The 72,089-nt window shown below is 42.8% G+C and overlaps 1 long non-coding RNA gene across 1 annotated transcript; it reads right to left on the bottom strand.

Moving 5' to 3' along the window:
* Nucleotides 1-27,702: 27,702 nt before the first annotated feature.
* LOC148224977 (uncharacterized) lies at nt 27,703-58,266 on the bottom strand. The gene is made up of 3 exons (XR_015801859.1): nt 58,147-58,266; nt 47,312-47,398; nt 27,703-30,992 (listed from the first exon to the last, which is right to left on the bottom strand). It is a non-coding gene; the product is annotated as an uncharacterized LOC148224977 (long non-coding RNA).
* Nucleotides 58,267-72,089: the final 13,823 nt, after the last annotated feature.

Below are 72,089 nucleotides of genomic sequence, written 5' to 3'. Positions count from 1 at the left end.
AGTTATATCACTTGCACAAAATATTTCTGTAAGTTCAGTCTTCTCTTCCAGATTCTGTATTTCCCCCTTTTAAAAAAAGGGATAAAGTCAAAGTTAAGTTTTAATATCATAATGATGAATATTTTCAACCTACTAAGGTCATAGGTTTGTGGTTTTTCTTCAGGATCCCGTTTAAGACTTATCCCAGACTTTTGTGCTTTTTTACCAGAGTTACTGTGACATTTTCTAGAAGTTTACTGATTAGACTTGCTGCGTGCAAGCTGCTTTTGCTCTGATGGGTGCAGCCCCGTGTTTTGACTCCCTCTTAATTATCTGATTTGTCTAATTATGATGTGAAGCATGAGAGAGCAGCCTGGCTTTGACTTACACATGTCACTCAAATGTTAATGGGCGGATTGCATAACTCTGCTGGTGGCCTATGTAACACAGTCCCAGATCCAAACAGGCATTTTGCTGAAATGCTCAAAGAAGGTAAAGCAGTACTAACAGCCATCTATCTCCTCTGCCAAGGCATTTGTTTTGTCCTTGTTTACCTGATCACTCCAGTGAAGTGTTTGTATTTATGTGGAAGGAGCAGGGCATCTTCATTTAAATGGTTGTTTCAGTAGAACACAATCTTCTTGCTTACCTAGGGACCCTCAGTTCTCTGTGTAGTTTTAAAACTCCTCTGCTGGTCAAAGCTAGAACTATGTGACTTCTTCCTCAGTGTTCCTGGGAGTACCAGTTTGGAACAGGAATCTTACAAGCTTCAAAAGCACTGATGCAACTGTCCCTGACACATCACTATTCCTGCTTTCTCCTAAGTTAATATAGAATATTGCCTATCTAGAGTGCATGAATTGGTGTTTGTAACCTACGTGTGACTTGCTGGTGACTTAGTTTATGCAGGTTTAATAGCAGTAAATATTACCTTGGGTTCTGTAGAATAGATGCTTATTTTATGAAGCTGCTTAGTATATTCTACCTGTTGCTCTTCTGCTCAATGTATTTCTCTTCACCGTTTATGGTCTGAAGGAAGCAAAGTCATGTGAGCTGTGGGATAAACACACATTTACGTCTCTGTGGCACAGTAGCATGCTCTTGTCATGTGATAATCTTCAGGCAAGATAAAATGTGCCCTTGGCTTTCAGATGCCTCTTGCAAAGGTTTCTTAACACTTGAAGAATTGTGTGCCTTATTTTTGGTTATTGAAAGGTGCTTCAGCTTAGTGATTTGTGGAACACTTATCTAAAACATCAATTCTGGTTTAATTTCAAAGTTTTTTGAAGACCTTAACTGCATCTGCACTGTAGTCTGGGCATTATGTTCAGATTTCCACGCTTCTGAGGGCTTTAATTCCCCTGTGATTTTTTTTTTTTTTATGTCCACCTTATGACTTTACAGCTTCAACAAAATTATATATAGACTCTGCATTTTCTTTCACACTTGTACCTTGCCCCCTTGTGTTTCCAGGTTAAATATTGCTGCTGTCTGAGATAACTAAGATCGATTGGGTGGACTTGCTCTGATTTTTTGGGATGTTTCTAGCATCTATCAGGGGAGAAAGGTGGCTGCCATTTAAACTTCCCGGCTTGGAGGAATAAATTGAGTACCTCTGATTCCTAAGGCACAGCAATGCTCAAACCATGCTTGTAGTCCACGTCCATAATCCTTTAGGTTTACAATTAATTGATTTAAAACACCTATCTAGATAGCTGCTTTAGTTTCTTTCCCCACTTACCTAGGTCTGCTTGGGGGCCAGAGCTGCTTTCTCTGTAGCACAGGGAGGCAATCAGAGACATCTGAAGTTCTCAGCTTAGATGTTTTAAGTTTCCTATTGCACTTGACTGAAAGGGGGACAAGGGTGTGTTTACCTTGATCAGTTGAATTTGCAGGAAGGCAAGTAGGAGATAGTGGCCAGCAGGACAGTGAGTTAATTTTATTCACCACCCTCTTATTGCATATTAGGGTGTGATACAGCACCAGGTACCTTCGTCACATCACCTCCATAATGGACTAATCAAGTGCCTTATTTTGTGAAGTTCAAGTAACACAAATGCTGTTCTCCTCTGAAGTACATACTAACTGCACTTAGAAGAGCAATTATCTTTAAAGTAGGTCCTTGAGAAGGATACAGAAGGGAATCACACTGTCAGTGCAACGAGTTAGTATTAGAAATTGTTGGCACTTGGCTTGTTACCTAACTTCTGGATCAAACTGGTCTCATCACTGGTATGCTTTCACTTGTTTACTAGGTGCTTGCTATTTCATGCTGGTATTTTCTTTCCCTGATATTTTCTGTGTGTTAAATATCCAGCACGAATAAATAACAGTGTTACTAAAGATGAGGGTCCCTGTTTTCCACACAGACTGGGTACTACAGAGGGTGGAACTGTGTGGTAGCTTGAATTGAATTGCATGGTAAGGGTATAGCAGGGCTTTCAGAGCCCAGCCATTAAAGATTATGTGCTGTAGGGGTATTGAGAGAGGCTTGTTAAAGTAATTTCACCCAGCATCAGAATTTATTACTGTTTAGTCTTAAATTAAGCTGAATCATATCTGCATTAAAATCCAGTCTTTTGTGATTACCCATTTAGTTCCTACTCATGTTTCAGCTGCATTGCTAGTCAAATTGATATTTGGCATGCTGGGGGTGTGCTGTTGCAAGGTGCATGCATGCTGCTTAGAAAAAGAGAATTAAGCTAACTAAGAAACTGATAAAATAATTCTTTGTCAGCTGTTGAATCCTTAACATCTCTACTACATCAATAGTGATATGCTGTGAGCACCAGCTATTTGTTTCTTGAATGGCTGGGTTGGGTCTGTTCTACACATGTTCTACACCCTGATGTGTGCCTGAAATGCTCCAGTGCAGTGAGTCTGGCAAACCTATTGCAGTGGCCCAGGGGCTGTGACTGCTGAAGGGAGCCCAGGGCACACAGATTTTTTTCACTTTTTTTTTTCACCTTTCTGTGCTTTAGCAGTCTCCTGCACTGTAACCCTCCCTTGTGCTTGGAAGTGTTTGGTTTGTGTGCATGCAGGCAGGTCTGGCTGTGGGTGTTTCTCTGATACCTTTCATGTGCAAAGCACTACCTTCCATAAGTCTTGTAAAAAAACTGAGCTGGAATCCTCTGGCAAGGTGTTTGTTTAACACTGTGTGCCTAAACAGAAACTTTACCAGCACTGTTGGCTGCTTTTATATAAAATTCTACCTTACTGCTCATAAAATTGTGATTTGATGAATAAGTTAATTCAGTTTCTCACATTCTATTACCATCCAGAGGACAGTTACAATGCACTGGGGTATGAGCATGCACTAACAATAGCTGACAACTGAATGTTACTCACTTGCAGAACAGTGTGGTCCTAATGCAGGCATTATAGAAGCTTAGTTCATTACTTACTAGCATACAGAAGCCCCTAGCTGAAGGACCTTAACTCATGCTTATACCCTTCCATGGTTGTTTTGTGCCATTCTTCAAAGCTGCAGGCTTCATTATTCCATCAATTTTGTGAACAGTTTGCTGAACTCCTTGTGAGACCTGTTTTATTATGGCTGTAAATCCTATGTTGAATTAGTCAACAGCTTGGCTTGGTCATTTTTTGCATGCTCAAATAAGTAATTATTTACAACATCCTTTATGGATTTTTTTGCAGCTAAGCCAGTTTTGTATCTGTATCAAGTCCCTCAAAGACCATGTCTGTGAGGTCAATGCAAAAGTAAGTCCTGGTTAAAGGTAACTGTTTGCACTTATCAGCAATCGAATTTTAAACAAGTTAGTTAGCTGGTCTTTGAGAATGAGAGTGGTTTTGCCTTTAGGAAGTTGTTTTAAAAGGCTGTGCCAACTCTGTACCTCCCTAGGCCTGCTCATACTAGTGCTGTCTGGCAAAGCAATTTAAGAAATGTCTTGGGCAGGATTTTCATAAGTCTATTCAGCCCAATCAGAAGCTTCACTTCATAGAGCAATGTATAAATAGTGCAGAGAGTCAAGTGACCATCAGCTGGTCTGAATGGGTTTGACCACTACAGTCACAGGGTCTGAGGTATGCAGGAGCTGGGATCACTGAAAACATGCTTTGCTGCAGAGATATCCTGGCTCTGGTGTAATTATGTAACTGCAGAGGAATTCGTGTGTGAGAATGAGTTTTAATTGGACACCTGTATTTAATGTTGGTTTCACCTTCTGTGTCATTACTGTGGGCTTTTAAAACAGAAAACTTACTGCCTTGATTAACTTTCCCACTTTGCTAGGTGGTGTGTATTGCAGTGCAGAGCTGAATCCACGGTTATGCATTTCCTTTATAAACTCTGTGCCTACTTGCTTGAAACAATGCACTGATCTGTTTTACTGAATTCAAAACTTAAGACAGAATGGCTCTTTGCCTAAATTCGTATTAGGTAATTAGAAGTTCTTGGCATGCTTGGTAAATGCTGAAATTCCATTGTGTTGTGCATTAAGCATGTGGAAATATTTCTTCAACTGCCATGCCAGTGTACTAAATTATGTGTTTTGGCTGTCCTTGGTGATGGCTTTATTAAATCTCAGTGAAACTGTCAGCTCTGGACTTGCAGGGATGCTAGCTTGCTTTTGTTTGGGAAGCTACTGAAGCTGGCATCCAGGTAATGATTTTTTTTAATTATTTTTGTTAAAAGCATCTAGCTTCCCCACTTGTAAATATCACAGTATGGATTCTAAACAAACCAGTAAAATGGTGCCTATTTTTTTTTTGTTCAGTTCACTTGACACCTCTGGCTGTGCTGTCCAGGTCAATAACATTTTACCAATTTCAGTAGCTTCATGGGAAGAGCCATTGTCCAAACACAAGTAATTGGTATTTCCCTTCTCCCTTTCCCCACCCACCAAAATATTTGTAATGAATAGCTTTCCATCCTCTTTCAGTACAGATTTTAATACTTGTCAGTGCCATCCCTATGTTTAGAATGTATCAGCCCATGATGTAACTCTCACAGTAGAGCTGTTTGATGAGAACCTGATTGTTCCTTTCCCTATCAATTCCAGATCTAGACCTTTCGATTTTAAAACTTGTTTAATCCGAACTAGACAAAGAATGGTGGCCTGTGCATCTGTTGTTTCTTGCCCTGATTGATGCACTTGAAGATTATTCAAGCATATTAAACATAACTTGATTCAACCAGTAAAGGTGTGAGTTAGGTGATTCACAAGTTTTCTGATCACCTGCCTTTGTATTTAATGCACAACATATCCAGTTGTTTTCTATTTTAGCATGATATGGTGATGGTCTCAGTTGCCTCTTGCTTTTTTTGGCAATAAACCTTTATATTAGAACAGTTCACCAGTGTCAAAAGCTTTGCCTGTTGGATTTAGATGATGACAGATGGTGTGTTTTTTTTCAGTAACTTGGTATTTCTTGCTTTCATGAAGCAGTGAGACTCCTGTCTGCACAAATACCAAACTGAGGCAGTGCTCAGGATTATGGTACAGCTTGAGGCTTCAGTGTGCAAAGAGCTCCTGCATGTCTGTTCACAAACCTCCTCCCTTTCCCTTCCTGCAGGAGCTCTGAATGTGAAGTCACCCAGCTCTTTGTCATCTGAAGAGTTGGACTTTGTCCTGCTGCCCTGGTTAGGGCTGGAATGGACCTGGGTGTAATGGACACCCTTAGAGGTCTGGGGGAACTTCAGAAGTCTGAGGTTCCTTACAAAACTGCTCAACAGCTGCCCCTCAGCATCACCTGTCCTAAAACAGAAGGTGGTATTGGGGTTCAAGGCTCTGCTCATCCCTCACCTTACTTTTCCTCTTTGAGTTGCAGGGGCTCTGGCTAAAACTCACAGAATAGTTGATGTAACAAATCAAAAGCTTTTTCATTAAAAATTTCTAGTTTAAAAGTAACACTTATACCACCAAAAGTCTTGTAAAGCTGCTCCTGAGCCTCTTGGCCTCTCCTTGCAGATGGTGACTATGTTTTTTCTCTGGCTTGTTCCAGAACCTGCTTGACTGAGGATGGGAAGGGAGATGTTTCCTCTGAGTGGCCCCAAGCCCAAAGTGCCTGTGGTGGAAAAGCTTTGTCTGCCTCTGTTTCAGGAGGAATGATCCTTTGCCTCCTGAATTCTGCTATGCCCTGACTGAGAGGGAAGCTGGGGTGTTGTGCTCTGAGGTTGGAAATGACTTTAGCTCTAAGCTGCAGCATGGTGGCCATACTGCAGTGGGTTATGTTGGCTTGTCTTGAGGAGGATTGAAGCCAGGGAAGGGTGAAATTGTTGCCTACAGAATGAGGGAGAAGCAGACAGGTTGCAGTGAGTGAGTTGTGCAAATCACTGAGAAGTGCCCATGTTCAATTCCCAGCTTCAGTGCCACTGCTCTTGTGCCTCTGGTACCTGTTCCTGGGAAACCTCCCTGTTCTGCAAGCTCCAGAGGTTGGCATAGGTACTGTACATTAAATCATGCTTGTTCATCATTAATTAATGCTATTTGAGAAACCCTATTGTGGAAAAAAGTTCAGCAGTGCATGCATGATTCTATTACAATGGGGGCATAGTGACTACCACTCTTCCAGAAGTATGATAGCAAGCTGTTCTTATTTTCTTTGCAATTGATCAGTCTTGAATCACTGCTGATATTGCTATGATCTAATCAAACATTAGTGGTAAAAGTGCTTAAAAAAAATTATTAAAAATACATTAAAGTTCTTACAGTTGGTTATGGTTCTGTGTTTAAAAAGAAGGGGAAAAAACCCACTTGGCAGGCTGATGGCTATTAAAAAACTGTCATTGAAGCTGAAAGTCTTCCCAGTTCCCAGATAAATGTTATATTTAAGCAAATACTTGAAATATTTAATGAGCAGTTCTAACTTGATGGGTGTTTTGGTTTTTTTTACCAATAATGACATTTCTTGCAATGAAAGTCTTAACACCTACAAGACTTCAAGGAGCTCCCTGAGTGCATTTCAGGCACTGCTGGAAGGCCAAGCTGGGCATGCATCCACTGGGATTTTGCTCAGAAGTGCTGCACTGTGCTGGGGCAGAGAGGAGCCAGGAATTCTTCATTTAACAACAGAGATAAAAGAATTTCAAACCACCATGCAAAGACTTGATGTGCTGGACTGATTTCTAATAGAAACTAACTCTAAGCATCTTTCCTTGTCTCTGCTAAATTACACAGGAGCTGTACTTTATTTTCCACTACAGTGTGGGATATGTTTTCCCATTCCAGGATTGCCTGCATGCCTATAAATTTACTTTTGTTTACTGAATACCCTTTCTGACAGACTAAGAACAGCCTGGTTTTGCATAATTCATGTTTTTTTGTCATTTTGTACAGCATTGTTGGAGGATTAAGAAGAAACTTAATGTGACTTTGGTTTTGTAATTATTCTACTTCACATTTGTGAGCGGTTATTATTATTTGCTTTTTGGGGGCAGGTCTTCAGTAATATATGGGGATGAAAGAGTTTATTTCAGAATCAAGATGTAAGAACACTGTGAGTACTGTTTAACTCTAAAAGCCAATGGCTGCATACCTGAGGTGACTGTTCTGGCAACACACTTTTCTGTTTGCTGTCCACAAGAAACCTGTGTGATACCAATGGTGGAAAATTCTTTGTTTACAAAGGCTAATCTACAGAACTCTATCACATACTGATTTTAATTTTTTTTCCTGATTGTTTCTGCAGGTCGTTTTGGATTAATGCTGTGGATCAATCAACTCAGAACCTGTAGTTGCCTATCAGTCGCTCAGTAGTCAGTGTAGATTCTGTCTTTACAATCAGCAGCTACATCTGGCTACTGGGTCTCTGATGACATCTCCTGCCTCCTGTCTAGACTTTTTGTTGGATTTGTGTCTTCTCTCCTGGGTGCAGAACAAGTTCACAGTGCGAGCAAGTTTAACACCTGAGGTGTGGCCCCAAATAAAGGATTGGATATCTGTTGGATCTGCTTCACAGTGGGAATCAGATTAAACACCTGGATATTGGATTGGAAAGCAACAGCCTTTCTTGTAGCCTAGTCCTGGGCTTTACAGTAGTCAAAACCAATGAGAATATTAGCAAATTTCAGCTAAGAAGATAGCTGGACTTCACAATTATCAGTGAAGGCTCTTGGATCTCTCCTGCAAAGGGAAGGTATTGAAACACCTTTGCTGATGGCATACCTGCAGTGTGTTAAGGGAGGAAACCGTGCTGTGAACTGGGTGTGCATAGCTGGTTTTTACCAGTTGTGTGAAGACTGTCCAGGTTTGGGGCATGAACCTGGCATACAATGTAGATTTCTGTGTTTGTTAAGCAACAGCTACATTGTCTGCTGGGTTTCCAGCTGCCTGGAAATACAAAGTGGAGGGTTATCTACTTTTTTTTTTTTGGGGTCAAATTACCTCCCTTATGTCTCTGAGGAAGACAGTGCAATTCATGCCCAGTTGCTGCCTCCCCCTCTCTTGTCACATAAGGGATCCACTTGGTGTCAACTGGAGCTTGGAGACAGGGTAGAGCTGATATTATTTAAGAGAATAAAACTTCAAGGAATTGAAGTGTGGAGATACCTGAACACGAATTGATGTCAGGCAGAAGCTAATGCCTGCTTTCTGAGTAACCATTAGTTTCCCTTGGTAATGGTGCTTCACTTTTTTTTTTTCCCAAAAAATCTTCAGATGGAAAGCTATATATGTGTGTGCTGTGCAGTTATGGAATTCTCTTTGGAGAAGGGAGTAGTGGGGAGCTATTTATAGGCCTGACTTTTTTAAAAAAGTATGCTGTGTATAGTGTGACTTATATACAGAAAGTGTCTAGAAATAAATGGGGGGAATAAGATAATGTCTGGAGTGCTGATTCCAGCTGGATCTCTTGTCACTTAGTGGTACCAAACCTAATATGCTTCACTTGTGCATCATATCCAGCCACAGTGAGAAAAAGGGCAGTTTCAGTTTGAGAACATTGGGCCTGGAATAGCAGGGGACTGTTGTCCTTCCAGACCTGGTCTGCAGCCACAGCAGTAAATGGGGAAGCTCCACATGTCTGTGCTGTTAACCCTTTGCTGGTGAGCTCCATGCCATTTCCCTGTGGCAATCAGGAGAGTTGTGATGGTTGTGATTCCTGCTGGGAAGGAATGGATGGTTTGGCTAAGCTTGTCTGGACTTTACAAAGGTGATTTTAGATCAGCAGGCATCCAGAACCCTTCCTCTGAAAGGGCAATACTCAGGAGGCTGAAGGGCTCCTAAGTGAGTGCTCCTGTTAAAAACTGTGTATTTTGTTAAAACAAATAAAACTTCTCATGCAAAGAACTGTGTCTCGTTTCTTTTTTTTTACATCAAACTTAGGTTTTCACCAGGTTGTTAGGACCTCTAAAGGGACTATAAAGCTGTTCATTACAATGTCTAATGTAGACAGCCCCTCAATACTTGTCAGCCTGACTGTTCTCAAAAAATACACATTCACTTATGCATTTGTACCTTAAGTAAAAATGTAGAGACAATTACCAACAGCCAGTAATTGGCACAATTAATCACTCTCTATTGAAATAACTGTGGATTGTCTAGATAGGTTTGAAAACTGCTTGTTAAGGCTGAACAAGTATTTATCCTTTGCTTTATGTTGTTTTCCTCAGTGCCAGTCTGTTGGTATCTGCATCTCTGATATTGCAGAATTGGTAGGGACTTTGATATAGCTGAGTCGTCTTTAAATTAACTGGCAAATTCTCAGAGATGTTACTGATGTTTCATTCCATATAACCTCCTGAGTCCTGGCCAGCATATGCACAGAGTTCCTGAAAGTGGTAATAAGTTATTCTCTGCAGTGTTTTTGTGGCTCATTTAGCTTCAGCAGTAGTAAGATATCAGCAGCTTTTATAGCATTGCTTTGTTCCCCTGTTTATGGTTGCTCACCCTTAAGGGCTCATGTCAGAAAAAGGTATGTCTGCCCCAACTGTGTATATGACAAACACTATAAAGAATTAAAGAGCAGATCAACCTAATGTTTAGCATCAAACCCCTCTCCTATTTAGTTTCACTTCCCCACTGTGTTTCAGTTAAACTTTGCCATGTTGAAATCCCCTTTGTGGGCAGGTACTTCTGGTTCCTCTTATTTTTGTCATGCTACTTGGTTTTGTATATGGACACCTTTAAAATAAATTAAGAAAAAAGAAAAAACCCCACATACTTGTCTCTGTTACCTTATTCTGAGTGAAGTACCTTACTTTTTCAGTGTCTAGCATAGCTAATAGAAGCATGTAAAAGTGATTGCTCTTCCTATGATATACTTATTTTTTTTCTGTTTTAGTTCTTTGTTCCTTCTGTAGGGATTTCAGTGAAACTGGCATAAGTGCATGACTCTTCCTTCCTCTCTCCTGCTGAGGGTGCCTTTACTACTCCTGGTTAAACTGCTGCTAACTGCAGCCAGAAGTCCTCCTTCAACTTCAATGAAAGAAACTGGACGTGTGACATCACCTTTTCAGCCTTACTGAGGCTCTCAGAGTTTGCATTTTCTTTGTGCTTCCACTCCCACCACCATCCATGGCTGTATTTTCATGATATTTCTCTGCTGTGATACTCATGAGTGTGAGACATGACTAAGGTGAATGTTGTTTCTCAGACAAAGTGAGACCAAGGCTCTTGCCTGGCCAGAGCTGTCCCTGAATTCACAGCACCCTCTGTTTGCTGTGAGGGTGGTGAGGCCCTGGCACAGGTGGCCCAGAAAAGTTTTGGGTGCCCCATCCCTGGAAGTGTTCAAAGCCAGGTTGGATGAAGCTCTGAGCAACCTGGGATAAAGGAAGGTGTTTCTGTCCATGGCAGGGGGTGGAATGGGATGATATTTAAGGCAGTGAAACACAGTTGCTAAAAATCTTGGTTATATCCCTTTAAGATGCAGGGCTTGGAGTTTGGCATTCAGATTTGATTTCCCCCTCTTTCCTGCCCAAGCAAATAATGGGAACTAAGATAATAGTGGCAGTTGGGTCTGTTTGACCTGTAGATTGAAGAGGATCACAGTACTTTCCTAGTTTTCTATTTTCAGTTGCATCTCAGTTTATGTAATATCTTCCCACACTGGTATTTCTTCCCATCCTCTGACTTGCTTTTAGAATTGACTTGAATATCTATTTAAATCCTAATAGCAGGAAGAACAATATTTTTACTTTCTGGCTCCAGATAACTGCTAGGAAAGCCTCACTGCCTACTATTTATCTATTCTGTGACAAATACTTCTGTAGACTCCAAGCTTTGTTTTCTTGACTATGTTTATGTATAGAAAGCTATGCAAATCAAGATTGAAAGGGTACATTTAATCCAACCTTGGTGTACTTGCAGCATATCCTTCCATATCGGTACATGGTAGCAAAAAGTACGTTCTGTAAGTTTCTTAAAAAAGAAAAAATCCAAACAACCTTGCAGTCATTAAGTTTCTGAAATGGCAATAACCAATATAAAACCTGAGGCAGGGACACCAAAACCCAGAACTATGATTTTTGTAGAATAGAATAATGAATGGGTTGCTTTAATTGCCCAAAAGTGTGAACAGCCATTCCTAATGAGAGAGCTCCATCCGTTGGATAGGTGGCTTGTAATTAAACTATGGAAACCTGTAATTTGGACTTCTGTTGCTGTCCTAGGTAACTGAGCAGATTTTGTCTTGTGCACAGCTGCTTTTGGGGACTATGTGGCTGTGGCTGTTTTTTCCAGCTCCACTCAGCACAAATGAATTCCCTGAAGAGTTACCTGTGGAAGGTCGGGGCAGAAGGAAGGTGTTGAGGATTTTAGAGCAGTCTTTTGGAGACCCAGCAGGGCACATGTTCCTTCCCTCAGCGTGAGTGAGTGTTTTCCAAAGGCATAAACACACCTGGGACTCCTCACCAGAAGTGCCCTCTTCACAGTGTGCTTTGGTGTGTGGCTTGAATGGTGTCAGTGTGCTCATGCATTTTTACTCTGTGAATCTCCACTGGTCTCCTGAAGTGGTGTTTCAGGCAAGATGAACGGCCCTGGCTGCTTTATCATATGTCTCTGGGCCTCTCACAGAGGTTGTAGACAAATCCTGTAGCATAGAACTGCTTGTATGTCAGTGCTGGAGAGCCTGTCTGCCTGTGGGGTTGTTTGTACTGTGTTGTGCTGCTTTGTACAATAAACTGAAAAAACCGAGACCTTGGTTGTGGGTGTTTGCAAAACAAATCTCTGCTAAAGAGGTGTTTAGCTCAAGTGGTCCTTGGGTTGGAGAGCCCTGCAATTTCTGAATCTGTCCTGTCCCTGGCTAGCCAGCTACTCATAAAAGCAGTTAACCAAAACTCTGGAAAGCCTTGAGAATCCAGTGTAATGCTGACATTTTTCTCCTGCTGTGTGGCTTTACAGTTCATAGTTGTAGCTCACAGAAAATGCTGAATTGTTTTAGGAGACTGCTCTAAGGCAGTGGTGTGGCTCTGACTGGCTCTCTGTACAGCAGTGAGTTTTAGTTCCAAGGCTTTGAAGAGCAGTTGCTGCTCCTACACGTTAGCAAACTTTATCCTTTCAAGTTGGTAATTTTTCTATCTACTCTGAAAGTCTTGTTCTGTAGGTTGCTAAGTAACACCCGCACGTATTTAATTTTCTATGTGCTGTGAATGCCAGTCTTCCATGCAAAACACCTTTCCAAAATTAGTGTCTGTCAAGCTCCTGAAAGGTAGTGGTGCTCTGATGCAAGTCAATCATGTTGCCTGCTGTAGGTGTTAATTCTCCCATCTAAAGACACTTGCAGAATCACTAATATGGTGAATCTCCAGTTCCTTTTAGCTACAAGAAAACAGTATCTTCTGAAATACTCAGACACTAATTCCAGAAAGAGAAGTAAATTGCAGGGAGCACATTTATACTATCAATTTGTTCATTATGGTGATAACATTCATTTAAAGCTTAGTTTTCTTTAGAGTGCAGAGTTCTGAAGGGATCTGGACTGAAGCATTAGGTAGGTAATTTTCCTGTGCTCCAAGGCTGGCTGATCACTGACTGGATAGTGCTGAGGATTTTAGAGGGGGCAGGCATCATGAAGATGTGAGGGAAGGGTTGATGGAGAGTGTAGGAAACTTTCTTTTAACCTGTTTTATCTTGTAGAAGGAAGGATTGGATCTGCACTTTCTCTTCTCCCACCTCTATAAATTTAGTATACTGTTCCACTGGACATAAGTGCTATACCAGACACTTCAAGTACTTTTCTTCCTGTTTGCCTGTGAGTGTTCCCTGGTTGCTTGTATAGTCCAGGCAGGTGGACTGAGCCTGTTTTGAGAAGAATATCAACACCTGAACAGGGCACTGTGTGTGCTCAGACCAGGAGCTGCTGTTCTTTCCTTGAGCATAACTTCTCTGTTTCTTGGACTTCACACAGCAGTGTCTTGTGCACTTCCATGGAGCAATGAGGTAACTCTGGATAACTGCAATTACATGCAAAACATCCACATAAAAGACATTACAATCACAGAAGCACAGCCAAAACTACCAGAACTTTGTAGCTGCAGCAACAAAGAAGCCAAAAATGAATGTAAAAGTAAACAAACCTGCCACTGCCTTTTGTAACCCTGTGAGCCCAGGCAACTGCTGCAAAGCACCATGGCAGCATTTGTCATGGTTACTACAGAACTGACTCATGAGGTGTAGGATTAGGAACTGCAAAAACCCTTCCTAATGTCTCCCTCTATTTACTTACAGACAGATTAGCTGGCTAAAGGTGTGAGAGTGAGCCCTACCTGTTGCTGAATGGCCAATCTGCAGTGCTCTACAGAAGGTTCTTGATCGTTTCTGCCACCCAATTCCTCCTGGCTGTGACAGCCACCCCGGGGGTGACTTGGCTGCTGGTGGGTGTTTTAACTGCTCTCAGTTACTGCTTCACTGGCCTCATTATCAGTCCCCTGAAACTTTTATGCCATTCCCAAAGGCTGGTGGTACTCCATTTTTTCCTTCACCTATGGTGAATAATGCTAAAAGAAGGATTTGAGGTACTGGTTAGGAGGTATTTCAGAAGCCAAATTTTCATGGAGGATTTTGACCTCAAGTGAACTTTCTGGTAATTTAGAAAGACATGGATTTACATGGTGGAATAGGCTGCCAAGCTCCTGGGTTTCTTTGTGTTTAGCAGTGTTACGAAAAACAAAACCATTCCAGTGGCCAAACTCCCTTCAGTTCTCCCCTAACAACAAGGACAGTGTGATTTAATGTGTTCTCTTGGATTCAAACTTCTGCTGTGTTGTGGGACCACAAAAGAAAGTTGCTGTCCAGAATACATGTTGTAAGTGTGTCAGATCTTCATCTGCCCTGTGTCGTCCCTGTTTCGCAGATGCAGAGTTGGGGCATAGTGAAATTAAAAGCCAGTCCATGTGAAAATCAGATTTGAATGGAAGTCTGAAATGATCCGTCTCCTGACTAGCTTCTCAGCCCTGAGGGAAAAACCTGCAGAGAACCAAAAGTCATTGCTGTTTTTAAGAGAAGTTGAAAAGCAGAGGAGAGTATCTGAGTTTTGGAAGGCTTCAAATGCTGATCAGAAGAGAGAGTTCTTGTCTTTACTGGCACAGTCTATATAAATATAACCCAAGGAAGTGGGGAACCCAAGTTTATTATCTGTGGATTGTCCTGACCCCTAAGTTTTTGACGGATGGGCAGCAGGGGTTGCATTCCCCTAATAAAGTAACATTGCTCTGCTTCAAAGAAATGGAATTTCATACACCTGGAGAGTAGAAACACAGTTGTGATTTGGTGGTGAAAGCAGACAGGACTGAAAGAAAGGGTGGCTTAAGGTAGGAAATCTGCTCCTTAAATGTTGCTTAAAGAGCTCCTGGATGCAGCAGCTCTAGGAGCAGGACTGTTATAATGGTGTTCTGCTTCTCTGGGACCTCCTCCTAACAGTGCATTTTGTTTTCAGTGCTTTTAAAGGACAAGATGAACTTGGTCCCAGTGTTTGTAATGAAAGAGGGCACAGGACTGGAATCTTTCCTTCTGCTTTCTCGTGGTTCTCTGAACTTTGTTACTTACTCCCTGCCCGAGAACAACCAAAGTGGGAGTAGGATTGTTCCACCCCTCTGAATGTGGGAAGTACAAGAGACTAAACCTGAAAATTCATCAGATTTTTAGTCAGTTATAAAATCTAAGTGAACAAGAGTATTAATTTTGTGTGACTCTTACACACCACACAGTATCAAGAAAATGGAATATAAAGTTCAGACCTCAGCAGATAATGCTGCAGGATGTTCTCAGACACAGCTGGTGCTTTGGCTGTCTGTAACTGGGACTCCAGGAACTCTAACTTGAGTTTATTGGGGTCTGGTGTACAAAGGCAAGCACCTCTATGGGTGTTCATTATGTGTAATACTCTCAGAACAAGAATATAAACTCTCAGAAAGGGATTTAACCACAGTTAGATACTTCCTTGAGTGCTGTGTTGACATTCATTGTTTATCTGTTCAGACTAGTCATATTTGGAAACACTGTTCTATTCTGACATATGACTTTTCCCAGGAGCAGCAAGACTCACAACGAAGATTTCACAATAAAGAAAATTCTGTTCCTCTTTGTGGGAATGTTATAGTAAAGCCATGACAACTCATTTGGCACAAGATTGTTTTGTGTTCAGCAAGGATTCCCCCTCCCCCCTATCCCTACACATTTTTGATGTGTTTCCATGTGTTGGGGTTTTGCTTTGGTTTTTTAATGTTTTTAGGGTTTGTTGGTTTGGTTGGTTTTTTTTTCAGGAGGGTAGGGGTGGATCATTTTACATTTAGCTCCCAGCTATCCACTGAGAAACCAAACCCTGCAATAGGTATGAAGAGCCCGAGTCCAGGCTTGTGTGTTTCAGTGTCACCACCAGCACTGGAGTTGCTCCTAATTTATCACCACATGAACAAGTTCAGCATCAGTCCCTTGCGATCTGCTCAGCTGGTGCAGCGCTGGAATTACAGCTCCTGCTCCAGGCAAAGGGGAGTCATGGTGTGAAATACTGAGAGGTGGCACAATTGCATAGGCAACAGCTGAAATACCAGATAGCAATTCCAAACCTGCATGACTGGAGAGCCTGAGGTGTCTGCAGTAACCTGTGAGGCCAGTAAAGATCAGATACCAGTATCATTCCCTGGCTCAGTGTTAATGCCATATAAGCCCAGGGAATATTTGGAAATCACTGGTACTTCTGGAGGTTGTTGTAGTTCTGATGTCTGATCCTCTTGGACTTTTTGTTTGACTGCAGTGTGCAGTGTTGAAGTGGAAGTTATTTTTATGATGTTACACCAGATCTTTTTCCAAAGTACAAGGCTAATTAAGCAGGTTGCAGTGAATTACACTGGGGATGGCAGTCTAGCAGCTGAAAAGTCATTAGGCTTTTTTGCAACCTTCCCTGGAGATAAAGTGGTTATTTTGGGCAGAATACACATATGGTGAAATCTGGTCCTCAGTGCAGTTCTTGGAAATCTTCCTCATGATCACAGTTTGCACCCACCTAAAATTCCTGAGTTATAAAGAGGGCAGCATTTTCCTGCCTCAGTGTTTACTGCCCCATCCAAAAACTCTCTCTGTGTATTTAGGAGCTGGAAGAACCACAAGGTAACACTTTCAAAGAAGAAAGGAGAAAGACAGGAGGTTTCCAAATATGTGAATTTGTGAGAATAGCAAATAAAAACCCAGTGGCATTGCCAACACTTCTGAAGCATTTCTGAAAAAGCTGGTAGGCCAGCCTTAGCCTGAATGTGTTCGCTGCATGCTGCTGAAACTATAGTTCAGGTTATGTTGCTGTTACTATTCTAAACCCTAGGAAGTGGGTGTTTATAAGTGCAGTCAACATTCCCTCTGAGCAAAAAGCTGGCCTTAAAAGGGAGTTGTCCCAACAGCAAGAAGGATTATTTAAAGAAAAGAAAATGCTAAATTTTTGCTGTTCAGAGAAAAAAAGTAAAAAAGAAAAGGAAGTAAACCCAAGCATGGAATATTACAGCATTGCCCACACAAAATTTTTTTTTGTTTTCTTTAGTGGCTTTTATCCAAAGCCATTCAGTACAGGCAGTGATCATTTGTGATGGAAAATGAGTAAAATGCCTTTTTCTTGCACATTTAATTAACATGTTTTGTTTAATTAGGAAAAATTACAGTAGCAAATGCACAGAAATGCATTGTCACTGGTAGCATTATCGTGTTTTGCTACTCACAGTCAGGCTCCTGGTGTTTCACTTGCACCTCTGTTTTGTTCAGTAGCTCCCAAACATTCTGCTGCAGCACTGGAGAGATGGCAGTGAGTCTGCCCAGGGATACCCTCCCAAGCTGCCACTGGGAGAGAGGGATGCTGGCTTGAGGTGAGATAGGAGGAAGGAGGTGGGGATGGACACTCCTAAAACTGCAGGAGCCTGCTCAGACAGCTGCCTCCAAGCAAGGTGTCCTAAGTCACAGTGTAACAAAGACACGGACTATGACACAGTTCATAACAAGGACTCACAGTCCACTCAACCCTGCTCCAGACATGGCTTTATTTAACACTATTCATAAATCATAGGATTTCCAGAAATTTCCAGTTTCTGTGATATCTACTTTTCTACTTTCAGGTCTGATGCTTTCTTGTCCCTTTTAATCTTTCTCTTGTGCCTCCCCTGCACAGGGATATTCTTAGGACACCAACTCATTGTCGACAGAAAGTGAAGCTGCTGCTGGGATTTCTCATTTGTGACCAGAGTTTCTCTTTCCCTTCTCAGCTGTTGTTTGTGCCAAGATGCTGGCACTTTCTGTCAGCTTCTTCTGGGTTTCTTGATAAATTGGGTACCTTCAGAAAAATCAAGTGCAGTGCTCCAGTGGTGTGGGTGTACATATATTTATCCATCCAGATACCACTGCACATGTGCTGCGTGACAGGGGGAAGCTGAGGAACATCTGCACAGGATAACCAGCGCTTAAGTCCTGTACAGTACATGCATTAAAATCCTGACACCTGTAGTCCTCTTAGCACAAAATCTCTCAAGTGAAACTTCTGAAGAAAATCATGCTTTGAGCCCTTGGGATTGTAAAGCAGGAACAAGCCATTATATTTTTTTTCCTCTGAGACATGAAACAAAAAAACCGTTCAAACTATAACTAAGTTTGTCTTAAAATGTGTTGAGAAACAGTGAGGCAAAGAAATGAGGCAAGATTTCTACAAAGAGGGCTGCAGTCAGACCATTAGTACTGCACAGTATGAAATGCATACAGTGCTCCTTGTGTCTGCGGGTTGTAAATCAGTCCCTCATCCTCTGCCTCCTGCCACTCCAAACTGAGTTAGCATCCAGATTGTTTAGGTTGTGTTTGCCAGTGAATTTTCCCAAAGAAGAGGAGAGGTACAGCAGTCTGTGCTCGCCAAGGAGGGCAGAGCATTCTGCAGCGCCAGCTCCGGCCCTGCCAAACCCAGAACGGGCTCTCATGTCTCAGCCTTACTGTGGTCTCGTTGTGCTTTGGCTGCAGTTCACTGAACAGGATGGTTCTAGCAGAGACGACAAAAACAAGGTGAAATGTGGCCAGGGTTACACAGCTGACCTTGGTAAACTGCTGCAATTAAAGCTAATTTGTTGTCTCACTCCTCTGTGCCATCTTTGTATCACGGTGCCACTTGGCTGCAGAATGATGCTGTAGTTGGAGCTCTTGGTCAGGTTGAAGGAGCATGAAAGAACATTTGTGCCTGTGCATTGAGGTTTCTGTCTACATTGGTTTAAGTTTTATAAACTTTTTTTTTTTTGGTGCTAGTCTGCCCATCACAGCACATCATCATGTTTGTTAGTCCCCCAAAACTGTGAGAATAAGGACTGATAAGCCAAAGAATACCACTGAACAGAGAAAAAGTCACAGGCCAGAAATGTCTAGAAATGTAGAGTTCTCTAAATACTTTCTCCTTGAATATTCAAAGTGAGGACATTAAGGTGGAGAATTTGGGGGAGGACTGCAAATTTCCTGTAGTAACTCACAAGGGGCAAGGTTGGAACTGCTACATCGGTTCTACTCTTTTATGATCAATTGTGATGTAAATGCTGATGGCTGCCTAACAGGCAAAACAAAGTAGGGAAATGATGAGTCATTTGTACTCCTAGTTTGTCCGAACAAGTAATGTGCAAGTCAAGTTTCATTTAAGTGCAGCTGAACTTTCCCCCAAGGATTGCACTCACAAGGCAGGGCAGTGGAAGACCAAGGAGGGCTTTGGATCTGCAGCCATGGACCTCTCAAACAGACAATTTCCATCATGCCAAGGCTGCCCAGCTTCAGTGCCCACTACTCTAGACCCTCTGAAATACATGTGGCAACAGCCTTCACATGTTGTGTTATGTGAGTGGGACTTTTTCTGTTGCTCTTCAAGGACACGACCATATTTCTCCTGATGTGGGAGAATACATCCTCCCTATGGAGAGAAAGCACCTATACATCTCCAGCAGCTGGAAGAACTGGCTGGCTTGGATGTCCTTGCCATCCAAGAGGTTCAAAGAAGATTTTGTCTCACTACCTTCACACCTCATCCTGCTCCCAGCTGCAGCTCAGATGGCAAAAGCACCTTTGATATTTGCCTTGTAAAGCAGCATCTAAATTACCTCTCTGTTGATTATCTTATGTCCTATTGCAATACTTTTTTTTTACATAAACAAAGATCCTTTAATAAAAGGATTTTCTTCAGCAGCAGAATACTTTCCTTCTCCACAAAAGGAGGAATGTCTATACTGATAATCCAAGATATACCACTTATTAAGAGGTTGGTAGCACAACTCCCAGTGACTTCAGCAAACCCATGAAGGAAAACCACAGCTCCTGGAAATTTCCAAAGGTATCTGGTGCTGTAGCATGAACCTAACTGCGACATCCATGCTAAGTGTACCCATCTGTAGCTCAGAAATATTGTCCTTTCCCTGGCAGCTGTTCCGAAGGCTGATGTGAAGCCTGGTCCAAGCTGCCTGCTGTCATCTGCTGGGATGTTATTGAAATCGATGCATGGGAAACAAGTCACGGTTGTTCAAACCAGCCAGAAATTGGGGGAAACCAATTTCAGAAGCCAAGGTGCTGTGTGTGTATATATAGCAAAGGTACAATCCTTTGAAGCTGTGCAGTGAATAGGATACAGTTGGAAAAGTGCTGCAAAGGGAACAAGAACACAGTCCTGCAGTTTTGAAAACTACTGTTTGAATAAGTAATCCAGTTCCCAATTCAGAACTAAAATAGCCTTCCTGTTAGTGCAGTGCTGCAGTCTGTCACAGTTGGCAGTGAGAGTTTTCTCTTTTGGTTGACTTCAGGTTTAAGTAATAACAAGAATATGCCTGGAGTTTTTCTTCACAAAAGGCCTTTTTTGCAAAATAAATAATTATTTATTAAAGGGTGGCCCCATCATTTCAATGTTGTACAGTTACATGTTTTGGTAAATTTCCACCTATAATATGAGGTGCCATTTGAAACACAAGTGTGTTTTCTACCTAAGTTTTAGTAAATGTGTCTTGAACATCTGCTCTTACTCTCAGAAGGTAATTTTGTACTTAATCACCTGGCTAATAAAGATTAAAGGTCTGATTCAGATGTTTGTGACAACTGGTGGCATAAATCATTAGCAGCATTACTGACTTCAAGCTTTTAACAATTCTGATTAAATTACTAAGGAAAAATGTAATATTACTTAATGAAAGCAGATGCCAGGTAAAGCAGTGGGGAATGTCCTATTAGTCACTTAACAGGGCTTCAGTGAGTCAGTCAAGGGTTCCTGGAACAATTTAGAAAAAGTTGACAGAGGAACCCCAGGAGTTTTGGATGGTCCCACTATTGCTGAACAAGCACATACAGTCAACCAGCATCAGCCAGCAAAGCACCAGGGCACATGAGTGGCAGAGAGCAGCTCTAAACCACATCTGGGGATTTCTCTGAACAGGCATTTTGTGAGACAGAACTTGGCTGTGGGGCAAGAGATGGGTTTTGGAAGCAGCAGGAATAATCAGAAGTTAGCTGATCCCAAGGTGAACCAGGAGCAGTGCAGCCAGGACTCTCAGCCATCAATGTTCACATGTCTGAAATAGAAAAGTTCACAGGAAAAATTGCAGAGATCAATATCCAAGCAATCCTGTGCATGATGTATCAGTTACTTATGAAGGAACCCACTTCTTTTGCTGAATTCAGCCAGACATGTGTAACAATCCCTCCTATTTCAAATGAGCAGTTGGGTGGATTAAACACAAATGTAATTAGCTTTTTCTCTTGTGCTTGATGCTTGTCATTTTAAATGATGAGGGAGCAGGAGAGACCTCTGCTAAAAGCCCACTATACTACACTTGTGAAAAATGCCTGGCTGTTCTGTTTATAGCCTGCTCCATAGCTGTAATCCTCAGCAGCCAATAAGGAACTTCACCATCAGCAAAGCTAAATAAGAACAATCTAATCATTGGATCTTAGCATTTTGCTTATTGCTGTAAAAACAAAAAGTGCTCATATTTACTTATGAAGGATCTAGAGTGCACTATGGGCTCCTGTGACTAAAGGAGCTGTCCTTCAGTGTAATTTAAACTTCCTTGCTCATTCATAACCACAACCACAAGGTTAAACTGACCTCCTCTGTTCTTCTGAGTTTCATCCCTGAAAAATGCACTGAATACCCACCCCTGCCAAAACTATGGATGTTCCCTTCACATGAATTTTAAGTCTTAATACAGAATCCTGTCCCAGGTATGTGACTAATTCTTAGTCATATTAACAGAAGTTTTTCATTTTGAATAAGGCAGTGTGTGTCCTTCCCTCTCACACCATATGACAGATTTATCTCTTGAAAACTACATCCCAGTGATATGAAAATGAACATATCAACCTCAATCCTTCTTGATGACAGTGCAAATACCCAAACCAAAAGAATGAAAAGCTTGCAGGAGACACACTGTCCTCAGACCACTACAACAGAGAAGTAAAACATTGCACGAGATTCCAGAGCAGGCCTCGTGATGGGAGCCAAGAGCTCCTAAGAGAAGGTTTTGTTCTCTCTGGCCCTGGAGGATCTGGGATCTTCCAGCATGCTTTACCCTGGGAAATGCCAGTGGCATCCAATTCCCAAATAACACAACTGAGTTGCAACAGAAAGTTACAGACTGATAGAGACTAAGCCCTGAAGAGAACCTAAATATATGTGCAGACACATGGATACATAACCTTAGAGAGGAAGCTCCTGTTCTGGCTGTACTGACATGGCTCATTAATGACAGTCAAATAGAAAGGGGAAACAAACCCATGACAAACAGGCTCATATTGGTTATTTTCAGGCCCCGTGATGTAATACTTTTTTCAAGCACTATCGCACAAAGTTTTTCTTTCTTGAGTTTCTTTTTCCTCTAGAAAGAATAGAAACTTAGCAAGTGCTGCAAGGCACAATCAATGCCTGGACTGTGTCCAACTCACTGAAGCACATGAAAATGCATGGGAGAAATGGGTTGATTATTAGAAAGCCAAGCCTTAGAGAAAGTAAAGGGAAATATCAGCAGCTATTTTAGACACCCGTGTTTACTCTTGGTCCTCTAACCTCAATTGTTTTAAGGCATGTTAAACTAAGTGTGAAATGCACTTATCAGTTACATTGCACTGCCAGTTTAGTGTCAATAGAAAATTCATTGTATCAGAGACAAACTCTTCATGGTTTTGGTTTCTTTAATAATCTGGAGTAAAAGCATAATCCGTCATCTTGCAGAGAGGTGAAGAATTTTATTTAAAATTGAGAAGGAAACTTGGAATGCCAAATACCTATGTTAGGGAGCTTTGCTCTGTAACAATGAAAACATTTGAATGTAAATGATAGTGAAATGGTCGTGGAATAGCTCTAAGCAACTCTGTGTCCTCCAGAGATATGTCCTTAGAAGATGTGTGCCCAATGATGTGTCACTCGGTGTAGGAGAGCATAAAAGTTCCTCACAGCATCAACCTTGCCCTGTAATGCCACATTTCCTCTCTCTGCACGAGCAATATGATTTTTTTTTCCACTCCTCATCCTTCTGGTGCCAATTTCATGGTTAAAGCAATTAAAGCTACACCAGGTGGGACTGGAGGAATCTTTTGAAAAATAGAGTCTAGCTCTGGGTAGGCAATAGATGCATTTATCAGCTTCAGCCTTGGTAAGTGGACAGACTAAGCAGAAGCCAAATCATGGTACTGGCAACTTCACTTCTTAGCTGTGAGCTCACAGAATAATTTTTTGTCTACACTTAAAGAGTCCAGCTCCTCTTGGCAGCTTTTTGTCCTTGCTCCATGCAGCACCATTCCTGCTGAGGTGTTCCTGGGGTGTGCATTAGCTGGGCCACGTAGCTCCAGCTCCCTTCCCAGAGCTGCAAAGACACCAAGATGAGGCACACAGGCTACAGCACAAGCTGCCACCAGAGCAGAATGATGAGAACTTGCATTCTGATGGTTAGCAGAGTGTTAAAAGCCCGTGCTGGTACATCTTCATTGCTGCCTTCAGTGCTGGCTGGCACAGACGTGCTGTGCCTTCACTTTACTATGTAGATAGATTCATTCCACATCTCCCTTCCTCCCACTGGCCCTTCCATAACACAGTAGGATTCTGTCACACTCTAACATATTTTTCTACCCATCCTCACGTTTTTTCTTTGAAAACACTCATCACAGGGAGTGGTGGTGCTGAAGCTTAGTGTGACACCATCTGTTTAGCAATCCCAGCCTGGTTTCCAAGAGCCCACCTGAAATGCATGGTTACTTCAGCCTTTCCTTTTGCTGGAGTGCTGGCTGAGCAAGCCACCTTGCTTCTTGCTAGTGTCAGCAACCACAGGCTCTCTGAGCACATCAGGGTGTGGGGAGAAAGTCTTGTTTCACAGCCAGCACTTGCAGAGTTTCTGTCAGCTTCCACAGAGCCCAGACTTCACCCAGGATCTCCCTGCTTCCCCCACAAAGTGTTGCATAAGTGCTCATGTAATCCCTTGGTAGGTGGTAGGACTGGCCCTCCATGGCCACACCAGCTTTCTCCAAGCACAAACCAGCCGTCAAGCACTGCAGGGATGCACCCAAGTCTTGAGTAGCCTGGTTGTGGAAAGTTGACCCTGGCTGGATGCCAGACACCCACCAAAGCTACTCTGTCCCTCCCCTCTGCAGCTGGACAGGGGAAAGAAAATATAATTAAGGTTGATGAGTTGAGATAAGGGCAGGGAGAGATCATTCACAAATATCATAATGGGCAAAACAGACCCAAATTAGAGATATTGAATTTATTACTAACAAAATCAGAGCAGGATAATGAGAAATAAAATAAGACCTTAAAAATACCTTGCCCTCCCTCCTTCCCTGCTCTACCTTCTCCCCCTCCAGTGGCACAGGGAGATGTGGAATGGGGTTTACAGTCAGTTTATCACACATTGTTTCTGCCACTGCTCCAGCATGGGATCCTTCCCAGGGCAGACCGTTCTCCATGAACTTCTCCAACATGTGTTGATCCCATGGGAAACAGTTGTCCACAAATTGCCTCACTGTGGGTTATTCTTCCATGGGGTCAGTCCTTCAGGCACAGCCTGCTCCAGCCTGGGTCCCCCACAGGGTCACAAGTCCTGCCAGGAAACGTTCCAGGGTGGGCTCCTCTCCCCACAGGGCTGCAGGTCCCTGCCAGGACCCTGCTCAGCACAGGCCTCCCATGGGTTCACAGCCTCCTCTCAGCATCCCCATGCTCCATTTTGGGTCTCCTCCATGGGCTGCAGGTGGATCCCTGCATCCCTGTGCCCTCCAGGGGCTCTAGGTGGATCCCTGCATCCCTGTGCCCTCTGTGCCCTGCAGGTGGATTCCTGCATCCCTGTGCCCTCCAGGGGCTGCAGGGGCACAGCTGCCTCACCGTGGCCTCCCCAGGGGCTGTAGAGGAATCTCAGCTCCAGCCCTGGAGCAGCTCCTGCCCCTCCCTCTGCACTGACCTTGGTGTCTGCAGGGCTGCTCCTCTCACTTATTCTCACCCTGCTCTTCTCTGGCTGCAATTACATCTGCACTGTAACTTTTTTCCCTTCTTGAATTTGTTATCTCAGAGGTGTTGCCACCTTTTCTAAGTGGCCCAGCCCTGGCCAGAAGTGGGTCCATCCTGGAGCCATCAGAGATTGGCTCTGCTGGACATGAGGGAAGCTTCCAGAAGCTTCTCACAGAAACTACCTCTGTAGCCCCCCCCACTACCAAAACCTGGCCACACTAACCCAGTACAGTGGTCCAGGGCAGCAACAACAGAGCAAATTTTGCAGATCAGCAGCTGGATGTCACCCTCCCAGTGAAGGGACAAAGGGAAGGGAGATGAGGGCTAAGCAGTGGCCAGAGCAGCCCATGCCCCAGGAACCATGCAGGGTGTACAGCACTGGTGCCTGGCAGCTAGAGCTCCTTTTATTGAGCCCACACTGCATAAAATAAACCCTAAGGTATACTATGGCCTTTGCCAGGAAAGGAATGCAAGACATCAAGAACAACGACCCCTCCCATATGCTGAGCATCTTCTACAGAATTCCCCATAGCCTGGCAAAGTGCACTGTCAAATGACCCACTGGCCACAGCCAGGCAAGTCTCCAGGTGCTGGGCGCAAGTTCATTCTGAAAAATGTCTGCTCCTGGTTTTGGACCAAATATCCTTCTTTCCCATTAATGCTCTGCTGTTGGCTCCATCTTTTGCCATCACACACCATGAAAACCAAGCAGGAAAAATAAATGTCAAGGAGAAGATAAAAACATGATATGCTAATTAACAAGTGTTCTCAGAGTGTTAGCTCCACATAATAACTACTGACCTGTTTGGGTATATTTTCAAATGCTCTTTCTTTTTTCAAGTTGGCTTCTTCTGCAGCTTCAGATTAAGCAGTTGCCTAAAAGCCTTCATTGTAAAGCATGCGTTGCACTCACCCATCTGGCAACTTTATGTTGTATAATACAAGGGAGTGCACAGTATGTGGCATAAATTACAGACAAGAAGAATGAACAGCACAGCATGTAGGGTAAATTAAAGCAGGCATTCTTCATGGCCCATAGCAGAGAAGGACAGAACAATTTTGCATCATAAATACAGGAAAAACATGTGTTTTCAAATGAGAATTTAAAAAAATAAGTAAGATATGCCCTCAGAGGCAGGCAGCTTGTTCCTAGAGGCAGCAGCAACCATGCAAAACCACATAAAGGAGTAAAGAAAGGCATAATGGTAGATAACAAGAGGTAACAGATTGCAGTAGGAGGACAAAGAAAGAAACCAAATGCTGAGATGGAGCAAGCCCCAGTGGACTTTTAAAAACAAGAGTGCAAATTGAAAATGAAAGGAGCAGAAAGCATACACGGATCTGAGGATGAAAATCATTCCTGTTGTTTTTTTGTGGCATGAGCATATGTAATGCACACTGCTTGTTAGTGGCATATCACCTAACATCAAAGGGTTCATAAACAGCATCTCCTGACATGGCCTCCTGAACTCAGCATAGCCCCAGGAGCCTTCTGCTCTGAAGATCCAGAAGTGCCGACCATCCTGTGCTGCTCCTCACCCTCTGGACCATTGTGTGGGCCTGTGGGTGTGTGTGCAAAAATGCCCACATAGGAGAGAAGAAGTGGGAGAAATTGGACAGAGTGGGAAAAGTTGAGCAAACTCCACTTGCTGGCAAGTGCCAGAGCTTTTACTCTGACCTCTCCAATCCTGGGTGTCCTATTTCTTTTTTGTGAGCTTCCACAGCAGCTTATGCCAACCTAGGGCATAGCTTTTGCTCTTCCACTGTCCTGCCATGGCCCTTCCTTTGTGCCAGAACTGGGAAAAACTTCAGGGAGCTAACTGCTAAACTAACCTTAACCAAAGAAAAAAGGGGACTAGTTTCAGATCAGTGTTGCTCTTCTCCTCACTGGAGTGGAGTTAGTCAAATTGTGAGCCAGTTTAAGCCACTGAATGGGCAATTTGAGTTCTGGATTGGAGGTGCAGGACCGTGGCAGCTTCAGTTTAGATGAGGTTAAGCTGCCATGGAATGGTGCTCCGGCTGTTTTCCTTTCCCACTCTGAGCTGTTTTTGTCAATTTAGAATATGTTTTTCTCAAGGCAGGGAGTGTTTCCCATTATGTGTTTGTGCATTGCCTAGCAAGTTGGAACCCTGATCTGAGGTGGAAACTTGAGGCCCCACCATAGTACAAATAATAAATGTAACACAGTGAAGAACAGATGCATTCACATATGGTGCTTTATAATTCAGACAAATAAAAATTCTTATGTTGTATGTTAAAATAATTCTATATGTGCCACGGTTAGCATGAAAACTGAAAATAAAAACAAAGCCATGGAGAGTCCGGGCATTTAGGAGTCCATAGCCTACTTCTGCATCCACAAACACAGACTCCTCTGTGGCCAGTCCTCATTGCCTCATCATGCAGCAGTGCCCTCTAACTTTAGTGTTGTCCAGGTTGTGCTGTCTTTTCTTTTAATATTAATTTCAGAATTCCTTTCCAGCCTACTCAGGCATCTTCCTAGCCAGCCATCCCCTCCACTGCACATATGGGACTGTATATAAAGTATCCACAACTTTTTCATTTTGCATAGCTCCCAAAGAGCACACCATTTTTGTCTTCTTGAGAATGTGGTCCCTAATGGCAGCATCCTCCTGGGGCAGTTTAGGTTTCCACTGGGCTCTGAATAGGGATCATTGTGACAGAGGGTATTTTTTCCTGTGCTGTGCTGGCATTGGCAATAATAGTAGCAACAACTATTTGCAAAGAGGAAAGCTATTTGTGGCAATCTCTGGCATATAGTATTATTTAACTCTTTTGGAAGAGGCACCTTCCAATAAAAGAAAGAATGACTTTTGAAAGAGTTACAGCCATATGGTAGTTCTGAGTGAATTACATGAGTCATGTTCTCACAGGTTGATAGAGGTGGAAAAAAGTTCTTAAAGTGTGTCTTTATTTTTTTATTTTTAAATCACACTAATCCAAACTTTGCTATGCCAATTTCCAGAAAATTTATTCCATATATAACAAGTGCTGCAGATTTTGGAGGGTTGTTCTACATTCTTCAAAAATAATTAAATGGTTTAATTCCTTTTTAAAGCACCAAAATCACATCAGGCTCTAAAGTCATGAGCTTTGCCTCTATAATTAACATTCATAAATACAGACTTAGCAAGGCTGGCTTTCAAAAGGATGATGCATTTCAGGAATACAAATTTGCATGTACAAACTGGATACACCAAATGCAGCATTTCTGACTTCTTAATATCAATTTACTTATTTTACCAATTTGCATCCCTGCTAATCAATGAAACACAAAGCAAAAAAAAGCATTTTGGACAATTGCCAAAAGTATATCACAAGGGAACATAAATCAAAGCACTAGTCCTCTATGCTGAGCATTCATTAGTAACTAACATTAAATTGAAGTGAACCTTTTTACAAGCAAGGAAAACAGGCAATCCTGGAAATTGTTTTACTAGCAGCTCTGTATCCACTTTTCCTTTCCCGGTCAACTGGAGGAAACACAGTCTAAGCAAAGCATTTGGCAATAAAGATCCTACATAGTTTCCACCATATTAATAGATTTGGAAAATGTGCAGAAAATAATATCCATAGAAAATGTACATAGGGCCAAGCTGTTGCCGAGAAGCAGGGCATTTATTTAATAGGTGTAGAGACAAAAATTAACATTTCTACATCAGTCTCATCTATCAGCTTGAGAAATCCATTCTAGTACATGTCAAGCACTGACCATACAGAGGACCATGAGCAGTGTTTGGACTTCAGCAACTTGACAATAAGAGAGAGCTGAAAATATCAAGTATTTCTTCATTCAAACCAAACTGGTTTTTGTCAGTACAGTGGGGTAAAACTCTTGCCATACTATGGGATTAAATAGTTGCAGAATAGGGCCAGGTTCTCTCCAGCCAGTTTATGAACTCAGAAGTTTATTTAGGTTGCTGGACTAGTGCCAGTTTACAACTGCTAATGAGCTGATCCCCACAATCTTTTTCCTTTTAAACCAGTCAGAATTAACCAAGATAAACTCTTCAGCCCTACGCTACTGGTTGCCTGAGGAAATATTTTGAAAGGATTCTTGCCTAAAATGTAAATATCTCAAAAACTAACTTCTGGGCATATATTTGGTGTATTACTGGAATTGGTGAGCATCCTATATAATATGAGCATGTCCTGCATCCTATGTGAAAAACCATGCAGCCAGTAATTTTCTGGCACTTTTGGAACAGCTGCTCACTTCTCCAGCAAAGCCGTGAGTACACACTATTAGAAGTGCAATCATGCTATACAGAGTTATTTTTCCTTAGTTCTAGTGTGTAAAACCTGGCAACTTTACCTTGGCAAAGGGCTAAGAGTTCACCCAAGCTTGCAGTCTGTCCGAGCTTTAGCTCTGCTTAACGTGGGGAACACCCTGGTGAGTGCCTTGAGCCTTTGTGGTGTCCACCAGCTCCATGTCAGTACAAGTGACTGAGAACAGCTCACGGAAGGCTGAGCAGAAATCAACCCCGTTGCTCCAGAGGCATCCCTTAGGGAGAGGAGACTCAACTGGACCTGCCCAACATTGCCTTCTCCCTCTGTCTTCCCACAGGGAATAATAGGTTGGATCAGTGAGAGGCCAGGATGAGAAAAAAAGCAGGTCGTACTCTAGCAGTGAAGACTATCACCACCCACTTGTCACTCCCTTCTCTGATTTTTCTCACAACCATCATATACAGTGAGAAGAATATGGTGTCTGTTGGGCTCCCACTCTTATCCAGCTGGCTTACCCTTTTAAAATTCTATTTCTCTAATGATTTGAGCTTTCCCTCCCTCTAATCCTGGAGCCCTTTTTTTGACTCAGCACTGATCATCATAAAAAAATGCAACAACAGGACTTCCTTCCTCCTTTTTCTCCCATTTGCACAGGGCTGGCAGAGTTTCTCAGTGCTTGGGATCTGGTTCATTTGGTGACCTCCTAGTGAGTCACCAGGAGCACACAGTCCCAGCCACAGCCCTCTGAAGGCACGTGGTGACCTGCTCCAGCCCTGCAGAGCTGGGAGAAGTCACAGGGCTGCAGTGGATGAATCCACAGCCAAGGAGTCAGCAGCAGTCTGATAGCCAGGAGGAGCTGTGGGCTGGCAGGAGCTTCTTCCCTGGCTCTCCTTGGGTGGCAGCAGCTGGCTGGGAATGGACAAACCCTTCTGGCCCTGGGTTTTCACTTTGTTTTCCAACTGTGAGTGTGCAAGAGCAGTCAATCTGTCCTGAGCAGAAGAGCAAAGAGCCAGAGCGTGTGCATGTGGACAGGGCAGCAGAAAAGGGGGTGAGTAGGGGGAGGAGTGGTTTGGAAAGAGAGCTCATAATCATGGTTATGTGTTCATACACATGTGCATCTGTAGGAGAAAAGAGAGACCAGCCTGTGGACTGGAAGTGATGGGAAAGTTTTGCAGTTTTGATTTTGACAGCTTTTCTGAAGATAGTTCATGGCTTCTTGCACCGTTCACAGAGGGGCTGCATTATTCCTTTTCCAGGCTAGCACTTTGAGAAAAGCCTTTCTTTGAATTACTATGGTATTTTTCTACTCACTGTGGTATTCACAGATACGAAGGGAGGTGGGAGCAGAGCCCCCTAAATCCATAATCACTGTGTGCAATTACATTCATAAATGTCACCATTGATAAGTACAGTGTGTTGTACAACCAGCCAAGTGTTACCCAAACACAGAGCATTTTTATATGGCCAATCAGAGCTATAAGGAGACATTTTGATGCTGGGAGTATGTCCTCCACTCCACTCCCCACTCCAGCCTGACTTCTCCAACTCCAAAACTTCTTCTGGCCACCACTGTTGCCTTCAGGTTCTCTGGTTTGGAGCCACAGAGACCATACCTGGTGCTGGTCTGTGCTTTTTCCCTTGTTCAAAACTCCCGTTTAACCCTGGTGTTCTTCTCTTGTCCATGGAAGCCTCGCACCCTCCTGTAAACCAAGTATTCCCTTCCCTGGGAATGAGACCTTTGTCTTGTGTTGCAGCCTATCCAACTTGAACAGTTCTTTTTGCATGTGCTTGTTGTGTGACAGAAGAAATCTGAAGCATCTTCCAAACATGAAAAATCGGCCTCTTCCACTGCAGTCCAGGGGAGGTTTGCCAACAGCTGTACAAAAATGGGCTCAAACTCTCATCTGAAAGACAGATGAATAAAAAAATGCAACAGACATTGCTGCTGAAAATAGATAATTTCTAATTCCCCCAGCTCTCTTTGTGGTTTAAAATAAGCCTTTCTGCATTAAGACTACAGTTTTCAAACTAACGAAATTAAAAAACCCAAAATGTTCTTTCCGAGTGTTGTTTCAATTACATTTCCATGAGTCTACATACTTTTGATGTGTGAATTTTCCCATTAGATTCAGATTGCTTTGGTTTGGACTCCGTTGGTGAGGCATACCCTGTACAGTGGCAGTGGGATGAGACCTCTCATTTTTACATCCGAGGGACCAAAGGAAATGAGTCAGCAAATTGGCAAGGTCCTATCTGATTGCAAAACTGCTGAGCATGATCAGTCCTTGGGATTCAATACCTATCCCTTTCCTTGTAGCTCCAGATCTGCTAAGGGATCATGATTTCAGAGTCAAGAATGAGCAGGTACTTTTATCCTGTGTGCTACCCTAGTCTTTAATACATGCATGTGAAGGACCTGACTGTTAGTTGTTATTAAGAATATTTTTTACTCCTATGATTGAATCAACTGCTGCCTGGAAGTGTTATATTTAAGTAGTGGATTGTTGCTACTAGTGGATTTTGAGTTAAAACAGACACCACAAAGATTGTTCTGGCCACAAAGAAGCATGTGGAGGAAATCAGAAAAAGATAACTTGGAGGAGTAAGACATGGAGTAGCCTTTCAAGAAACAACAAGTTGACTTCTTTTCAGATAGAACTTGGCCCATTTATGAAAAGTACTCTATATTTGTGCTACTTGTGACTGAATTTGATGTTCAGGAGTTTTCTTCCACTTCTACGTTCTCTGACTCCCACCTTTAAGCCTACTTTCTGCAACAGAGAATCCCAAACAGATGCTTTAAGCATTTATTTTGTTTCTTTTCTTCATGCCTCTTTCTAATGTATTTCATCTGCTATAAACAGCAAGTGTGAACCACACTGAAATAATGAAATGTCAATATGCAAACAATACCCTTTCTCAGGGACAATGTAAAGGGCAGGAATATAAACTTAAGTCTCAAAGGCAATAAATGTTCCTCAATTAGTCTTGAAAAAATGCATTTCATCTACCTAAAATGCATGAAAGTTTACGTATTTTGGTATTATTTACTCTTCCTCCCTATTAAGTGCATAGTGCTTTGCTGATTATGGATTATGGCTAGGGAAAGAAGGCAAGTTTATTCTAAGGAAAGCACAGTAATTGCCCCTATATTTCCATTCAACCACTCTCCAGTTTTTAATGTCCAACCCCTCCTATTTTATTATGACTAAATAAGCTTGAAAATTTATTCCTTTGGGATTCTTGCTTTTGGAACAGGATTTCATCAAAGGAATGCCCAGAGCCTGGCAACTAATAATGACTATGCATCTTGGGCTTTCACCTGCACTGGTTCTGGGAGAGTTAAAATTTCGTATACAAAGCAAAAAGAGCTGTTAAAATTTTGATTCCCAGTGCAAGTCATCATTTACCATATGGTCAGGTATTTACCCCAACTCCATGTTGTTCAGCAGTCAGAGGTTTGCGTGGGGTGGGGGTGAAGCAGGGGGTTGTTGTTTTGATTTCAAAGTCTTGTGCATCAAACTGTCTCTAAATTGCTGTCACCACAATGCCTGTGAACCAGTCTGCTGTGTGAGTCTGACTGGAACAAGCCCCAGAAAACACTGTCCTTTATCCTCCCCCTCCCCACACTCTGGCTGTGTGTCCTTCAAAGCTGGGATGGACTCTGGGACCTTTCATGCACTGCTCCACCTTACCTGACTTGCAAGCAGACAAGACCTGTCAAACCAAGCACAGGAAAGATAATCAGAGAGCTAATACTAGTGCTTTCAACTTTGCTCCTACTTTCAGTGGTGAAAAGCAAGTTTGCCTCTCAGTCATTAGGCTACTCAAGTTGCCAGAAAGGCAAATAGCCAATATACACCCACTGGCCACCTCTACGGGGCTTTATGTTGTTGTTTGTCATTTATTTCTGCGGCTGGTACTAATTTTCAGTTTGTCATCCTTTGACTCATAGAAATTCTTCCCCTTCAAAAAGGATGCATCTCCCTGCCGACCACGGAAAAAACGTGGCATGCAATTCAATCCTTTCCTGATAGCACTGGAGACGAGGAGAGGGCAAGTTAGAACACCATGATGAGGAAGTTCTGTCATTTCCAGAAGGAAGCATGATTCACTGTGTGGAGCATTTTTGGGAGCCTGAATCAGAGCTGTCGAGGAAGTCAGTTCTTGGACAGTTTAATGTTTAGTTTAACTATGACTTTACCGGTGAAACACATGCCTCCCCCCACAGCCAGTGGCTATGGAGAGATCAGATAACATGCCGCCGAGGAGCAAGCAAGAAGATTGCCAAGAAAGCGGTTTTCAAATGTTTCGGATAAAATGAGAAGTGCCCCAGAAAAATCTGTCCTTAAATGTCATTGTGAAGCAGCGCTCTCCTGAAAGCAGACTTGAGGGAGAAATATTTTCTCACACTTTTCCCGAGCACAGTGCAGGCAGTGGGAGGGACCTGCAGGGTGGCCATAAGGAGCCTGCAAGGAGGGGAGGGCCATGCAGGGATGCAGCCAGGCTCCTTCCCAAAAGGTCTGGAATTAGCGCTAGAGGAGAGATGGCTTCATTAGTCATAGCACAGACCTGCTAAGTAAAGCTATCTGCAGAAAGAATGAGTTGTGTGTTAGCTGCCAACAGACTGCAGGAGAAATTCAAGTTGTTGTTTTTAATTGCCTATTGTAGCCTAAAAGAATCACGATTTGATTAATGTAGCATCCCCCCTCTGCCCAGCGCACACCCCCTCGAACGCACACACCGTAATGCAGGAAACAAGATTAGATTGGAGTGTCTTTCCCTGATCTTTTGCCTCCCCATATTCCCTTCTTCCCCACGGGAAAAACAAGGACTTACTGGCAAAGTATGCATCTGGGAAGGGTCCTCAGCTCAGGAGCTGGGCATATTCCGGGGCTACCACAACTGGTTTGGAGCAGGTAGCCAACTACACCTTTTCTTCCCAAATGTAGTTTAATAAAGTGAGGAGACAGAAGAAAAATCTATGTTATTACTTGTGAAGATTAGCAGACTGTTGATGTATTTGTGCCTCCAGGGATGTGTGTATATCACTGAGGTCGAGCAGAGGGAACTCTCGAGATATTTACTGTATGGAAATACATGCAAGAACCCAAAACACAGTGTAGGAGGGCGGTGTTTATAGCCTCTACATTTAAATAAATAGAAACCATCCTTTAAACTCACTCTTTGCGCTCTGTTTCATAGGGATTTACGTTTCTGGCCTCGTGGATAAGGAAAGACTGAGTATTAGGGAGAGGCAGTGTTCTTATAGGATGTGAAAGGAAATAATGGGATACACTGAGCATGCCTACGCATCCCTCGAAGACGTCACTCTATCTGGGAGCCAAAAGGTAAGGGAGTGGGTTTGCTGACTATGACACATGGTGGGAGGAGATCTGAGACACAAAGGAGTCATGGGTGTGAACCAGGAAACTGGACCGTGCCCACCCAGCTTTTTTGTTTGCTTGAGGAGGATGTAAAATATGCTTACACGAGTTGTGCTCCAGCTCTGGCGCTAATTGTTAACAATAAAAGGTCACCAGAAAACAATTGCTGGGAACCAGAATTACACAAGGGGCCTGGGTAATGCGATCACTCGTTCGAGGGGGAATGCCATCCTGCCAGGGAGGGTGCTGGGGGATCCTTGGGAGGGACTCAGGTCAGCCAAGGAAGGGAGGTGAGCCTGTGTCAGTCAGACCTGCCCCACCAGCTCCCTGCTCCCAGACGGACATACACACATACGCCAGTTTCAAGCTTATTTAGCATTTATTTTAGGGAGTTTAAATGCAAGGTGAAGGGCTGTTCTTTTTCCTTTTATTCTGGGAGGAGAATATTGGCTTGGACATCCCTGCCTATGGCAGAGTTAGGGCTTTGGGGGGTCATGCTGGGTAGGTTTGGACAGCAGAAACACAGACTGCCATCTGAGGGAGGGCTGGGGTGAGCTGGAAGCAGCAGATCCCAAAGGAAAGAGAGGGAGGTACCGCTTGAGTGTCTTATTCCCTCCCAAAATATGTCTCTACTTCATGGGTGTGAGTACTGCTCTGGAAGAAATTTCTAAGCTAGCATTAAATTCATCTGTGTGAACACCAGCAACAGCTGGAAAATCCTGCCAGCATGTTGGAAAAGTATTTGGACAACCCATCCTATCCCAGGTCTGTGCTCTTGTGGCTCTCTGGTCTACTTGCACACCTCTGCTTGTGTGGTCAGCACATCATGAGCTGGGCTCCAACCATCCTGCTTATTTAACCTCCAGAACTGAACAAAATTAAGGGATGTCTGAATCAATGAGAGATGCTTTTAGGCCATGTCCATGCTGAGGAACAGCCTGAATGTCAGAGAGGGGCTGAGTTCAGGCCATTTGACAGTCAGTGGTGGGTACAGCCACAAAAATGCCAACCCCATATGGATTTAGAGGTATTCTGGAGCATCCCATGTCTGAGCAGACTCAGGCCCTGTCTGCCCAGCCTTCATTCCACATTCACATGTATTTAACTATTACTAAACGGTCCAAAGACATTTATTTACCCTTTCCTATACCTTGCCCTCTGAGAAGTTGTACTTGTGTCTAGCCCACCCTAACCTGACGTCCTGAACCCTGAGCTTTCTGTAGCTGCATCCACCAGAGCAGCACAACTTTGTTACCCCCACAAAGGCTTCCATCAGCCACAATCAGCTCTCTCCCAGCCCTTCAAATCAATTCCTGCAGCCAAACTTTACATCCAGGGAGAAAGAATAAACACATGTGAAAAGCAGTCATTCGGGGACAGGGCACAACTCTTTTCCCTTCTCCCAGTGATTGCACGTGTCTGATAGTGCCCATGCAATTTTGAAGGTGTTCTGTTTGTGATGGGGTTCAAGTCTGTTAAAAGAAGGCTCTACCAAAAACCATTTTCTCAACAATTCTGTCAGGTCTAGAGACAGAGGCAAAGATGCCACAGATGACCAAGCAGATACTCCATAGGTGTTCAGTACAGAAAATTTCTCAAAAAAGCTGCAAAAATAGCATGCAGCAGTAAAGCAGGATGGGGATAATAACTTCTCCAGCAGCTGAAGGACACTGTGAGAGATGTTATATGATTTATGTGAGGAGAGCTTGCTGAATTCTCAAACCTTCCCACATGCTGTTCCCTCGTGTGAAGAATTTTGTGTTCTGCAGACAAGGAGAGCTCAAGAAGTGACAAGGCACATCCTTGTGAGATCTGGGAGTGAAAAAGGGTAGCAAAGATTAATTCAGGGCCTGGCTCTCGCTGAAAACATCATCATTATAAAAAGTGGAGGCAAGAGGCCTTTAATTCTCTTTGAAGGGATGCCAGGTATGTGCTAGAAGCTGTTGGAGCATGCCTGGGATCATGCAGATGCCATATGCAGGTCATAGGGGACCTGCCAGTATCAGTGTCACCAGTAGCAGTGCTAGAAAAGACACTCAGGAGCCACAGCACTCTGGGTGCTGCAGATATTTTGTCTATCTATGAATCCAGCCCCATTTAGTTCAGTTTGGTCACAGCATGTAAGAAAGATGCTGATAATCTGTTGAGGATCCAGAGCATTGTTGCAATCCTCACAGGAACAAGAAAAATTACCTGTGGGGCAAGGACTGGACAAACTGCATTTGCTTACTGTAAAGAAAAAGAGAAAGGAGTGAATGCTGAGAATGTTTTTAAATATCTGAAGGGTTACTACAAATAGCAGAACACAGATCCTGTGGTGAGATAGAGAGCTAAGGAGAGGCTTCAGCTGGAATAGGGCAGATTCTTATTAGACCAAGGGGAAAAAAAAACACCCAATCTTTGTGATAGTAAGATTATGAAGCCCTATAATGGACTGACTGGAGAAATTCTGGTTCATCCAGACAGAATGCTTTTGAGAGTAGAAAAACAGCAGCCAGGAAGGGCAAGGATGTAGCTGATGCTACCATGGATAACATCCTGAGTTCCTTCCAGGTAGTAGGCAAGCGCTACGGGGAAGAAGAGGAAAAAACAATTTTCCAAGTTGTCCTTCATTCATTCCTGTTTCCGCCTGTATCACTTTTCATTCCAGCTGCATTTAAAATGAGCAAAATGATTCCTCTGTTAACACATGACTGTGTAGTAAAACCCACGAGTTAGGAATGAGCAGGTCTTGAGAAAATAGAAGATATGAAAAATTTGTACTTTTATTATGGTGACCAAATCCTCCTTTTTCATAGAGCAGGTCTGATTTTGTTCATTTGCTCTCAGCAAGCAGAGTTAATGGTTACCGTTTTCTGTAAAATAGAACTTCCATTACTGAAGAAAAAATCATTTTACAGCACTCAGTCTTCAGCCAATAAAGTTTAAAAGCTGCATGAGGAGTTTTATATTTTGAAACGTTTACTTTTAAGTGAACTATAAAGATGAGTCTTAATGCCCAGATTTCTGAATCAATAAAAATGTTCAAATGTCTTTGTCAACAGCATAGTGAAACTGAAGCCAAAATGCCACTAAACAAAAGATAAAATCTTGGATGAAATACTCTGGCCTTTACTGTCATTTGTGAGAAGTGCTGTCTCTTCATGTGGAGCTATGAGCAAAAAGTGAGTCCTGCCACTGTGACCAGTGGGTCCTTATGAAGTGGGCCCAAAATAGACCAGTTAAAATAGTGCAGCGTTTGCTGTGTGCACTGGGAGTTTTAGCACATGCTTTTGATGAGAAGATCTTTATGACAGTAAATGTAGATACTCATTGTTGTATTTAAGGTTGAATTCCAGCTTTTGTCCTAAATCCTTCCTCCTCCTCCTCTCTGCTATATTTTTAGCTGCTCAAAACTTTTGGAAGCAATTCCTTTTCTGATTACAATTGTCACATTGCTTTTATCACTTCCTGGTAAAAGAATCCATGTTAGATTGAATAATCTATTTTTTTTCCTACTTGTTTGGATGTCCCTAAGCTGTAATTTGAAACTCAACCCTAGCCTAGCTCAAAACTAACAAACTACACACCCCTGAGGTATGCAAGAGAGACCTGTGAAACAAAATCACGCCTCAGGCAACAACTGAATCTATAAGGGTTCACTACCCACATCACCTTTTATGGACTCATGGTCCATAGTTGCAATACAGATTTCAATGAGTAATCTAAAATTGGAAGAAAAAAACTCCTGGGTTCAGCATGTTAAAAGCATTAATGTCCTGGAAAGTGCTAATGTGACTGTGGATTTGAAATCTCACACTTTCTTGTCCCAGGAGGGACATGTATACATGTGCTCTCTACTGACCCTTAGGTTTGGTCCAAGGAAATGATGCCCCATTCTGATGGTGGTCACAGATCTTGCAGTCTCAGAAACCTTCATGTCAGTGGTCTAAAATTAGGGGACAGATTAGCTGAAGCATGATGATTAATCATGACTTGAAATCACCATGTACATCTATTTGCAGGTTTGGCTTTTCACTGTTGTTTTTTTATGAGCAGGTAGTACAGTGTGTGCTTACCAAAAGCAGCCCCAGCCTTCAAGCAGGGTGACTGAAGAAAAGCCCTTTCAGTACCTGCAGAGCCAGACCTCCAGCAAAAGGCAGGTGTGTTCCCCACCACAGAGAAGTCAGTGAGAGCATCACAGACAGATTTGCTTAACCAAAGCCCTGTTTAGGAAAGAAAAGCATTCCTGGCATGTGAAGTTTTCTGTTATATAGAGCCTGAGGTACAGTCCTAGCTTTCCATGGGATCGGGATTTCAGGAGCCTGAAGGAAAATAAAGTCATAGCTTCATAGAAACCATAGTTTACAGTGTGAGCAGCTACTGAAGAATTGGTGTCTCTCCTAGGATGGTGTGGGGATATAGGGACTGCACTATTTATCTAACATATAAATGTGTGTAGGCATTTATATGTCAGTGCAACCTGTAAGGGAAAAGCAGCCCAGCCTAATTCCCTTCCTCAGGGCTGAGCCTGGAGTGTGCTGCCTGTCCCATCACGTGTGCAAATCTTCACGGACAAACAAGAACTTTCTCTGGCTGGAAAACTGTAACTTGCAATGCAGGGCATGCCAGCCTATGTCAGCAGTATTGCTCCCCTGGCACTGCTCCTCCCCATTAATTGTAGAGTAGAAAACATTCTTCTTCAGGCTTTTCCTCTAACTACCCCAGTGCGAGAGCCAGGAACTGTGGACATTTGTGTGGAGGGAATTTGGCAGCTGAAACGTGTGGAAGCCTGGCTCTGGCATGAGCCTTTCCAAGACCAGCATCTGGACTCCTGGTTAACTTCCTGACTGATCTCCTGCCTCAGACAGGATGCCAACCTCGATAAGTGCACCAAACATAAGGGGAGGGCTGGGCAGAGGCTTGGACATCTCTTCTGGTTTAAAAATAGCGGAGCAAATCCAAAGCACATTGGTAGAAAGGCTGTAACTTCAAAGCTCAACTGGAAAGTGCTTCCTCCTGATGTTTGTCTTGCAGATTACTGCCTGGGTTGAGTTTCTGCCTGTCCTTGCAGCAAAGCTGCAGCTGCAATCTCACACGAATAGGTGAATTTGAAGCTCAAACACAAAACCATTTCTGGTGCATAGTGAACAGCTTGGCTCAATTTACGGGGACATCTGTGTCAAAACTGTTGTGATGTTTGCAAAGTCCATCAGCATTTTGCTTGCCTGGGTGAAGATGGTAGTTCTGTGTGTGCCATTTTCCTTGTTTATGCCATTAGGAGAAACCTTATACTTTCCAAAATAAAAGGGAAAAAAGATGCTGTTGAGATTACATCTCAGCTGTATAAATGTGTGCATGTATATGGTATATGGGGAATTTGCACATGTGTGCACAGCAGAGCCTTTCCTTCAGTGCTGACTCAGAGATTAAAGGTGACTGCAAACTTATTTGGTTTTTCTTCCACCCAGACAAACCACCTGCCAATCTTGGATTCTGTCTTGGTGTTTGAGACATTTAGCCCTTTACCTTGTGGAATTCCACAACTGTGGAGATGAAGAAGCCAAAACACTAAAGAAAAGGGCCTAAAGCAGGTGGCAGTGTGTTATTCCAGTTCCCAGCTCCTACACAGGGCTTGTACATCCCAACCCATGCCTGGCTTTCACCATCCTGGTGTTTTCAAACATGAAAATGTGACAAGACTTCTGTAACTTCTCTGGAACCAGAGTCAACCACTTTTCCTACACACCAACACTTTATCCATTCACAGATGAGAACATGCAAGTGCTTGCAAACTGTATAAGCATCATCCAGCACACCCTTTATACAAAAATCACAAAGATTTGTTGATTCACCATTTCTCTTTTCACCACGGGGAAGACTAACACTTTCTGAATAACAGACACAAAGTATTTTGCAAGTGGGAAACAAGTGGCATCAGATAAAAACTCTTGAACAATTGATTTCTCTTGTCCTTCTGCAGTTCTTGCTTCCCATTAGCATTGTTACCCTGTCATTCTTTTCTAAAGGTGAGGAGGAGAACAGAAGAACAGCTAAACCCAAAGGCAGTTATCCACGATGTACACTGCATCCTGAGACTCCTCAGTACAAGTACAAACGATGTTGATTTCCTGCCACGACAAGATAGCAGGGAGGTGTGCCAGATAAGGAAAATGATCTTTTTACAAAGAGAACCTTGTCCAAGACAACTTTATTACCAGACATAAACTCAAGAGAGTTAAAAAGCTGCTTTTAAAAAATGATCAGGTGCAGGGCAGAAGGATTAGGTCAGGACTTAAAAGCTTTCCTCCAAAATGTGGCAAATGGATTCTGAATTCTGATCGTGTCTGCAGTGTCAGCAGGTGACTGATTCATCAGCAGCATGGGAAGAAGACTTTTAACACTGTCTATACAAGGGATATTCCACTGCTCACAGGACACCCTGGCCTACTTCAGTCACTTGGCAATTCTCATCAGGCCATGAAGGCAAGTTAGTCATGCTCCTGTTCACAAAGTTTCTGACACTTCTGCTTTGCAGTAAGCCATGAAACCTCAGAGAGACTTTCTGCCTTATGGGTGTCGTGCAACGACTGAGACTGTAATATCTTAAATTTTTTTCCAGGTTTGTCTGATAAGTGGGTGGCAACAGTTAGAGGCCAATTTGTGCTTTTCCATCACTCTGTCTAGACATATTTGCAGGCACTGCTTTGCCTAAAAGAGGAAAGGGTATATCATATATTACACAATAACGGGTTATTTTTACTTGTAATGCATTAAGAGGCTGTTTTCAATCAGAAACCGTTTGATATGAGGGTATGTTCTGGATGATAAATGGAAAAAGTGGAGCATATCCTTTTTGTTTTTTCTTTTTTCACACAGCAGACAATACCCATACTTTCCATATAGACAGGAAATGGCTTAGGTTTATATATAGAAATACAGTCTATTTTATATGCATACATAATGTATTGATTTGTTTAAAAACTGTCACTGTAATTGGTTGAAGCTGCAAAATTGATACACACCTATGTAAATACTTCAGTGCAGACAGAAAAGACAAATCTGGAAACTTTAAGTGGGATTCCTTGCCATCAGACTGAAGGCATGACATGCATGGTGAGGGTCATGTACTGTTCAGCAGTCACTCAGAGCCACCAGATCTGCTCTGTTCAGCATCTGTGTGTCATAACTTAGAGTCTCACTTGATTCCTACAGTATCTTCTCACAGTTTTATCTTCTCACCACCCCTTCATCCCACAGCTCCTAATGGGGCAGCAGTTCTTTGTTCTTACTGGCACCACAACCAGTGGGGCTGGGTCCCATTCTGGCTCAGGGCTGTGGAGTTCTCCAGACCCATATTCCCTGGCTACCTGCCACCTCTTTTGGCTGGAGCTGTCCACTGTCCTCTTCTGTCTCTGGATTGGAAGAAGGTGCTCTGCATTCATCTGGAGTGGGGTGTGTCCGTAGCAGAGCATTTTTCTGCACAGCCACATAATGTCTGTAGCCACCTTCCCCAGGGAAGCAACACCCCAAAAAAACCTTTCCTGAGAGGGGCACAGTTCCCAGGCAGCAGCTCAGTTTGGATTTTGGGGTTTCCTTCCACATGCTTCTGCCCCTGAGGACACGAACATAGGAAAGGTGATGAGCTGCTCACAGATTTCTGGAGTCCAGGCTGCTTAAGCAGTTGAGGAATCCCTGCTTTATCAGTGCTGTTCTGCAGTTCAACAGAGCTAAGTCACTTTTTGACTCCAAAGTCTTGTCGAAGATATTTGGATTGTTTTAAGATGATCTTTCACTAAGCTGAGACTCCAGGGGTTAGGAAGGTTAGGAGCTACGTGTTTAAAACTGTGTTCAGTTCAAATTGGATGAATTCCTGCTCACCAGACTATGATCCACAGCCAGGCATTATGGTCAGATTATTTAATACATTAGCAAAAGTGAATTTGATGGACACAACCACCAGCTGGACTGTGATCTGATAAGGCAGTCACAGAGAAGACACAGTAATAGGCCAGAAAAAAAAAATTGTTTCTTTCAGGCACTGTAAACAGATCTGTGTTTACTTTATTACAAAGGGCCTTTTTTTTCCCTGTGCTACCAACATGTAATCTTTTACTTGACTTAATATGTGTTTGATATTGTTTGTTTGCTTTTACATATGCTACATCCCTTAATGGCATTCTTCAGCCTTGTATTTCATTCCATGTAGATAACAAACTTCTCCAGTGCTTCCCCTTAGATTTCTCAAGCTCCACATGGCTGCATTGCTCTTTTCAATACATTTTTTCCACAGCTGTTTTTTAATAAGGCAAGAAGTACAGTGAGAGCACTTGGCTACTTCCTACTGCAACCATTAATGGCCATGGTAGGCAAAGACTCACAAACCCTGTTACAGATAAGAAAATAAATCTCTCTCTACCATGAAGCTGTGGTGTAAGGACTGAAATACTCTCTAAGCCGTAAAAGTTGAACTTGGAGTGAGGAGAACTCCAGCCGTCACCTTGCATATTTCATTTGTTACAGGCCATCTGTGTGCATCATCAGGGATCTCAGGAAAATATTACTCAGCTGTCTTTTATCTCTGTCTAGTCTAGCTGGAGCGTGGGTAGCAGAACACAAAGAAACAGGTTCCTACCCTCAGCCTGATGATAAAAGATGCTGGTAATCTAATAGAAGCAAATGTTCTGTATTGATTAATAATACAGGGCTATAACCCACTGAATCTGCTGCTCATGGAGCAGAGTTTAGAAAACAAATAATGAGTTTCTTCCTCCCTAATAAGCTCTTTATTAGTTGTTGAAGTGGAATGTGAGAGTAGAAAGTAAAGCTCAGGTATCAAAAGAAGTGGTGATGACGGGTTGAGGGGGGTCACTTGTGAAAACAGTGGAAATCAAATCAATTAGGCCTGTCAGCTGGAAAACATCATGGGGAATTAACACTTGTTTGTCTGGATTCCTGCAGCCTGAACAAAAGTGCACAAAAAGAAAAGTGTATTCAGGTAACAAAGAAAGTGTTGTATAAAACTGTGGTTTCACTAAAGTAAGAAAAAAATGTTGTGTTATGTAAGATTTACATCCACTGACAGATGAAATAAGTTAATAGGATACAACTTTAAAACCAGCAATTAGCTTTTACCCTTCAGGAACAAATACATCTGTACAGCAGCAATGGAAGGAGGTAAAGGTACCACCTCTGTGAACTTTAGGGCTCATAAAGAGTAGAACTTGGCAGGGCCCTGCTGAAAATGGTGAGATTTTGCCCGGTTACCGTGAAACTGAAATTACAGCTGGTGGCATAAATTGAAAAGGCATGCAAAAAATCCAGGGAATATTTGGATCATGGGGCTACAAAGGAAGGAAACCATGGGGGCAGAGGCCATCAGGAGTCTTTGGATCTCAACCTCATTTCTGGTTTATTTTGCTTTGTCTCACCTCCAGTTTGAAATATACGGAAAGGCCCTTCCCTCTACTGAAAAAGAGTTGTTTTGTTTTGTTTTGTTTTCCATATCACATTCCAGGAGAGCAAAGATGGTGCCAGGGCAGTTACAACCACAGCTTCTACTGGATCAGTGCCTGACTGAGGAAAGCAGGAATTCAGGTCTATGGTCTCCAGGGCCTCTGACTAAACTCATTAAAACTTGGGCACAAAAATTAAGCGGTGAGATGCATTGGCCCTGATCCCCTCTCCTCCCCTAACTCTGGCAGACACCAGGGAGTTCCCCCCATCCCTTGCCCCTGGGGCTCCCAGGGGGGTGACCACCCTGGGCACAAGGCAAGGATGCTCTTCTGCATCAACTTGGACTGTGCAGAGCCCAGGCCTGGTTACCAAACCAGGGGCTCCAGATTACCTGCACACAAAATCAAGCCTCAGCCTGCCAGATGGACTGATCTCCTGGGTGCTTTTTATCACTGGTTAATCCATGTAGGTTCTACTGAGAGACTCCAAATTGCCAAGAAATACTTTAGGAATAAGCAACAGGATCAAAAAGTTTCAACAACTTGCATTTAATGTTAAAACAGAAGGGGCTTGTGAATAACTTCTTCTTTTAAACTTGTGTTGCTATTATTAATTTTCATTGCTGTTTTTTGAAGCAAAGTAGTTGAGGTAGCTTTCAAAGTCTGACTGGATTCCAGAATAAAAATGCAATTGTTCTTTCCCTGTTCCCATGTTTTATGCACTGACTACACATACACATTCTTGGCACACACTGCAGCCTTTAAAGTGCACAGTTTTTAATGCAATTAGAAAAAGGAACAATTCCAAATGACAGAAATAAATTAAAGGAATGGCTTGAAGGTGCAGTCACAAATGGCTTAGTATTTTTCATTCAGAAGGAATTGCTTCATGGAAAACATTTCTTCTGACTGTCTAGCAGTTTTTGAATCACCTTGTCCAGTGTTTCAAGAGTCATGGCCATCCCTAGCTGTAGTCTGAATTACTTTATTTGCAAAAATGGGTATAAGCAATTTTTTTTCTATACTTAGGTGAAATAACAGAAGAGAGAAGTGTTGTTCAGCTTTTGCCTTTGTTATTTTAGCCATTTAAAAGCCCTGGTCAAACCTCTGCTTTCACATATTTTATTTCCCAATGAAGTTGGGCTATTAAGTCAACCAACTTACACATTTCAATGCAAATAAAATATAACAAAGCAAGAGCTACTTATTGCCCTTTACAGATCAGTGGTAGGGAAGGTGTGGAAAGCTATTTGGAGATCCCCTGCTCACCCCTGTTAACACATGCATGCTTCCTTAAAGGAGTGATTACACCTTGCTGTTGGCAGTGCAAAGCTTAGTAAATCTTTACATTTTCACCATGAAAGAAGGGAATTTCCTCTTACTTCTATGGGCAGCCAGCCAGTGAAAGGTGATGGGAAATACATGACATCCTGTTCTGCCTACCTTTCATCTTTCCTGTTCACAGATGCATTTTGAGCCTGACATGCAGGTGTAATTAAAAACAGGTTGATGCCATGCACAGCTCAGCAGATGCACACAAAATTAGTACCTGCTGTGAATCCAAGTACTTTAACTTTTATGAAGCAGCCAGGCATTTTCAAATTGTCTCTTATAACTGCAATAATATGAACATAAGAATAAAGTGGATCGTGTGGCTTTCACTAACACAGAAAAATGGCACTTTCCTCAGTGGTACTCAAAGCAATGTAATCCTAACTATTCATGCTGATGTTTTTCAAATAAGTTAACACTTATGCACTGGTGCATTTTACACTTTAAAAAGAAATCCCTCTTTTCCAACATCCCCTGCTCATGTAGGCAGCAATGCAGCACCCGTATTCTCCAGCTGGCCACTGCTGTGCTGAGGCTGGAAAGGCTCACCCCGCTTTTCCATGGTCTTTAAAAGGTACTTCTCAGGAGGATTCAGTTCTCCAGCCTACTCACTGGAGGCACTGTGCTTGGCATGCCTAATGTGGCTGCCATACCTTCTCTTCCATAAAGTCAAATCAGGAGAGGGAGATGCAGGCAGGAGGTGCTTGCTGTGCAATTGCTGGTCCTGCCCTACTGCAAATGATGAGACACTCTTGCTCTTGCCAGGAGGGGATTCCAGGTGAGGACACACGCCAAAGTGACAGGGAGCAGAGGATGGGGACATAAAATTTGATGTCAGCAGAGCTTTCAACTGCAGCACTTGACAAAGATGCCACGCTGGCTCCTCCCTGGCAACTGGCAGCAAGGAAAACAAAGCTAAAGGACGATCCATCTCTTGCCTGCCTCACCAGCAGCTCAGGCTGGTTTTGTTGCTTTCAACACTGGGGCAAAGTTGGCTACTAAAATTGTGCCCGCCTCGGTTCAGTGATCCCAGACCACGAGTAGGAGCAGCACCATAAATCTGTGCAGCTGCACATTTCAGCTCCGGGGTGTCAGACAGGCATCATGAGAGCTCCAGAGTCCAAGTGCCACCACTCCAGTCTTGCAGCAGTGCCACTGCCCACGCTCCATGTGAGTCAGCTGGTGGGAGGAGAGAATTAGGCCCAACATGTCTGGGCTGAAGCGATGATTTAATCAAACTGCTCCTTCCACCTCTGACAAGTGCCTTTTTATGCTTCGTGGTGTTTAGTTTGAAGTTGCCAGTTGGAATTTTTTCACACCTGTGGTTTATTTAAGTCTTTATTCTGCTATAGCTCTACACATTTGAGACAATAAATGTGTCCTGTAGAGCTGTGAAGTATTAGGTGAGGGAAACATTTATGTGCAGGTGATGGGAATAAATGAATGATACAGGCATTGCTACATTTTCTATTACTTTCCAAATACAGACAACTGCTACCCATGACCTCCCAGCTCAGAAAACCATTTTTAAATGCTGTGAGGAACTCCTGGCTGAGTCCTCAAAGTATTCAGTGTGTGTTCTGGCTATTCATGCAAGTAAATTTTTCATACCACATATAAATATTCCCAAGAATGATCACATGGGCCGATTGTGTTCATCAGGAACACTTAATGGGAGAAAAGGAATTACTTCAATTTAACACAATCACATCTGAGATCAAAATCTACTTAACGGAGAGGAAATTAGAAAATATTTACAGAACGACAATTCCAAAAATAAATAGGAAACCCCCACCGGGAAAAAAAACAAACCAGGCAATACTAGCAGATCAGACTGTAGGAGGACATTGCCATACTTGAGAAGTGGAGTTAAAAAGTAACCCAGAATTATTTCAGACAGTACAGTGGGTTTATCAAGACTTTAATCAACAGGTTAGCAGGAGATGATTTTTTTTTCAATCGTTAGACATTATTGTAATAGTTTGTTAATCATTCATTTTCAAAAATCCTAGCTTCCTCTAGCAGTTTAAAGTTAACCAAAGAATAAGCAATTGTATCTATTTGAATTACCTTGCTTCAGACACAGTAGAGTTTCCATAGTCAGGGCAGCAGGAGCCAAACATTTCCAACTTCTATTCTCAGCTGTAACAACTCAAACTGATTAGCAAAACAAAAAAATTAAAAGAAAATAAAAGTAAAGCAACACATTATATATTTTCTTGTTATAGCATCTTCTTTTAAGGTATTTTATTCAGAACAGCTGTGTCCCCACTACTTTCCATCACTGTCCTGTTCATCTCACTTGAAGTATCAAGATAAATGATTTTTAGATGTACATGGCTGAACCTTGCATTTAAACAGGCTCTAATCCCCATGGCCAGAGATACCACGAATAACTGAAATACCAGAGAATGAATAGTTTCACTAACCATGTTTTGCCTTAAATAATCAGAGCACCTGGTAGATCCACACACATTTAATTAATTTGCTGTTTGCTCCTTTGCATAATTAACCATTTAATTTCATTGCCCTCTGGTTTTGCTCACTAATTATTTCTGGCTATTTCATTGATCAGTTACTCAAACATTTTCTGGTTTTCGAGCAACCACGTTTACCTTCTTCTTTATTCTAACAGCTGTCCTCCCTTTTTTGCTCCTGCCCAATTTCCATTCCTCTTTCTTTCCTTTCTCAGCTCACTCTTCTGCCTCAGCAGTGGAGCAGCCCAGTCCTCACTGAGGCACAGCCACAGACAGAGTGGACCTGGCTGGGCACCACGTTCAGGTGTTGGAGAGGATGGGGACATCACTGACACAGCAAAACCTGTTTGAAGTGTGATGATACCAGGACACAGCATCATCCTGGCTGCAAATGATTCATTTCCAGTTGTCAAAGCAAACCTAGCTGGACTGGGGAGACATGATTTAGGACAAATGCTGCTTGCAGTTGTTTGAAATGGGAATGGTTTAATGACTTAGGAAATTTCTGTTCCTAAGACAGGAACTGCTCACTAGCTGATGTCTTAAACCTACTGTTAATGCTTCATGGCATCCTTCAGGTTACTAAAAAGAATGCTGTATGAATAATATAACAAAAAATTATCTAGGAAATTAGCTCCTGTGGGTACACTCATGCCTAGAGCACCGGTTTGTTTCCCCTCTCCTCTGTGAACTGGTGTGCTCATTGTCCAATTTGGGTTCACTTAATTCTCCCAGAAGTCTTTAAAGCTATTTCTACTAAACATTTTGGCTATTTTTTTCCTCTCAAACTGCTTTAGTGAACTTGTACTCTCTTCTGCAACCCGTTCAGTCAGCGAGTTTTAGGAATGCAATGGTGACTTTGAATTCAATCTCCTAATGCTGGGCTCTCATTATCTAAGTGTAGCCGATGCGTTTTATTTCTGTGAAAGCTTGTTTGGATTTCTGTCTGCCCCACTCTGCTCTGGTTTAGATTTCTTGTCTGAATGCTGTCCAGAATCCAGTGCTTACACTACCATTCACCATATCACTTTTTGCTAATTGCTCCCATATTTGAAGAAGTCACGTGTGCCAAATTGCTGGATTGTGACTGCACTCTGGGGCAGCTTCTAGCACCTCCCCAAAGAGGCAATTAAAACTCCAAACAGTGCAAGGACAGGAAAATTGCCTGTCAGAGGCTCTGGGGGTCATCCGACATTCCTTCAGAAATGTCTTTTCTGTGCATTTGACCTTTCTAAAAGAGGGAATATTTCTACTGCTAAATTTTCCTCTTTCTTCCAGCAGACTGAAAGCCTGTTTTGGATGATCATTGCTTGAGAAGATCAGGGAATGTTTGTTCTGATGGATAGGACAATTGTGGCAATTCTTGCCCTGGTGGTGGTCCAGTGAAGGACTCAAGTCAGCTCTTCATTTCATGGACATGAGGAACATTGCTGATCTCAGCAGGACTGCATGCACCTCTTGATCCTGTCACTGGCAAACTGGTCCCAGAGACAAAGAAATAGCTCAACTTGAGCTGAATCTGCAGAAGAGATCAGTATGTAACCATGTGTCTTGATGAATTAAGCAATTTCCCTTGAGATTGCTCCTACAAGTTGATACCACTCTTGAAAAAGGGTAACACAGAGGGTCTGGAGCACAGAGAAAAGTAAGGCCTAGTTACTGTTCAAATCTAGTCCAAATTAGGAGCTTTTTGTTCCTATTACTGAATAAAAGGAAGATAATTCCTTAATTCAGTATTCTACATACCAACAGGTGAATGTAGCAGGATGAAGGCAGATGACATTTCTGGAAACACAAAGAACCTCCTGTGACTGAAGGAGCATCATTAAAAGATGGTAAGAATGGTGGTTCCAAAATCAGTTGAAAATGTTGGATCACACAGGAATTCATTTAGCTTAAGTGTAACAGAGGAACTAGTGGGGAAAAAGCTGTAAAAACTCTTTCTGGCCTTTGCTGATGAGAATCAGTGAATAGCTCCACATCCAGTCCTGCATGTCCGTGGTGATCTGGGAAAAGCATCATTAATGCTGGGTGAGCTCTGAGCCCCAGAGCACCCAGGATGGGTCATGTTTCCCTTCACCTTCCAGAGGAACCTTCTCTGGCTGCAGGGGGACACCAAAAGTCCTTAAAAGTCCAGTGAAAGCTTCTCCATATGAGCTTCAGTCACGTTACACCTGAACACATGTTTTTGGACATCTGTCTTCCATTGAAAAACAGAAGGCTGAAAAATGTTTCTGAGTCTTTGGAGGGGAGAAGGGGAGGGAAGGGACAGAGGATGCAGCTTTTCCAGCATCAGGATCCTTGAAACAGTTCTCCAGCAGGGTCAAGAGTCTCATTCTTTCTCAAGAGCTCATTTTTATGCTGCTTTATATTTACCCAGGCCCCTTCCTACACACAGGGAGCTGCTCAGGCTTTGCAACAGGCACATGTAAGACAAATTGTTCAGTGCTGGGTAAAGAGCTCCATAAAACCCCAGCAGCTCTGGGTGCTCTAGTTTGCACCTTGGCAAAGTATATGTATTCATTCACCCTGAAGAGGGAACTGGCAATAGAAAATCTTTCCATAAAGAGGAAGAAAACCTTCAAGAAAAGGGGGAAAAGCTGTTGTTTCAACTAAAGTATTCCACTTCTCAATTTTGTAAACTGATAAAAGGGTGGACAGCATGGATGCCGTGACTGATGGGAAAGGTGAGGCTCTTCAGAGGACAACTCATCCCATGGCAGCAGAAATGGCCCTGTTTTCCAGGTGCCAGCCAGCAGGTGCAGGCTGTCCCAGGGTATTCTCCCTCAGAGCCAAAATCCCCAAAGAGGACAGCTCTGAGGGCTCAGCTACACCTGAGGTCTGCACATCACCCTCAGATGTCTAGAAATAACAGATTTTTCAGATTCAGCCCAAGTCTGCCAAATACTTGAGCTATTTCTTTGTTTCTGGGACCAGTTTGGCAGTGACAGGGGCAAGAGGAGCAGGAGTGGCCCTGGAACAGGCTCCACATGGAGTTGCCACAGCCCAATCCCTTTGGTGCCCTGTGGAGGGAATGTTGAGGGTGAGGAACAAGTGCAGATTTGTCCGGGTTCAGAGGCTTTGGGACAGCACCTGGCAACACAGTGCCCAGACAGACACCAGCCTTCACCAAAAGCTGGCTTTGACCCACAGCAGGCTCTACCAGGCAATGGGTATCTGCATAAGGGGAATGTGGATGGAAACATTTCTGGTTTAAATTGCTTACAGTAATATTTGCTGGGGAAAATAACTCCAGAGAGGGTTGTGTGCAGCCCTGTTGGGGGAGATGCCTGTCACTTAGGCAGAGAATGATGCTGTGTATGGTTCCTCCATGGTTTGTGGCAGACTCTTCCCTCCCTCTTTGCCCTGGCTCCTTCCTGTCACCTGGACATCAGTCCCAGGTCTGGTGTGCTTTTCCTTCCCTCCCCCTGCCAATTCCTTCCTCTCATGCTACTTTGTACTGGCGAATCAAGGCAGGTGAATTTCTGAATTTTTCAGGAGAAAATGGCCATTGGCACTGCACCAGGGACCTCCCTCACCTCTGGCTGCACTCAAAGCCTGTCAGGTCTCTGGTGAGGGTGGGAGGGGGTTGGGGGGAGCAGCCAAGTGAAGTGCTTCAAGCTGTGAAACATTTTCTGTTTATGCTGCAGGCCAAACCTCTTGGATTTGAACCAGAATGGCCACTTTTTTTGGAGGCAGATATATCTGTGGAGAGCAGGAAAAAGTAGCACGTATCCTGGTCGTGGTGTTCTCCCAGGGAAAACAATAATGTGAGGCAACACTCTTCCTGCTGCAGGCTGCACATTGTCCTGCTTGATGGGAGCAGTGGTTGGGACAGCTGGCATTGCACCCAAAATAAGGAGCAAAGTCACCTCTGCAGCACCAAAATTCACCATTGCCACACTGCTTCAGATTTTCCTTTTGAGGGGCAGATTGCTCAGAAGGCAGTAGCAAGGCAAGCCCAGTGTCATGTGGAATAGCTGAAATTCCTCAAGTTCCTTTTTGCCAGGATTTCAAGCTGTGAAAGACACATGATCTCCGCTGCTTGAGACTTTAACTGAGGATTTCCCCCAACAGAGATGGAGAGGTAGCTGTACAATTTTATTTTTTTTTTTCCTACATCTGAGTTAAATCATTGTTAGGGCCTGCATTTGGAAACAGTAACCTCAGATGGGGTTCATCAAAAGGAATATATGACTCCTTACCCTCAGGAACTGATCTGGCCTATGATCACTTTTAGAGGAAAATACGATTAATTCAAATTTTTTTCTCCTTTTCTGCCTTTCACATTGTTCACAGAACCCTATGAAACTAGGGATTGAGATCTAGTGGCCTCAAACCCCTCATTGCTGTATTTGGTCTCAGTCAGGGGCCAGTAACAAGATGTATCTATAAATCTGTCTTACATGCCTGTAGCAGGAGCTGCTGTCCATTTTCACATTGATAGGGAATGAAGTTTAAATACTGAAGAGCATTGTGCTGATATTCACTGATCCATCAGAAGTAGATGAGGTGAGGAAAAGAGAAGTTTTATTCCATGCCACATCAGTGGTTTAATTGCCCAGCCCAGTCCATCAGGGGGTACCTGGTTAACTGAAGAGGCATTGCCATTTGAGGGGAGAAGAGGGCTGTCAATAATTTGTGCTGAAACTGCCTTATAAATAAAGTTAGAGATCAGCAACCTTTGAGGAGGGGGCGAGAAGATTTGGATTTGAAAAAAAACAACTGTAGGAGGCACCAAAGGAACATGGTGTAAATGCAGGTTAGCATGATTTAGGAAGAAGGCCCTGTGACTTTGAGCTCCTTGGAAGAAAACGAGGTGTAATTTACATTAATTTCTTTATCACTCATGTCTTTATGAACCTTTGCAATTCTTGTTATCTGCTCCAGATTTTTTTTTTCCCAGATAAGTATTTTAATGAACTTAAGATCACAGTTCATTTCCAGATAATTAGCTAACACAGGTATTACACATAGAATTCCTCCTCCCTGTGTGTCTGGAGCACCCATACTGAGAGCCAGCACCTCTGCGAGTTTCTCTGCAGTTTCTAAGGTTTCCATTTTCCATGCCTTTGCTTCCCAGGACACCTTGAGAGCTGATAGTGCAGGGAAAAGAGGAGAGGAAGTGTTTCCTGGTGTCTCCATGTGAACCAGGGCAGTAAGGAACATCCCTTCCCCTACAGAAAGTTGGCCACAGATTTCACTCAGGGCCAGGATTTTACTCAGGGTCTGCCAATCTCTGGTCTGGTCTGGTCTGTGGATCTGAGTGTTTTTGGAGCACATTTACTGAGCATGAATGACCAAGTCAACAACATGCAGCTGCGAGCTCAGCCATGGTGGCTGCCTGGGAATGCAGGATGAGCTCCCTGCTGGGTAAAAATAGGGCAGGTAAAAGCACAAGGTACCACGATGCTGCCACAGTTATTTCAGTATTATCCATAACTTTGAATGCAGCCAATTACTGCTGGTGAAAAGCAACTCTATCACCTCCATTTGAATTTTTTTCCTTCTAATGCAGATATCTACAGCTTTGTATTATTGCCTTAATTTTGGAAATGAGAAAGGAGAAAAGAAGGAATGACACTTGTCCCTGATGATACAGGCATTGTCAGACCCATGAGGGAGGCTCTGAAATGCCTCCTCTTAGTCTTGTTCTCATTCCTCTGGGTTATAAAGATGTGACAGATACAGCACATATTCTGTTCTTACACTCTGCTTAGCAAAATCAGGCAATTAGGAAGACTCCTTGAACATGAAAACTAAAGACTGAATGATCTAGAAATGTACTTTCTGCTGTTTTCTTCATTTTTTAAAATTAAAAACGTGTTTATTTAAACTCTGAAATAAATTGTCTATTTGCTACCAGGTTAAATCTTATTTTATTTCCTCAATTCTTCTCTCTAAAGGCTTTTTTTTTTCTCAGCTTGCATTACAGTGGATAACGTTTAGAATTAATATCACATAATGTTAGTCTAAAAATACATGTACCATTATTATTATCAAATAGAGATAAGTGTGCGTTGCCAAGTAGAAAAGAAAGCTGTGAAATATAATGCCATGTACAAGTATTTTTTTCATGATCTTCCAGAACATGAAGGATAGACATGGGCTTCCAGATACTCATTTCAGATGGATAAATGCAACTGTGGTTTCCATAGCTATGCAAGGTTTCGTACAGCACCCATCACCATGGTATCTAAGCATCTGTTGCTGCTGCTGCATGCTTGAGTCCATGGTGCAATGAAGAGAATTAAATTAAATAAATGAAGAGAAGGTCCTTGAGCCTGGCCATCCCTAGTGTGGAGTGACTTGGGCCAGGTTCACTTGTAGAACAGGTTGTTTGTAAATCTGTCTTTTCACAGCTCTCCAGTTGCTCAGCTCCTTGTTCTGGCAGCACCTGACAGGGAAGGTGTCTCTGTCCCAGCCAGTGCCTCTCCCACAGCCCCAGGACACAGCTGGGCAGGACAGGGCCACCAAGGTCCTCAGCTCTGCACCAGGTCAGACAGGCTGCTCCATGCAGTCTCACTGCCTTCTTTAGGGCCTGTGGATCCCAGGATCCTTCCCACTACAAATCATAAAACCATATCTTTCAGTAAGGGTGGAAAATGCCTTTAAGTTCATCGAGTCCAATCACTAACCCAGAACTGCCAAGTCCATCACTAATCCATGTCCCTGAGAGACACATCTCCAAGTCTTTTAAATATCCCCAGGAATGGTGACTACCACTAACCTGGGCAGTCTGTTTAGTGCTTGACAACCCTTTCAGTGATGAAATTTTTCCTAATACCCAGTCTACACCTCCCCTGGTGTAACTTGAGGCCATTTCTTCTTGTCTAATTGCTTGTTAGTTGAGAGAGGAGACCAACCCCACCTGGCTACCTACACTCTCCTGTCAAAGAGCTGTAGAGAGACAAAAGGTCACTCCTGAGCCTCCTTTTCTCCAGGCTAAACACCTGCAGCTGCCTCAGCTGCTCCTCAGCAGGTTTGTGCTCCAGACCCTTCCCCAGCTCTGCTGTCTTCTCTGAACACACTCCAGCACCTCAACATCCTTCTTGTCGTGAGGGGCCCAGAGCTAGACACAGTTTTTGATGTGAGAATTTTGTGTCTGGGATCACTTTTAGAGGTTTTCTTCCCTGGTCTTTCTAGCTGAAGACCTCTTACATCAGGCTTCCATCCTCTCTGCACTATAGGAAGTGTTAAGTCTTGAGAATTTGGCTTTCCTTATGCAGTTGAGATCCCTGTTTGGCGGGATCCCTCTTTGAAGATTTATTTAGATTTTTCTTTTCTCCGGGAGATTTCCTTTATCTTTAATCAGGGAGGTTTACATCTTCCTTTTACCAGGCCATTGGTTGTTCTATCCCTTTTAAGAACACAAATATTTCTTTGGGATGGTCTGATGCAGTTTTTATTGGCTCAAATATTAAATAATTCCTGGGCTATCTCATCCTTGGCTACACTTTTTGATGATGCAGATGCTCCCCATACTTGGAAGGCAGCATCTGAACTCAGAGCAAAATCTTCCTCTAATGCAATCCTCACGTTGTATAAGAACTTGTGCATTGACAACACGATTTTATGCATTTTTAGCAAGAGAATCAGAGGTGTAAGTTTTTAACTCAGCTGTGCCTGAGACCAGGTACAAGAGTCACTAAGAATTTTGAGGCGTTAATAGGGCAGGAAGTAATCTGGTCCACAGGTTTTTCTCTGAGGGAGATTTAATACACCTCTGCACGAAGATGCCAGGATCAGGTCTTGGAAGGTGAACAGCGCTGTCTGTACATTACAGTCCTTAATCACAGAATCAGAGAATGGTTTGGATTGGAAAGGACATTTAAAGGTCATCTAGTCCAAGCCCTTGCAATGAACAGGGACAGATTCAACAAGATCAGAATGCTCTAAGCCCGGTCCAACCAAGAGGTCACAAATTCACAGATCCTTTCAGACTACACAGACAAGCACTACCACTAATGAAGCAGTACCATCAGCCCTCAGCACCTCTTCCTTCACCCACAACCTCCTTTTGCTTGAGCTGGCACAAATCTTTGCACCAAAGTGCTTTGAAGAAGTGGAAAAAGCCAAAACTAACTCATACAGACACTTCATTTTAAACCTGTCCAGTGCCCTGCTCCAGTTCATGGCACAACATGTGCTTGAGAAAGGAGATGGCATTGGGCAAAAATTCACAGCTGGGACTGGAAAGCATCACTTCTCCTGAAGCGAGCCTGGCTAATTCCTGGTCTAAGGGAGTTGTGAAACTGTGCCATTAAGGAGGGGTTAACTGGCTTCTGAGTGCTGAAACGACCCCACTAATTGCTGAGCCAGGCCAAGTGTTTCCTCATTAAACTCTGTTGTGTGACTCCATCTTACTCTGGATGTGTCAGTCCTAACGCTCCAGTCTTTTCATCCATGTCTTGTAAATTAGCTGCAGGACTTGAGGGGATGATTCCTTATCCAGCCCTTTCAGAAGGACATCCATTTTAGGGGGGGTGGAAATTACACCAGGCATTTGTAGTACCAGATTTTTTAGCTGACCTATTTCTTCTGGTTTTCTCAGCACATTGTCATTGCTAAATAAAGCCTCATTAGGAGAGCTGGCTCCTCTGTCTGATTGCAACGTTCAATTTTGTATTCATGTGTTCCTTTACTGTTTTCTGCCATTCTTAAAAAATCTGGCTGAATGTGGGGCAGGAAAGGGAAATCTGCAATGCTCTCTTTTAGACTGCACTAGCAAATACTGTAAAAATCAGATTGTAGAACTTCCTATAAAATCACATGTTTTTGAGAAAAGCCTGGAGCCTCTGCTCACAGTAAGAGTGGGTGGATGTCCTGCAAGAGCAGCAATTACTGTACAATAAACTAGTCAACATGTCTTGTGTAACTAGCGTGAGTGTTTATTATAGGAATATCACCCATGCTGACAGATCAGGCCGGGAAAACCACCCTTCTCCACCACACATGGGCAGACAGGAGGATGTACCACGAGAGCACCCCCAGCTCCAGCTGAAATCTTGCTCCTCTTCTTTCCCTCAGCACCCACCAGGAGCCTGCAGATGGCTGATTTTGTGGGACAAATGGAAAGGGGACCCAAAAAACAAAATTTTCTTCTCAACCCTCTACCTGCCTCCCCCAGGGCAGAGCAGCAGCCCTGGGCTGTGAGCAGGGGTGAGCATCTCTCCTGTGCTGCTTCAGCACAAAGAGCTGTCGATGGCAGCAATGTCCTTTCCATGCACTACACTGTACTCACATCCCCTGGCTTGCTCATGGGAGGGAGCAGAATCCCTACTTGCCACTTGAAATCTCACTTGAAACTTGAAGAGATGAGTGGGAGAGAGAGAGACAGTAAAACAAGTTGGCATTTAAATTTGTCAATTAAATCTGCAAAGATTCACTACCTTGGATTTTTGCTGCATCACTCCCTAGTTACCCTTTTTCAATGCCTCTGTCCTCTTTCCTTCTGCAGCTTTTGCAACAACCTCCTGTGCTGCCTTACATAGCACCACAGATAATTTTCTGGTTTTTATTAGTTTTCCAAAAACACATGTAGCTGGGCTCCTTCACTTCAGCCCCCTTAAAGTTTAATAGGGTGTCTATTGTAAAGCTACCTTCTTCATTCATTTGCTCGTATGGGGAATATTTCCTTTGAACAGCAGGCATGTTCTGCTAGGAAATTCCCTCTGGGAAAATATGAAGCTTTGAGAAATGTTCTGTCGTCCCTCAAAGAGGTCCCATCTGAACACAGACAACTTCTACTGGAATTTAACTATCAATAACCACTCCCTGCTGTACCAGTATCTGCTGAAGCACTGAGCTCTGCAGCCATCCATAACGTCAGTGAAATGTAAGCAATTAACCTGATTTTAACGTTAGGCAGGTATGTTAGCGACAGTCATCTGTAATTCTTTAACATTCTTCTCAGTGCAAATCACCTCGGAGGCAGGGCAGCCCCTTTCCTAAGGAATTTCAACAAATGCTGAGTTAATAGCCAAGGAGCGGAGAAATAACTTTAAAAAGGAAAATATACCTCAAGATTTTTCACTAAGAAACCCAAACAAATAAACAAACAAGCCACAAACAACCCAAGACAAAAGCCTTCATTTTAAATTAATTCAAAATGTAAAAAAGCTTGGTAATACGGCTGCCCAAGAGAATGATTCCAAAGAAAACCTTTATGGAATTTTATTTTTAAGGTAACTAAATTTCATATGATTGCACAGGATTAACCAAATATTTCTACAGATTTGGAGTCTGAAACAGATTTCTACATTTGAACCCAAATATTTCAGTTGCTCAGTGATCATATAGGTAGATCATGGGACCCAAGTAGGTGCTGGATGAGGGAAGGACAAAAGCTTTTCTTTCATTTACTTTCCAAGTCCAAAATTCAGTCTTCTGCATTTAGGAACACAATCCCAAAAAGCCTTTTCCTACCTGTTTGGGCTCTCCCACATGATGCCACCAGTGCACAAGAGTGCACCAGCAGCACAGGAATTGAATTCCCACTGCATGCACGGTTCCTCTCCCACTGAAACCATCCTGGAGAGCTGCTCCTGCAAAGGGAAGGGATCAGGCCCAGCTCTATTTTCAGTGTCACCCTGGCAACCGCTTTCCCCTCCATCTGGATGTCACATCAAAGAGAGATCCTGCCACCTCTCAGGTTTAACACAAGCCTTGCAACTTCTGGGGAGGTCTCGCAGCCCCAGAGACTGGAGAATATCTTCCTGCACACCTCCTTTCTGAAACTTTGGAGTATTTAGCTTTCACACAAAGAAAACCAAGAAATTATGGCCTAGTTATACTTTAAAAAATTGGAAATCAAGAGGAATAATTTAGGGGAATTTGTGACTCTAAGTTTATCTCTGGGTAGCGGAATGCCTGAGGTTAGTAGTACTGCTCCAATTAAAAAAATTTGAGTTTGTATTTATGCAGCTAATAAGAGAAATGGATTTTTTGTATTTTTTACAGCAGAGATATCCAGGTTTATGGGGTGGGAGTTTAAAAACCAGTGGTTTCTGGCTGGACAAGTGCCCCAGAGCAGTGTCTGCTCACTCCCTTTGCCCAGCCAGCCCTGGTCACTTCTGCTCCTGCAGCCCACCCACACCAGCCCCCAGTGCTGACCCCCCTCAGCCCTCACCCCTCCTGCTCCAGTGGCAGCAGCAACACCTCTGCAGGCAGGTGAAAAGAGAGGGATTTCCCCTGGCATTTTATTCTACATTTATTTTTGCTTTATTGTTGTGTTGCTGATGCTTCAGAAGTCCCAGTCCTTCAGAGCATCCCTTGCTTGTGGAGTCACACAAGCTGGAACACCTCATGAGGCCATTCAAGATACAAGGCAAGATCCTGAGGCAATCAAAATCAGGAAAAAAAGATCTTCACTTGTAATTATTTTCCATGGCCAGAGCTGCACAGTGCAGAGCAGAGAGGACAACATATGGCCTCTTTCTGAGGCAAATGTTGCAGCTGTCCATTGCACAGCCTTAAAGTGCTTTCCACCCAAGCTGCTCACAGTGTTCTGGCCTTGTTAAGTATTGTCATGCCCATTTTAAAAACAGGAAACCTGTGGCCCATGGGGCTTCCTACAGCCACACAAATTGTCTAAGATACACTTCAATTTGCAGGGAAATACCATATGCCTTCAGTTCTGTCTTTTACTCCCATTGGCTGTTTTTTAGTGCATATCTGAAAGAAAAAATAGAAAAAAAATTTACAAAAACGATCATAACTCCATAACTTAGGGAAAGCAATTATTCTCCCACGATATCAATGAAACACTCCCACAGTCCATCACTGGGTCCACAGCCTCCCATCTGCCACTACTGGCAGAGGAAATCAGTAATTACTAGAAACTCTAAGGAACTACACAATACCAGAGGTGAGAAAGCAGCATGTGTGTCTCTTGCTGCCTGTTAAGGATGGGGACAGGAGAAAAACGTTCTTTGCTTTTAATCCACTGTGGTCTCTGGCCAAGTTGCCAGTGCCTGGGAAAGGAAAACTGACATTCAGCTTCCACAAAATCACCACGGTCACTCCAGGTCTCTGGAGCTGTTTTTGCCCATCCTCAGAGACACAGAGAAGTGGGACAAGGGCAGGCTGGGTGGGAGGAGGATGTCTCAGACACCTCAGTGTGACTGGGAGGTGCCCAGCTGGCAGTGCTGATGCTAACAGCAGCTGAGGGAGCCTGTGCTCTGAAGTTCTGTGTCACTTGTCAGGGGCAGTATTTTGGGCAAATGCAACAGATAAACTTTATTATAAGTGGATCTAGAAGCCTGATGCACTTTCCATGACCATAGGGGAGTCTCATCTCCCATTCAATCGTGGTGTTTGAATGTGGGTAGCCACTGGATCAGCTACAGGTGCTGTTCCAGACCAAAACTTTACCTCTGTCTCACATTTTGGAAAAAAATAAAAGAGAAGTAAAAGACAAAATCACCTTTTAGAGAATTAATTTACAGATAAATTATTACTAGCAAAGCCAATAGATTCTGAGAGGAATTAGTGATTAAAAAAATTCCAGAATTCTCTTGGAAGTACTGGAAAAATATCCTAAATATACAAAGAAATTTCCATTTAAGATGACATTTGAGATGCACGGCAAGAAAGAAAACAAACCCAAATCAACCTTCCCTGTAAGATCATCAATACAGTTGCTCCAGATTAATGCTGATAGAACTAAAATCTGCCTTCCACCCATGTAAGAAATCTGTGATTAGCAGGTGGGAGATCACACACAGTTCTGCAAAAAAAAAAAAAAAACCAGCAATGGAACAGAGCTGGTTGATTTCCCATTCTGGGTTTGTTCCCAGTAGCACTTATGCAAAGTTGTGGGTTTTTTCCTCCTTGAGGCAGATTTTGGTTGTGTGAAGCAGCACGACTTGCCCTGGAGTGCTCTGCAGAGCAGCAGCAGCCGCCTGCCAGGAGCTGCTGTTCTGCAGGTCCCTGCTCCCCCTGAGCATTGCTGCAGCCAGGGCAGCAGTGAGCAGCATTCAGTGAGATGTGCCACCCCTTTTCTCTAGTGCTGGAGGTGGAGAACATGTGGAGGAACATTTTCTTTTGAGCAGAGGCAGATGGAAGCGAGCACTGAACGCAGAGAACGTTTCTGATGTGCTGCGCTCCCACCAAACCCACTGAAAGTCTCAATGCCAGGATTGCACTGAATTTAAAGAAGAGGAAAATACGTGGAAAAGCAGAATGACTGAAGGGTCTATCAGATCTGACACTCCAAAAATACGAGAGGCAAGTGGGAGAAACGTAAGGCACACTTCACTCCATGTCTGTAAGCAATGAGTGCTGGTGAAACAGGACACAGATCTTGCTCCTGACAGTGACTGGGTCTGATACCTTTGATGCATTCAGCTTTCCAGTTTCTCAAGCAGAGCAGGATAGTAGAAATTGAACAATCCCATACTTCCAACACAATGAAACACCTAAGACATTTCTAACAGGTTAATAACATGAAGGTATAAAGATGAAGGAATAAAGGTTACTGATCTAGTGATTAATCCTGTAACATGGGATGTCACGTGGGGTTGTGATTTAAACATGAGGAAAAGACCCAACTTTGGGGATGGCCAGGAGAGCCAAAATCACCTTCAGGAGAGGGACTGCAGATGGGAGAGGACAATGCTTTGCTGACAGGTGTCTGCTAAAGGAGCCACACCACAAGAATGGCTGTGTGGCTCAGAGGCATTCAGGTGATTCCTGACACAGGTGCTGGCACACAGGTACTGTGTCAGCAGGTGTAAGAGCTGGGCTGGTCAGAAGGACCTCTAACTGCCTGTTTTAAAAAAAATTGTTATATATGTATTTTTTTCCTTCTTTTATTTTTTTTTTTTTTCTGTGTGTGTGTGTAGTGTTTTTGGTTGGTTGGTTTTTTGTTGTTGTTGTGGATTTTTGTTTCATTTTGGTTTTGTTATGTGTTTGGTTGTAGATAGAGAATGAAAATTAATGGTTTGGAATTTTTCCTGTGAGGGCCTTGATTTCAGAGACAGGGAGCCTGAATGAGGCTGCAAAATGAATGAGTCAAGCATTCACAGGCTTCTTGCATCTCTCATTCTCTCTCTGGGCTCTGCTCCCCCCTTTCTCCCCTGGAGGGGGTGCACCTTGCAGTTTGGGAAACATTGCTGTAGGATAGAAACTGGAAGGTAGGCGAGGAGCTGGAGGCTGTTACAGGAGTCTTTTAGTTTGACAGGGTAGGAGAAAAATGAAGCAATCTGCAATAATGGCAAGGGAAAGTTTTGGCTTTTTTTGCTTTGCATTTTACTCTGTGCAACTTTTGCTATTTCATTGAATTCCCAACCTCTCCCTCTCCAGTATTGCTCCATCCCTCCTCAGCCATCCCCTTAAACCTCCCACTCACATGTTCATTAAGGATTAATTATTTCCTTTGCACTCATCCTTGCCAGCCTTGGCCTTCCCCACATGTTCAGAGCTTTACCAAGCTCCTTCACCTCTGCACAACCCAGCTTATCTTCACTTAGAAATCCCCTGTTTGAGAGACAACAAACTTCTATCTAACTAGCCAGAACAATTCCTTCTTTCCTTCCTCCAGGACAAACCACCACTCCAGCCTCGAAGCCAGGCCTTCCCTTGACCTTGGCATGTACTGCCACATCACCCAGAAAGCCTCACATCCCTGCCATCAGTTCCACCCAGGCTCAGAAACTCCTTTATTCTTGTTCTGGCCCTGGAAAGCTGAAGAAAGCAGCAGGAAATCCCACAAGTGGCCTTTATCAGATCACTCTGGTCTAGGCAGAAGCTGATGCAGTCTGTGCTTGGGCAGCCCAAGGGCTTACAGGGATACTCATCCCAAGGGGATGCAGCCAAGCTGCTCCAAGGCACTGTGGCCACCCCGGCCATTGTGCAGGTAGTCACCAGCATTGACCACATGGCATATTGCAGGATAAATACTCCTCTTGCCCCCCAAAACCCAACCCAGCCCACCCCAACAGAACTTGAACAGCTGCAGTTCTGACTTAGTTGTTGGGTCTTAGTCCATCACCTGTATGACCAAAGTGCAATGCAGCTACATAAAATATAGCTTGTGTCTGGGGGAAGGGTGGAGGCAGGAGAGGGGAAGACACAAATCACCCATGCACACAGAGGAAGAGATAATGAGGAAAGCAGGTATTTATAATTATTTTTTTTCCCCAGCAAGGACACCCACACCTTACCCACAACAGGAGTGTGTCAAACACTCAGATCAGTTAGAACTGGGGGGTTGGGAGGTGGAATTTTTTGCCTGGCTCTTTCCCTTTTAATGGAAATGTTACTCCATCTCACTAGCTGAAACTTAAGGAGCCTCCTGAGAAAGAGGTAGCCCCTCCACTGCCACTCAGGATGAATACATTCATTTAAAGACAAAACAAATGTGTTTGTCCTTGAAACAACTGTGACTGCTGGCTGGAAGAGCTGTTTGCATTTAAAACGGCATGAGAGGTTGAAGTGTGAAAGTTATATATACAACATAGACTAGAGAAGAACAGCCTTTCCTCCTTATTAGGAGGATTTTTTCCCTTTTTTTTTTTTTTTTCCTGTTTGGTTACATGCATCACCAGGATAGCAGGTACTTATCGCGTTCTTCCTTTGCGTCCCGAAACACAGGAGGGTGTTTGCCTAAACATGCAAGCACAGACGCAAGACTTGTGTATTTTATATAGGAAACTGCTTTTGTTTGCTGCCAGTAGGATACACAATGTGCTCTCTACAGGGGATCAAGATGTAGGGTTGTACAAACACCAAGCAGCAATACCTTACATAACCGGCCCTGGGGGAGAGCTATGTGTCATGAGGAGAAACAGTTTTGCCAGGAAAGGTAAAACACAAGAGGCGATGTAGAATTCATGAAAGAAAACAAGAGGCTGGTGGAAAACACAAACCCAAAGAAAACAAACTCTCTGTGCAGATTATCAGCAGGCAGACGGCTCAGTCGGAGCAGGTTCACAGTCAATTCACTGCTTATTGCAGAGGCTGCATCCGGAGCTCTTCCCTCCTGGGATTTGCTGTGTTTGCCAGCAGCAGGCAGGTGGGAAGGCAGTGGGCACCAGCCTCTCTCCCATATGGGACTGAAGGTTAGGGATGCTGCAGTGCTGCTGGAGATGGGACCAGCTCTGGGGTGGGAGTAAAGGTCCACTGGCTGCATGGTTTGGGGAAGCCAAGGATGGACAGGGTAAAGTGCTGGCCTTGGAAGGACCAGGGACCTTGGGCACCTGTTAATGCACCTTTGCTCCCCATCATGGGACTGCCTGGGTGTGGGATGACAACAAAGCACATTGGGCTCCCCCTAAGAGGGCTGTTCAGAAACTCTCTGTTCCCATATAAAACACTGTGGACCTACACAATCAAAATAACCCCATAATGGCATGGCACAGTGTAAGTTTTGCTCATGAATGGATAGGTTCCCCCATAGGTGAATTAGAAAGAAAGACCCTCTGGGAAGAGAGAGAGACTGGATGAAAGAGTGAAATGGGCTTGGAATTTATTGACAGCCTGAAACTTTGCATGCAAGGTGACTCACTGCTGGGCCTGGCAATAAATACAGCCAGTTGTGACCAGCAGCAGTTTTTTTAAAACCTGAATCAAGAGAGCACAGTGAGAATATCACTGATCCTCTCAGGGAGCACCCTCAAACTGCAGATGCTCCCAGATGCACCAACAACAGCTTCCTGCATTTTAAACCACTCCATTTACACTAATTTGTCTTTGGGACACTCCAGGACATCAAGTGACCTCTTGAGAGCCTTGCAGACCACATGGAGAGCAGGTACAGGAAATCAGCCTCACCAGCACTGTCCATCCAAAATGAAGAAATGGGAGTTTAGGAAATGAAGAACATTCCTTCTCCAGCTTCCCATTACCTCTGCCTTCAAGGATGATGTCTCTCTATGCAGATGCCTTGGAAATGCAGGGCACTGTAAGGAGCTGAATGTCTTAACCAAGACATCCAAGACAAGCCCAGCATTCTCTCTGATGATGCACATTATTCCTGCCACTCCACTGAGGGTCCTTCACCTGACAGCAAGTGTTTGCTGGTGACCACTGCAGACTTCCAAGGAAAAGATGGAAAACCTAATGTAAGCTGGAAGCAGCAGTGAGCTGCTGCACTGTGTCTGATGCTAAGCAGGGAGATGGGTTTGATTTTTATAAATGTCTTTTGCACTTCAGAAAAGTACTGTAATTGCAGATACCAAATTGAGTAAGAAATAGAAGTTCTGCTGCCAGTGCAGACGAAACACCCCCCAAAGCCTGTTATTAATAGAAAGGCAGGGGCATTACCAGCAAGATAAAAAGGTCAGGGAGAAGTTTTAGCCATTTTCCAATTAAAAAGGAAAAGAGGAAAAAAAAAAAAAAGAAAGGAATGTCATTCTAGACATATTCTGAGGTGAGGCAGAAGTCAGACTTAGAGTGAACTTGCAGGCTGTGAATAGAAATGTCCTGAACTCCAAACCTCGACAGAGCAGGGACACCCTGACTGGTTCTCCTCCCATCCCCTCCCATCCCGAGCCCTGCAGCTGGAACAGGGAGTGCTGCTGCCCTGAGCAAGAGGTCTGTGACCCGGGCTGAAAGCACTGAAAGAGCAGGGGAATTTTGGTGGTGCTGATGTTGAAAGCAGCAGAGCTTTGCTGAGGGCTCAAGAATAAGTTAGGAGACACTCCAGATCTGCTCCTACACCTTCTCTGTCTGTGAAAAATGTTCACAAGGCTCAAAGCCTCAGAACTCGCAGAATTTTTTTGGTAAGAAAGTCAACAGTTGCTTCCCAAAGTTCCCAAGCCAAAAATCTGAAGGAGATCTGGGGAATAAACTTCTTGCTCAAAAGACGCATAACAAATTGTATTTAAAATATCAAAACCACAGAAAAAGACCATACAAGAAGGCCTGTCAGGAACAGCCTAAATAGAATTTCAAGAGGAATTTCTGTAAGAGGATGGTTTTGTAAGAATTGATTTTGCTACTCCTTTGCAGTATATTTTCTTTTGTATAGTCTTGCTTAAAAATGAAAATGTGGAATTGGCGTATCCTCCACTTTTCTCCTAAAACTCCTTTTTTTAAAAAATAGCATTAACTGAACCAAATAATAACCTGAAACTCTACTTTTAATGAACTCGGTGGAACCTGAATTCAATTTGCAATCACAGAAATATTTGATCCTGGATTTGGCAACTTCGATTTATGCTTGCAGGTCAGACACAACCATTAAATCTTTTCCAGAAGTATTTCAAACCCCAAGTCTCAAATAATTTGTGGTACTGGCTTAAGTGTTTGCAGAAATGGATCATAATATACTTCTGAAAAAGGATTAATTGTTTATCTGTTAGGAAAAGGTGTTTGAACTACAACTGCAGAATAATTTTCAAGTGTGTAACTTTCTTCTGACCAACAAGAGAAAATCCTGAAAACTTGAAAGGTTTTTTTAGAATTTTACCTCAAAACCTTGACACTTTGATATTTTGTTAGGACCTTGATAAAAGAGAAGTTCATGATTTTAAATATTTTAGAATGAAACCTCAAGAAATTATAACTTTTGCTATATTCCTTCATTCCTTAGTAGCTTGTAAAACTCAAATTGAACCCATGCAAACTGACAATGAAATAATGACTAAGAAAACTGCAAAACATAAAATACACTTTAACCTCCCAATAAAAATCTATAATTACTCTTCCATTTTTTTAAAGCACTGCAAATAGATTAATAACTTTTTGGAATTACAGCTTTATTTATATCTCCACCAAGGCAGTAGAGTATGACTAATAGGGAGAAAAAAGTGTTTCCTACATTGATAGGAAAAATTTGCTCTTAACATAAAAAAGTGATAAGATGGAAAGATAATTGATGTAGTTCTATGATTTAGTTGAATAATTTATCTCTTCCAATATACATATGATATTTTAAGAGGCTTTATTCCAGTCTAAACAATTTTTGATAACAGATTACATGAGATGTCAACGTATCATTAATGGTCAATTTTCCTTTTGCTATAAATCACTACAGTTCTATCACAGAGACTATCCAGTATGAGAGGTAAAAAATATTGGTATAGCTCTTTGAAAAATAAGTGTTTAATGAGTATGTGTTAATCTTGCACAATTGAGAAAGTATAAACACAATCATTTCAAAAAGAAGAAAAATGCCAGATGCTCAGTAAATGCATTTTAATTTATAATAATGTATTTTATCATATACATTATATAACATAACATTTCATTGTGGAATAATTTTCTCAAAATACGTTTTATATTCAAAAAACAACTAAACAAAGTGAAATTTTAAATCCTACTTCTGGGGGGAAAACCAACCAAATTCTGTATCAAGAAACGTGGATTTTTTCATACTTTTTTTTTTTTTTTTTCAGAATTAACACTGTTTGGGGGGCGTTTGTTTGTTTTTTGTTTTTTTTGTTTGGTTGGTTTTGGTTTTTTGGTTTTCTTTATTTTCTTGTTTTCTGTTTTTTGTTTTTTTGTTTTTGTTTGTTTGGGATTTTTTTGTTTGTCCCCTCCATGTTCAATAAGATCCCCTTTTTAATTCATAGAATCACAGCTCATCAGATGAAAAGCAGCTAACATAAAGACAGGCAAATTGCCAACAATCTTAGGTGGCTTTCACTGTTAAAAATCCCGAATTATGAACACTCTTAAAACCCATAAATTACTGGTTTGGGAAGTGTTCCACGTAGGCTGTAAAGAGGAGGCATGTAAGGGAAATGTGAGGCTTTTTTTTTTCCTAGAGTGAATGGATGTCCATTTTCAGATCTGTGCCTCACGTTCTTTGATCTGCTCTTTCCTTTATACCTTATATAGCACAAAAAAAAAAAAAAAAAAAAAAAAAAAAAAAAAAAAAAAAAAAGAAGAAGAAGAAGAAAATAAGTCCAAGTGTAATGTGAAATTGGTTGAAATCCAAAAGGTCACCTGTGCAAAGCTGCTTGTGCCTTGACAACGTCCTCCCCCTGTCTCAGCTATGTGGGAGCAGTTCCCAGCCTCTCAAGCAAGTCAGGACAATTCTGCATTCCCTGAGCTAAACAAATATTGCATGAGGTACAGCTTGATGGGGACTAAGGGGTGTTTCAAAAACTGCAGGAAATCACATTCTGCCAGTGCACCAGGCTAAGCAGAGCATTACCTGCTACGTGCATGGTGCTGTGTGTGAAAGGGGACAGGGTGCTCTGTTAGCTTTGTGTTCACACACTGGAAGGAGAGATTAACGGACAGGATCTCCTATGCACGTATGAGGTACAAAAAAACCTAAAAATCTTCAGCTTGTAATCTGATTTTGGAGTACAATTAAAGAAAAAATTACACAAGGCATAGGGAATTAATATGTTCCATGTCTTCATATCAGTCCTAACATTAATTTTGGGTGCCATGTCTATGCCATAACAAAGGGAAAAGGCTGCAGCTCAGGTAACCAAACACCTCCATGCATTGCAGGAAAGTCTGTTCCTATTAGCTGAGGAGTACAGAGAAGTTCCTCACAGCTCATGTGCTCCCTGAGGCAGTATTAATTCATACTAATGATTATTATGGAATGACTATAATAAAAAATGACTAATCATTCATTAATGATGATATTAAATGTTCTATTTTGCATGGATGACAGCCTTGTGCCAGGCAGTGGGAAGTATCTGCCTCTCCTCATGTTGCCTCCTTGTCAGTATATCAATCTTTATCATGCTCAAGGAAGTGGCCAATATGAACAATTTACTACAACAGATAATACCAGCAGCTATTCCTTTATTTCAAGTGAAAGGTGCTCATTCCTTCGCCCTGAAGGTACTGATTTAAAATCCCACTAATCTTGATTGGGAAATACTATATAATGGACCAATGCTTTCCACATAGATTTTGTTAGAATGTCCAGTTAAAATACAGAAAAAGAAGCCCCCTGATTTCCACATGCTCTTAGAAGATTTTAAGCAAATTATTTTTAACATAAGCATTTCTGTCTTCTTTGACTTCTTAATTTTAAATTTCAGCCAATTATCAGCAAAAATAAGGATGGAGAAAGGTACAAAAAATGTCCTTTTTTCTCTATACAGAAAGCAAATTATTTTTTTTACTGTATAAACATTTCCAAGAAGCAAATGCCTTTCTCCAGTAGCACTGCCAGAATATTATAGATTTTTTTGGTCCCTTCACGTCTGCACTACACCTGTCCAGCATCAGTGCTTGCAAACCATGCTTCCTCTGGTTCAGAAGGTAGCTGGTGAAATCATTGTATTGATTTCCTTCACCCCTCCATGTTCTTGGCTCACCCTCTCCCTCCACATCCAGCTCCCTTTAATTACTTCAGCAAGGTTTTTCTGTCCAGCTCTGACCATGTTACACAGGACCCCAGCAGCAGGGTCAGTTCCTCCCTCCCCTCCCACTCCTGTGCCTGATCCCAGTGCTTGTGCAATTCCTTCTGCTGATCCTTGCAAACTGGGAAGGCAGCACTGCCAAAGTCTGTGAAACCATCAGCTCTTCGTCCCCTGAGGCCCCTGCTCTTCACCTGGCACTGGGCTGTAACGTGGCTGCCCCTGTTCAGACTCTGCTGGGTCTCAGCCATCCACCTATTTCTGCCTCCAAGTATTTCTCCTTATGGATTACAACACCTTGTGCCTGGCAGACAGACAGGCAGTCACCAAAAGGAAGGGCCAAATTAGGGAGCTGAATGCTCAGAAATGTCCACTCACAAGAACAGCAGCAAGAGCTGCCTAAAAAAAAAAAACAGGCTGGAGACCTCCAGTTTTCTTACTTCAGTTTGTCTTTTTCCTGGCATTCTTTGCCACAAAAGGGAAATGAGGAAGGAGTCATTGGCACTTTTACTTTCCATATTAACCAAAGGGACATAAGGACGGTTGGTTGGTTGGTTGGTTGGTTGGTTGGTTGGTTGGTTGGTTGGATTTTTTGTTTGTTTGTGGGGGTTTCTTTTAGTTTGTTTTGTTAGGGAGTTTTTGGTTGGTGGTTGTTGTTATTGTGTTTGGTTGGGGTATTTTTTGGTTTGGTTGGGGTATTTTTTGATTGGTTGGTTATGGACGATTGAGAGAGAGATGGGGACTACTGAATCATGATCAGAATCCAAATTTTACTGTGTGCTACATGTGCTTATGTACCATTTACAGGAAGGCTAGTAATTTTTAGTGATTTTTACTACAATCATTTAGTTAAACATCACAGACAAACTTTACATTTCTACTTAGTAAAATCTTTCCCATCAGCCAGACTTGATCCAGTCTTCTTGTATCTTCAGAGCTCTGTTTCCTCTTGCCAAGGCATCTTGGTTACCAAGCTGCATATGCTAATTAAATCTACATTACTATCAGTCTCATTTACATTTAGAGCAGTTGGTTGGTTGGATGGTTGGTTGGTTGGTTGGTTGGTTGGTTGGTTGGTTGGATGGTTGGTTGGTTGGTTGGTTGGTTGGTTGGTTGGTTGGTTGGTTGAATGGTTGAATGGTTGAATGGTTGAATGGTTGAATAGTTGGTTGGATGGATGGATGGATGGATGGATGGATGGATGGATGGATGGATGGATGGATGGATGGATGGATGGATGGATGGATGGATGGATGGATGGATGGATGGATGGATGGATGGATGGATGGATGGATGGATGGATGGATGGATGGATGGATGGTTGGATGTTTCATTCGATGTTTGGTTGGATGGACAGATGGATGGTTGGATGATTGGTTGGATGGTTGGTTGGTTAGTTGGTTGGATGGATGGTTGGTTGGTTGGTTGGATGGATGGATGGTTGGTTGGATGGTTGGTTGGATGGTTGGATGGTTGGATGGTTGGATGGTTGGTTGGTTGGTTGGTTGGTTGGTTGGTTGGTTGGTTGGTTGGTTGGTTGGTTGGATGGTTGGTTGGTTGGATGGTTGGATGGTTGGTTGGTTGGATGGTTGGATGGTTGGTTGGTTTGGGGGGTTTTTGGTTACTAACTGTGAGTGGTGTCTCAGTTTCTGTGAAGATTTAGCGTGTGACATAAGATAAGTGTGTCACACACAGAGGTGCTGCCTTTCCTTTGCTACTGTCCCTGAGATCCCTGGTTTGCATTTCCCTCTTGCTTTTTTTTGGTATCTGGTGCTGCTGCACAGAAAGCCTCAGCAGCATAGAAATCAGAGAGTTTCTCACAAATTTACATTTCTCATGAATCTGTATTCCAACAAGATCCCTTGCTTATGCAGAAGAAGGATACTCCTGTAGTTAGGGCTGCAGTCCAGGCCTTCAAAGATGTGCTCTGGGCTTCTCATGTGGGGGACTGTGGTATCAGCATGCCCTATCCCTACGTGTACAGAGCATTTTCATATTTCAGCCTGATTTTGGGAGTACAAAATACCTGGGAGATGCTCTGCTGTCACCCCGAGTGCTATGGAGAGACAGAACTGCCAGCTTGTGGCTTGCTGGAAAGCTTCCCAGTTCAGCTAACAGTGTTTTCCTAGTGTTGCACAGGAGCATTATGGCTGGACGAGCTTTAAATGACCTGGAGAACAGATTTTTTGACAAAAATGTGCCTTTGGAGTAGTTCAGTAGTGTGGGTACCATGCTTTACATCACCACACTATTCCTTCCCTGTGGAGGACAGCAGGGATCCCACAGTCCTTGGTCTCCAACTCAAAGACTGCATGAATATAATACATATTCCAAACTCCCCATCTGTGGTCACGAAGACAGAGTCGAAATCATTTGTAGACAGGAATTGAAAACCTGCATTTCTGTCATATATACTTAGATTTATACAAATATGCCTATATATGTGCCCATATATATGCATACACTTTTATGAACTGAGTTATGAAAATATATTTTAATCATCATCCTGTAAGACTTGACAGTCATCAGTTCCCTGGGTACAATAATCTTTTTATAAAGCTTCAGAAGGAGGAAACAATTCAAACATATCTCTGTTTATGGGAAATAAATATAATTTTGATTCTGTACTTCAACATAGCAAAAAGCTTGACAAAGCTGATATCTTTTATCTCCCAAACTTCAAATGCAAGTGAGTCTTTCAAAAGTTTCCTGAAGGAATGCCTGACCACTGCTATACCTCCCAATCCCCTGTTTTCTACTCCTTTCAGATAATAGACTGACTTTCCTGTTTAGGTTAGAAACTGTAAAGCTGGTCTTTCAACATCACCAGCCTGAATGCTGAATCCTAAGCTTATATTTACTGACCTGGAAAAAAAAAAATCCCCATTACCTTCTGAATCAGCAGTCATTTCAATGCTGTGCAGAGCTCACAGAAGTAGACATACAAAATTTAACACCAGTGCAAAGCACAGGAGGAGCAATCAGAGCGATGGAGGGCTGGAGCAAACAGTTTGATGAACCTGAAAGCTTCTTTGGAAGAATAATGATAGTCCGTTTGCAAGTGAGAAAACTGCTTGAAACTTCAGAGAC

The sequence above is a fragment of the Sturnus vulgaris genome, chromosome 2 (assembly GCF_052056855.1).
Source record: "Sturnus vulgaris isolate bStuVul1 chromosome 2, bStuVul1.hap1, whole genome shotgun sequence".
In the NCBI taxonomy this organism is placed as follows: Eukaryota; Metazoa; Chordata; class Aves; order Passeriformes; family Sturnidae; genus Sturnus; species Sturnus vulgaris.
The sequence above is the reverse complement of the archived record's forward strand: the minus strand, read 5'-3'. Positions and strand labels throughout refer to the sequence as shown.